The sequence below is a fragment of the Triticum urartu genome, chromosome 1A (assembly GCF_056163025.1).
Source record: "Triticum urartu cultivar PI428250 chromosome 1A, HENAU_Tu73, whole genome shotgun sequence".
NCBI lineage: Eukaryota > Viridiplantae > Streptophyta > Magnoliopsida > Poales > Poaceae > Triticum > Triticum urartu.
This window is the reverse complement of record NC_141873.1, coordinates 216441987-216514075: the sequence shown is the minus strand read 5'-3', so window position 1 is coordinate 216514075 and position 72089 is coordinate 216441987. Positions and strand designations below refer to the sequence as shown.

Here is a 72089-nt window from a genome sequence, read left to right as displayed (position 1 = left end):
AAGAGAACTTAGTTTTTCTTGTCGCTCATCGTGGAGGCGCTCAATTTGGGCTTGTGGTGCTCACTCTCTTTTTGGTGGCTCACTCTCTCACTATTCTCTCCACGATGGGTGGCTTGCTTGTCGGCGATCACTTGACTTGGGGACATGGGACGTAGCACAAACTCCTTTCCTTTCATCTTGAAGCTATAGTGGTTTGTACGTCCATTGTGGACGACTCCTCTATCGAATTGCCATGGTCGTCGAAGGAGAAGATGACAAACAGACATTGGAACGATGTCGCACTCCAAGGTGTCTTCGTAGGCGCCGATTTTGAAGGAGACTTGTACTCGGTGCTCGACTTGGATGGTGCCGGAGTCACTAAGCCATTGCACTTTGTATGGATGTGGATGCTTCGTCTTGGGTAATTGGAGCTTGGAGCAAAGTTCTTCACTTGTGAGAATATGACAACTTCCTCCATCGATGATGACCTTGATGGATCATCCATTGATGCCGACCTTGGTGTGGAATATGTTGCATCTTTGGTCTTCTTATTGGTGATGTTGGAGGGTCAAGACTTTGGAGACAACAAGTGCGGGACTTGAGTCTTCATCTCAAAAGACTTGTTCTTCTTCATTGTTCACTTGGCGGTGCATGGCGACTTGCTCAAGGGCTTCCATTTCTCCTTCACTCATGGAGTCATAAGTGCCATCGTCGTTGAAGACCATGGTTCGCTTGTTGGTGCACTCATAGGACTTGTGGCCTCGGCCTCCGCAAGTGAAACACTTGAAGGAACTCATCTTGACGGTCTCATCGGTTGGGATTGATGATGATGAAGCTCGCGGCTTGAAGTTGCTCATAGAAGGATGGCTTGTATTTGATGAAGCTTTCTTCGAAGTCGATTTGTCGATGTTGGTAGAAGAAGGCTTTGTAGTCGGTGTTGGAGTCGTTCAAGCTTGGTTGTTGGTGAAGCCGTAGGACTTGGATGAGAACTTGGCATACTTGAAATCATCTTGCACTTGGGTTCTGCTTTGGTAGCTTGGTGCACTAGCTCGATGAGATTTGAGTATGGTTGGAAGTCGGCGATCTTCTTGATGGGATGATTGAGTCCATTCAAGAAACTTGCCATTGTTTTCTCATCATCTTCCGTGACATTGGCTCTTATCATTGCAATCTCCATCTCCTTGTAGTATTCTTCAACGCTCTTGGTTCCTTGCTTGAGTTGTTGGAGTTTCTTGAAGAGGTCACGGTTGTAGTACGTAGGTACGAAGCATGCTCTCATGACATCCTTCATTTGCGCCCAAGTAGTGATGGGTGGTTAACCTCTTGCCGCGCGGCGCTCAATGACTTGTTCCTACGAAATGAGCACATAGTCTTGGAACTCAAGGGATGCCATTGCGATCTTCTTCTCTTCTTCATAATTGTGCAAAGGAAGATCTTGTCAACTTTCAATGCCCATGAAAGGTACTCCTCGGGATCGTTGCTTCCGTTGAACTTGGGCATGGTGAACTTGAGCTTGCCGTAGCGTTGCTCTTCATTGTGTTGGGGTCGGGGATGATGACGCCCATGTTGTAGATGATTGTTCAACGTGTGGTGCTCTTTGCGCGGAGGGTTGTCAACCTCATGTTGCACGTAGATCACGTTGTGCCTCAAGTGCTTGAGCGTCACGGATTTGTTGTTCTTGGCGTTGTGCCTCGGCATATTGTGCGTTTTGGTGTAGACGTGTGCGTTCTTCCTCTTCATGTTGGCATTGTCGTTGCCGTTCTCGTGCTAGCACAAAGGCTTCTTTGGTTTGATGTCGTCGGTGCTCTTGCGAGTCGGTGTCACACAGAGGATTGAGGCTTGCTTGATGCTCGTTGCGTGCGGCACGTCGAAGAGTGTTCGATGACGGTGTACTTGAGCCGGAGAGGGTAAAGTCGGAGTGGCGACTTGAACGGCTCCTTCTTGAAGTGGAAGAAGAGCGGTTGAGCAACAAAGCGTGAATCTCGTCCATCCTTGCGTCATTCTCTTGCTTGTGATCGTCGAGCTTGTGGTCGAAGTAGTCCCTTGTACATTGCTCGGAGAGTCGCAAGTCGGTGGCGAGGTTGTCAATGCGGTCACTCATGGCTTGTTGTTCTTGATGCAAAGCACGTTGTGCACCAAAGAGGTGGCTTTTGGTGACGAAGGAGTTCATGTCATCATCTTGCTCCGTGAAAAGTGGGTTGGTAGATGTACTTGGCCTATCCATCATTCCAAGACAAATGTGAGTGGTAGAAAGAGAAGAACGAATACCAAATGTACCTTGACCGAAGTTGAAAGTGGATCGATGATGACTCCAATGTAGGACAGGGGAATAGCCCAATTGCTACGAATTCTTGTCAGTTTCTCACACCTACACAAGTAAAAGCTTATGGTGGAGCTTGGTTAGGATGGTGGCACAATTTTTGATGTGAATGTAAGCAAGGTTCAATAATGTTGGATAAGATTCACGACTTGTAAATGCAACAAGTAGACCAATAGCAAGATGTGGTACACGGAAACACAACACACGGAAAGATAAATGGGGTCGTGCAACCAAGGGTGTGCCAAAATGTGGAATCCACTAAAATGCTCTTGTTGCACAACACTAGAGAGACGCTAGCACGATTCCACAATAGGCGGATATGAACTTGTGCACAACCTACTAAGCGAAAATGCAACGACTTCTATCCAAGTATGAGGTTCCAGAGATATGATCCAAGATGATCGAGTACGACAATCTTATTGTTGTTTGATGCTATGGTTCTTGCTTATAAGCTCTTTGCTTATCTTTTCTCTTTTCTTAAAAGCTTGTTTGGCTCTTTGTGTTTGAGCTCTTTTCTCATGCGATGCTTCACGGACCAAGATAACAATTGTGTATGCGATGACAACTTTGTGACACAAGAGATGATTCCAAGATATGTAACACGATAATAGTATGTATGCTATGGGATGTATGATCACTAATGTGCACAAGTCACATTGCCGGCAATACTCAAATGCTAGTCTTGATGGGTAAGCTACGCAAAAGTAAGGCTATGGGGTTATCAATCCAAATGGAAAAGAGTATGGTGCTATCACAATACCAAGATGATACCAATGGGAAATTGATACCACAAGTGTGTAGTCATTCATAGTAATCCTTGGCGAAAATGAGCGGTGGTGATGTTGGTGTCGAACTGTCCCTAGGTACCCGAAACATGAAAGGAAATGGTGAGTCACAACTCAAATTCTCGAAACCAAGTGTGACCAAAAGCGTCGGAGTAGGTAGCGGTCAAGTGGTGGTGTGGGTTGGGGTATTGGAAAGGTGTGCGTAGGGGTTTGCGGAAGGTAGGAGGTGGTGGTTGAATACTGCAGGAAATGCAGTTTGGTCAGAGGAAACCGGATGATCCGAGCCAGGAGCCGGATGATCCGGGCGGGTCCGGATGATCCGGGCGACCAGCCGGATGATCCGGGCGGGTCAACTCACTCGGGGATGGCTCGGGATGAGCTCGAAAATGGCCACAGCTTCGGGGATTTCACGGATTTTGGAGGGATTTTGAGGTGGGGATGGTGGGGGAAGGCTAGATCCACCTGCAACACAACAAACTCACGGAACAAAACCAACAAAACATCATCAAAACTCACAAATCACAAGAAAAAAAAATTTGGGGCTATTTTTGTGGGTATTTTCGGATTAGGATGAAAAAGAACAAAATCAAGATAGAAAACGAAGAGGGGAGGCTCCGAAATCGTGATCAACCTTGCTCATGATACCAAGATGATGTAGGGTAGAGACCCTAATCGCCCGATCTTTCACGAAAAGAGCGGATCCCGCGAAAATCACGAAGAACACGTGGAAGAACGGAGAGAAAACACAATAAGAAACACGAGAGGAATCACTAAACCGACACGAATAAGTCACAATGGGCTAGATCCTCGAGTACATAAGGAAAGATACATGATCCACGGACAACTAGGGACGATACAAGGGTAGCCCGTCTTCTCCGTGAGGAGGTCTTGAGTTCTTCCCTAAAAGGGGTCTTGAATCCGCTTGGGGGATCTTCTCCGGTGGAGGCTCGAATCTCCGTAGAGAAGACTACCAAGTGGATGAGCAAAGCTCTCTCACAAACATGAGCTAAACATTTGCTGACCCTAAAAATGAGGAGTAGAAGGTCTATTTATGGCCCAAGGGGCGAAAGGGTAAGTGGGGGACGAAACGGGTACACGGGTCTCGGCCCAGTCACGCACACAGGCGGTGGCCGGATGATCCGGGAGTTGGTCCGGATGATCCGGGCTTCGGGGGTCCAGATGATCTGGGTCGGCGTCCGGATGATCCAGCTGGGTTGTAGCAGCTGCGGGAGGGCCGGATGTCAGGGACTTGGTCCGGATGTCCGGGCGTGGCCGGATGATCCGGGCCTGGGTCCGGATGACCCATCTCCAAGATGTCGTCTCGGGTGTCGCTGGGCACATTATCCGGATCGTCCGGGTCGGGGTCCGGATCATCCGGGCGGAGGCCGGATTGTCCGGACGGCGTTCCGGATCGTCCGGGCTTCTGCTGACTTAGCCCTTTTTCTTCTCCGTCTTCACGTCCATCTTCCCCTTCGGATTCTCCTCGCTCCTTGGCGTCTCCATGGCTAACTCCTTGATACCTGAGTATGCACAATGTCTCCGTTTGAGGTAGTAGCCATGTATCATGGTCATCGAAGTGGAATTGTGAGAGGAGAGATGTCACCTCGGTCTCCAGAGCTCTTGCACGTGATCGAGTCATGGGTCCAATAGGAACTTGATGAGACGATGGTAGGTCCACGGGGATGACCTTGGGATGCTCCGCATCACACTCCTTGTTCCATAATCCATCAAATCTTTACCCAAAACTTGAAAACTTCACAACACAAAACTTAAAGTAGAAAATCTCGTGAGCTCCGTTAGCAAAAGTAAATAAAAGACCACTTCAAGGTACTGTAATGAACTCATTCTTTATTTATATTGGTGTTATACCTACTGTATTCCAACTTCTCTATGGTTTATAAACTATTTTACTAGCCATAGATTCATCAAAATAAGCAAACAACACACGAAAAACAGAATCTGTCAAAAACAGAACAGTCTGTAGTAATCTGTAGATAGCGCAAGATCTGGAACCCCAAAAATTCTAAAATAAATTGCTGGACGTGAGGAATTTATCTATTAATCATCTTCAAAAATGATTAACTAAATATCACTTTCCAAATAAAAATGACAGCAGTTCTCGTGAGCGCTAAAGTTTCTGTTTTTTACAGCAAGTTTAACAAGACTTTCCCCAAGTCTTCCCAATGGTTCTACTTGGTACAAACACTAATTAAACACAAAAAACACAACCAAAACAGAGGCTAGGTAAATTATTTATTACTAAACAGGAGAAAAAACAAGGAATAAAAATAAAATTGCATTGCCTCCCAACAAGTGCTATCGTTTAACGCCCCTAGCTAGGCATAACAAGCAAGAATAGATCTAGGTATTGTCATCTTTGGTCGGCAATCCATAAGTGGCTCTCATAATAGATTCATAAGGTAATTTAGTTTTATTTCTAGGAAAGTGTTCCATGCCTTTCCTTAATGGAAATTGGAATCTAATATTTCGTTCCTTCATATCGATAATTGCACCAATCGTTCTAAGGAAAGGTCTACCAAGAATAATAGGACATGAAGGATTGCAATCTATGTCAAGACCAATAAAATCTACGGGAACATAATTCATATTTGCAACAATAAGAACATCACTAATTCTTCCCATAGGTTTCTTAATAGTGGAATCCGCAAGGTGCAAGTTTAGAGAGCAATCATCAAAATCACGGAAACCTAACAAATCACACAAAGTCTTTGGAATCGTGGAAACACTAGCACCCAAATCACATAAAGCATAGCATTCATGATCTTTAATTTTAATTTTAATAGCTGGTTCCCACTCATCATAAAGTTTTCTAGGGATAGAAACTTCCAATTCAAGTTTTTCTTCATAAGATTGTATCAAGGAATCAACGATATGTTTAGTAAACGCTTTATTTTGACTATAAGCATGAGGAGAATTTTGCACGGATTGCAACAAGGAAATACAATCAATCAAAGAGAAATTTTCATAGTTAAATTCCTTGAAATACATAATAGTGGGTTTAGCAACATCTAGGGTTTTAATTTCTTCAATCCTACTTTTATCAAATTTAGCATCAAGATCAACAAATTCCGAATTCTTGGAATGCCTTCTAGGTAAAGGTGGATCATATTCAGTCCCATCATTATCAAGATTCATATTGCAAAACAAAGATTTAATAGGGGACACATCAATAACTTTTAGATCTTCATCTTTATTTTCATAGCAACTAGAAGAACCCGCTCTTATAAAGGCATCTTTCTTAGCACGCATCCTAGCGGTTCTTTCTTTGCACTCATCAATGGAAATTCTCATGGATTTGAGAGACTCATTGATATCATGCTTAGATGGAATAGATATAAGTTTCAAAGAATCAACATCAAGAGCAATTCTATCAACGTTCCTAGCCAAATCATCAATCTTAAGCAATTTTTCTTCAATCATAGCATTAAAATTCTTTTGCGAAGTAATAAATTTTTAATATTAGATTCAAAATCAGAGGGCATCTTATTATAATTTCCATAAGAATTGTTGTAGGAATTACCATAATTATTATAGGAATTACTAGGATAAGGCCTAGAGTTGAAATTTCCTCTATACGCGTTGTTACCAAAATTGTTCCTACCAACAAAATTCACATCCATAGATTCATTATATTCTCAATCAAAGTAGAAAAGGGCATATCATTAGGATCAGAAGAAACACTCTTATTAGCAAATAATTTCATAAGTTCATCCATCTTTCCACTCAAAACATTAATTTCTTCTATCGCATGCACCTTTTTATTAGTAGATCTTTCAGTATGCCATTGAGAATAATTAACCATAATATTATCTAGGAGTTTAGTAGCTTCTCCTAAAGTGATTTCCATAAAAGTGCCTCCCGTGGCCGAATCTAAAATATTTCTAGAAGCAAAATTCAATCTGGCACACAATTTTTGAACAATCATCCAGAAATTTAAACCATGAGTAGGGCAATTACGTATCATTAGTTTCATTCTCTCCCAAGCTTGTGCAACATGTTCATGATCAAGTTGCTTAAAATTCATAATATCGTTTCTAAGAGAGATGATCTTAGCGGGAGGAAAATACTTAGAGATAAAAGCATCTTTGCACTTGTTCCATGAATCAATACTATTTTTAGGCAAAGACGAAAACCAAGCTTTAGCATGATCTCTAAGCGACAAAGGAAATAGCTTCAATTTAACAATATCATTATCCACATCTTTCTTCTTTTGCATGTCACACAAATCAACGAAGCTATTTAGATGGGTAGCGGCATCTTCACTAGGAAGGCCGGAAAACGGATCTTTCATGACAAGATTCAGCAAAGCAGTATTAATTTCACAAGATTCAGCATCGGTAAGAGGAGCAATGGAGTGCTAATAATCATTATTGTTGGTATTGGTGAAGTCACACAATATAGTATTATCTTGAGCCATCGTGACAAGCAAGCAAACTAACACACAAGCAAACAAAAAGCAAGCGGGCAAAAAGAGGCAAATAGAGAAAGAGAGGGAGGATAGAGAGAGAGAGGGCGAATAAAACGGAAAGGGTGAAGTGGGGGAGAGGAAAACGAGAAGCAAATGGCAAATAATGTAATGCGGGAGATAAGGGTATGTGATGGGTACTTGGTATGTTGACTTTTGCGTAGGCCTCCCCGACAACGGCGCCAAAAATCCTTCTGCTACCTCTTGAGCACTGCGTTGGTTTTCCCCGAAGAGGAAGGGATGATGCAGCAAAGTAGCGTAAGTATTTCCCTCAGTTTTTGAGAACGAAGGTATCAATCCAGTAGGAAGCTACGCGCGAGTCCCTCGTACCTGCACAAAACAAATAAATCCTCGAACCAACGCAAATAGGGGTTGTCAATCCCTATAAGGCCACTTACGAGAATGAGATCTGATAGATATGATAAGATAATATTTTTGGTATTTTTATGATAAAGATGCAAAGTAAAATTAACGCAAAGTAAATAGCAAAGGAAATAACTAAGTAGTAGGAGATTAATATGATGAAGATAGACCCGGGGGCCATAGGTTTCACTAGTGGCTTCTCTCGAGAGCATAAGTATTCTATGGTGGGTGAACAAATTACCTTTGAGCAATTGACAGAATTGAGCATAGTTATGAGAATATCTAGGTATGATCATGTATATAGGAATCACGTCCGAGACAAGTAGACCGACTCCTACCTGCATCTACTACTATTACTCCACTCATTGACCGCTATCCAGCATGCATCTAGAGTATTAAGTTAAAAACAGAATAACGCCTTAAGTTAGATGACATGATGTAGAGGGATAGACTCATGCAATATGAAGAAAACCCCTTCTTGTTATCCTCGATGGCAACAATACAATACGTGCCTTGCTGCCCCTACTGTCACTAGGAAAGGACACCGCAAGATTGAACCCAAAGCTAAGCACTTCTCCCATTGCAAGGTAGGTCAATCTAGTAGGCCAAACCAAACTGATAATTCGAAGAGACTTGCAAAGATAACCAATCATATATAAAAGAGTTCAGAGAAGATTCAAATATTATTCATAGATAGACTTGATCATAAACCCACAATTCATCATCTCAACAAACACACCGCAAAAAGAAGATTACATGGAATAGTTCTCCACAAGAGAGGTGGAGAACATTGTATTGAGATCCAAAAAGAGAGAAGAAGCCATCTAGCTACTAACTATGGACCCGTAGGTCTGAGGTAAACTACTCACACTTCATTGGAGGGGCTATGGTGTTGATGTAGAAGTCCTCCGTGATCGATGCCCCCTCCGGCGGAGGTCCGGAACATGCCCCAAGATGGGATCTCGTGGATACAGAAAGTTGCGGCGGTGGAATTAGGTTTTTGGCTCTGTATCTGATCGTTTGGGGGTACATAGGTATATATAGGAGGAAGGAGTACGTCGGTGGAGCAACAGGGGGCCCATGAGGGTGGAGGGCGCACCTGGTGGGGGTGGGCGCACCCCCTACCTCGTGGCCTCCTCTTTTGTTTCTTGACGTAGGCTCCAAGTCTCCCGGGTCTTGTTTGTTGAGAAAATCACATTCCCGAAGGTTTCATTCCGTTTGGACTCCGTTTGATATTCCTTTTCTTCGAAACCCTAAAACAGGCAAAAAAACAGCAATTCTGGGCTGGGCCTCCGGTTAATAGGTTAGTCCCAAAAATGATATAAATGTGGATAATAAAGCCCAATAATGTCCAAAACAGTAGATAATATAGCATGGAGCAATCAAAAATTATAGATACGTTGGAGACGTATCACGCGCGCAACGAGCATCAAGAAAGCCTCAATCCTCTACGCGACACCGACTCGCAAGAGCACCAATGACGTCAAAACCAAGAAGCCTTTGTGCTAGCATGAGAACGGCAACAACAACGCCAACATGAAGAGGAAGAACGCGCGCGTCTACACCAAAATGCACAAGATACCGAGGCGCAACGTCAAGAACAACAACTCTGTGACGCTCAAGCACTTGAGGCACACCGCAAAGAACAACAAGCGAGGCCGACAAGCTCGTGAACATGACGAAGCACTTCGTGAAGAAGTCCACGAGAGGATTTATCAAGCTCGCGTGCATCGTCAAGTTCCGCCTCGAGCTCGAGAAGCTCCTCCACAAGCTCGCCAAGACCATCAAGTTCATTGAGAGCATGAAGACACTGGAAATCCTCCTCGCCAAGGGCAACAAGAGGAAGACAATGCTCCTCGCCAAGAGCTACATGAGATTTCCAATCCTCACCGACATGGGCGTCATCATCCCCGACCCCAACACAATGAAGAGCAACGATACGACAAGCTAAAGTTTACCATGCCCAAGTTCACCGGTAGCAACGACCCCGAAGAGTACATCTCATGGGCATTGAAGGTTGACAAAATCTTCCGCTTGCACAACTACGAAGAAGAGAAGAAGATCGCAATGGCATCCCTTGAATTCCAAGACTACGTCCTCATTTGGTGGGAACAAGTCATTGAGCGCCGAGCGGCAAGAGGTGAACCACCCATCACTACTTGGGCGCAAATGAAGGATGTTATGAGAGCATGATTCGTGCCAAACTACTACAACCGCGACCTCTTCAAGAAACTCCAACAACTCAAGCAAGGAACCAAGAGCATTGAAGAATACTACAAGGAGATGGAGATTGCAATGATAAGAGCCAATGTCACGGAAGATGGGGAGGAAACAATGGCACGCTTCTTGAATGGACTCAATCATCCCATCAAGAAGATCGCCGACTTCCAACCATACTCAAATCTCATCGAGCTAGTGCACCAATCTACCAAAGCGGAACGCCAAGTGCAAGATGATTTCAAGTATGCCAAGTTCTCATCCAAGTCCTACGGCCTCACCAACAACCAAGCTTCAACGACTCCAACACTGTCTACAAAGCCTTCTTCTACCAACATCGACAAGTCGACTTCCAAGAAAGCCTCGTCAACTACAAGCCATCCTACTACGAGCAACTTCAAGCTGAGAGCTTCATCATCATCAACCCCAACCGATGAGACCATCAAGACGAGTTCCTTCAGGTGTTTCACTTGCGGAGGCCGAGGCCACAAGTCCTATGAGTGCACCAACAAGCGAATCATGGTCTTCAACGATGATGGCACTTATGACTCCATGAGTGAAGGCGAAATGGAAGCCCTTGAGCAAGTCTCCATGCACCGCCAAGTGAACAATGAAGAAGAACAAGTCTTTTGCGATGAAGACTCAAGTCCCGCACTTATTGTCTCCAAAGTCTTAACCCTCCAACATCACCAAGAAGAAGACCAAAGATGCAACATATTCCACACCAAGGCCGGCATCAATGGACGATCCGTCAAGGTCATCATCGATGGAGGAAGTTGTCATAATCTCGCAAATGAAGAACTTTGCTCCAAGCTCCAATTGCCCAAGACAAAGCATCCACATCCATACGAAGTGCAATGGCTTAGCGACTCCGGCACCATCCAAGTCGAGCACCGAGTACAAGTCTCCTACAAAATCGGCGCCTACGAAGACACCTTGGAGTGCAACGTTGTTCCAATGTCCATTTGTCATCTTCTCCTTGGACGGCCATGGCAATTCGATAGAGGAGTCGTCCACAACGGCCGAATGAACCACTACATCTTCAAGACTTGTATGAGCATGATGCAACTTTTGCTACTCCTCATGCCAAGTGTTTGTCGCATACATCTTGGGAATGCTATTACATCAAAGATGGATATCTTATGCGAGCTAATAAACTTTGCATCCCCGAGTCTTCTCTTCGTTTTTTTCTTTTGCAGGAATCTCATGGAGGAGGCTTGATGGGACATTTCGGACGCGACAAGACGTTCGCCACGCTCTCGAAGAACTACTTTTGGCCTAAGATGTTTCGGGACGTGAATCGTTTCACCAACTGATGCTCTACATGTCGCAAAGCTAAGTCTAAAGCTCAATCTCATGGCCTCTATGTGCCTCTACCAATTCCATACCAACCATGGGAAGACATTAGCATGGACCTTGTACTTGGTTTGCCTAGGACCCGAAATGGGAAAGATTCCATATTTTTCATTGTGGACCGTTTCTCTAAAATGGCACATTTCATTCCTTGCAACAAGATAGACGATGCTTCACATGTTGCTAATCTCTTTTGTAGGGAAATATTGCGTCTACATGGTGTGCCAAAGACTATCGTCTCGGACCGTGACGTCAAGTTCCTTAGCTACTTTTGGAAGACCCTATGCGCCAAGTTCGGAATCAAGCTAATCTTCTCCACGGCTGACCATCCTCAAACCGACGGCCAAACGGAGGTGACCAACCGCACTCTCTCCGCTCTACTTAGAGTACTCATCAAGAAGAACATCAAGGAGTGGGAGGAGTGCCTACCTATCGCCGAGTTCGCCTACAATCGAGCAAGACACTCAACAACCGGCAAGTCCACCTTCGAGGTCGTCTATGGATTCAACCCATTGTCACCATTGGACATTCTTCCTCTAACACTCCAAGAGTGCATCAAATTGGAAGCAAGTGCGCGTGTGACACATCTCAAGAAGGTGCATGAAGATACAAGAAACACCATCGAGTGCCAAGTTCAACGCCTTGCGACCAAGCTCAACTTCAACAAGCAACCTATGGTCTTCAACATTGGTGATCTCGTGTGGCTACACCTTCGCAAGGACCGCTTTCCACAAGAACACAAGTCCAAGCTTCGACCACGAGCGGATGGACCCTTCAAGGTGCTTGCACACTACAACTACAATGCTTACAAGATCGATCTCCTGCGCGACAAGTACAACGTGAGCGACATCTTCAATGTCAAAGATCTCTCTCCCTTCTATGGTGATGAAGAATTCGATCCGAGGACGGATCTTCCCCAAGGGAGGGGAGATGATGCGGAGCATCCCACGATCATCCCCATGGACACCACCTCAACTATCCAAGCTCCAAGTGGGCCCATGACAAGATCTAGGGCGCGTGCTATTCAATCCGAGGTGACATCACTCCTACTTGAGTTTCCCTCCTCTTCAAGTGAGACATGGCTACTGCCTAAGTCCAAGATGCTATGTGTGATCAGGTACAACACTCAAGACATGGAGCCGAGGGCTGTAGAAGAAGAGACAGACGTCAACCTCTGGACCGCCCGGAACCTCCGGCCAAAGCCCGGAACTTTTGGCCCCTGGATGCCAACCCAGCTCCACCCGCGCCAACTCACTGGTTAGGCCAGACCCTTCCCGGAACCTCCGGCGCCCGGAACTTCCGGTCTCACCTGGAACTTCCGGCCCTGCCTGCGCGCAGCGACTTGGGCCGAGGCCCGTGTACCCTTTCATCACTTAGACTATAAATACTCTTCTCCTACCTACGTTTTAGGGTTAGCAAAGAGATAGCTCATGTTTGTGTGAGAGCTTTGCTCATCCACTTGGTTACCTTCTCCTCGGAGATCGCACCTCCTCGGAGAAGATTCCCCAAGTGGATTCAAGACCCCTCTATAGGGAAGAACATCAAGACCTCCTCACGGAGAAGACCGGTTACCGTGTATCGTCCCTAGTTGATCGTGGATCGTGTATCTTACTTTATGTATTCGGGGATCTAGCACTTGTGTGACTATCTTGTTGGTTTGAGTGTTCCTCTCCTATTTCCCTTGTGTTTCCCTTGTTTTCCCCTTTGTGTTCTTCGTGTTCATCGCGGGATTCCGCTCCTTTCGTGAAAGATCGAGCGATTAGGGTTCTACCCTACATCAGACTGCATGTTGGTAACAAATCGGCAGGGGTGATGAAAGCACTACATACTTGGAGCCATGAGGTGTTGGGTGACCTGAAGAAGAGAATAAAGAAGACTAAAACTAAGTTGGAGCATGTCAAATAGCAGCCATTTTCAGTGAGTATGGTGAGAAGGGAGCAGACTCTCTGTTTCCAGCTGGGAAACTTGAGGAACAAGAGGATCTTGTGTGGCGACAAAGGGCACATGTAGATTGGATCGTGTATGGTGATCGAAATACTAATTATTTCCAGGCTTATGCATCCGAAAAGAAGTGGAAAAACACCATTAAGAAATTGAGGAAGGAGGATGGGGGAGTTGTGGAGGATGAGGAGGGAATGAAGGAGCTCGTTACTAACTATTTTTTCTCTCTTTTTACTTCTGTAGCAGGTGAAGATGCAAATGATATCCGGAATCACATAGCCCCAAAGGTGACCACCCAAATGAATGATTTTCTTGGGGCATAGTTCATAGCTGAAGAGGTAAAGAGTTAAAGAGAGCTCTAGACGATATTGGTGACCTAAAGACCCCGGGAATGGATGGGTTCCCAACCCTATTCTATAAGCACTATCAGCAACTTGTTGGAGATGATGTGCAGCGCAAGGTGCTACAAGTGTTGCGAGGCGGTAGTATACCGGAGGGATGGAGCGACACCTTATGGGTCCTTATCCCATAGGTTCAGAACCCTGAGACTCTAAAGGATCTTCGCCATATTAGCCTATGCAAGCTCATGTCCAAGGTTATCGCCAGCAGACTTAAATGTATTCTAGATGAGATTATAGCACCCAACCAGAGTGCATTTGTCCTAGGGAGGCTCATATCATATAGTACTGTTTTGGCTTATGAGATGACACATTTCTTGAAAAGGAAGAGAACTAGGAGGATTGCTTATGCGGCACTGAAACTAGACATGTGTAAGGCCTATGATCGGGTGGAATGGGATTTCCTTGAGAAAGTGATACTTCATCTGGGTTTCGAGCAAGGCTTTGATTAACAAGTGTATCCAATCGGTGACATATAGATTCCAAATCAACGATGCATGCACTGATGTGGTATTTCCGGGTCGGGGACTACGGCAGGCAGATCCCATCTCCCCGTACCTCTTCCTGCTGTGTGCCAAAGGCTTGTCGGCTATGCTCAACCATGCAGAGGCCACGAGACAGATCAAGGGTATTCGTCTTGCCCAAGATGCCCCATCGTTGAGCCACTTATTGTTCGCAGACGACTCGTTACTGTTGCTCGAAGCAACACCAGAGAGAATCCAAGTGATCAACCAAATTCTGCAAGTGTACGAGCGGGGGTGTGGACAGGTTATCAACCAAGACAAATCTGCAGTTCTTTCAGTAAAAACACCCCAAACCAAATGAACCAACAGTTGTTGGGCCTCCTTGGCCTTCGGTCAGAAAGTTTGCAAGGAAAGTACTTGGGCGTCCCAACATACGTGAGCCAATCTGACGGAAATATTGAAGGAAATATGCCCTAGAGGCAATAATAAAGTTGTTATTTTATATTTCCTTATTCATGATAAATGTTTATTATTCATGCTAGAATTGTATTAATCGGAAACTTGATACATGTGTGGATACATAGACAAAACATCGTGTCCCTAGTAAGCCTCTACTAGAGACTAGCTTGTTAATCAAAGATGGTTAAGTTTCCTAACCATAGACATGTGTTGTCATTTGATGAACGGGATAACATCATTAGGAGAATGATGTGATGGACAAGACCCATCCGTTAGCATAGCATATTGATCACTCAATTTTATTGCTATTGCTTTCTTCATGTCAAATACATATTCCTTCGACTATGAGATATGCAACTCCCGGATATCAGAGGAATACCTTGTGTGCTATCAAACTTCACAACGTAACTGGGTGATTATAAATATGCTCTACAGGTATCTCCGAAGGTGTTTATTGAGTTGGCATAGATCGAGATTAGGATTTGGCACTCCAAGTTTCGGAGAGGTATCTCTGGGCCCTCTCGGTAATACACATCATAAGCTTGCAAGCAAATGACTAAGGAGTTAGTCACGAGGTGCTGTATTACGGAATGATTAAAGAGACTTGCCGGTAACGAGATTTAACTAGGTATGAAGATACCGATGATTGAATCTCGGGAAAGTAACATACCGATGGACAAAGGGAATTACGTATGTTGTCATAATGGTTCGACCAATAAAGATCTTCGTAGAAAATGTAGGAGCCAATATGAGCATCCAGGTTCCGCTATTGGTTCTTGACCAGAGAGGTGTCTCGGTCATGTCTACATAGTTCTCGAACCCGTAGGGTCCGCACGCTTAACGTTCGATGATGATTTTGTATTATATGAGTTATGTGATTTGGTGACCGAATGTTGTTCAGAGTCCTAGATGAGATCACAGACATGACGAGGAGTCTCAAAATGGTCAAGAGGTAAATATTCATATATAGGACGATAATATTCAGACACCGGAAGTGTTCTAGGGGGTATCGGGTACATATTAGGTCACCGGAAGGGGTTTCGGGCACCCCCCGGCAACTATATGGGCCTAATGGGCCAAGAGGGAAAATGCAGCAGCGAGCAGGGGCTGCTGCACCCCATATGGGCCGCACCTCAGGTGGAAGGAAAAGGGGAAGAGAGAAGGAAGGGGAGGGGTTCGGCCTCCCCCTTCCTTCCCTCCTCCCCCCTCTTTCCTTCCCCCTCGGGTGGATATGGTAAGGGGGGCGAATTGGACAAGGCCCCCAAGTAGGATTCCTCCTACTTGGGGCGCCCCTTGGCTATCCCCTCCCCCTCCCACCTATATATACATGGGGAGGGGGCGCCTAAAAAACACACCAACAATTATTAGCCGTGTGCGGCGCCCCCTCCACAGTTTACGCCTTCGATCCCATTGTCATAGTGCTTAGGCAAAGCCCTGCGTGCATCACTTCACCATCACCATCACCACGACGTCATGCTGATGAAACTATCCGTCAACACTTTCCTAGATCAATAGTTCGAGGGACGTCATCGAGCTGAACGTGTGCAGAACTTGGAGGTGTCGTACGTTCGGTGTTTGATTAGTCAGAACGAGAAGAAGTTTGACTACATCAACCGTGTTGTCAAACGCTTCCGCTTTCGGTCTATGAGGGTACGTGGACACACTCTCCCCCTCTCGTTGCTATGCATCTCCTAGATAGATCTTGTCTGCCCACAGGAATTTTTTTGAAATTGCATGCTACGTTTCCCTACACAGTCCAGACAGAAATGCTTCGAATACCTAAGAGGAGATCTGGGAAATTCTGAAGGGGTGGAAGAATAAGCTTCTCTCAAAGGCGGGCAAGGAGATATTGATTAAAAAGTGGTACATGCAATTCCCACTTATGCAATGGCATCTTTTGATCTTACCAAGGCGCTATGCAAGAATACAAGCCAGATGATATGTAAGTTTTGGTGGGCGAACCAGGAGGATGATAACAAACATCACTTGGTGAGTTGGGAAAAGATGATGCTGCACAAGGAGCAAGGAGGCCTAGTGATGTAGGGTGGAACCCTAATCGGCCGATCTTTCATGAAAGGAGTGGATCCCGCGATGAACATGAGGAAAAAAAAGAGGGAAACGAGGGAAATCACAAGGGGAGACACAAGAGGAACACTCAAACTAACAAGAACAAGTCACACAAGTGCTAGATCCTCGAATACATAAGAGAAGATACACGATCCACAGACAACTAAGGACGATACAAGGGTAGCCGGTATTCTCCGTGAGGAGGTCTTGAGTTCTTCCCTAAAGAGGGGTCTTGAATACGCATGGGGGATCTTCTTCGGTGGAGGCTCGAATCTCCATGGAGAAGGTAACCAAGTGTATGAGCAAAGCTCTCACACAAACATGAGCTAAACCTTTGCTAACCCTAGAAAGTTGTACGGGGTGGAGTATATATAGTCTAGGGGGGAGAAGGGATACGTGGGTCGGCCCTTCACTGTGCACAGACAGGGGAGGCCGGACGTCCGGGCTGGTCGGGCCGAATGTCCGGGCTTTCAGGCGACGCCGGATGTCCGAGCTGGGGGGCCGGATGTCCGGGCTAGAGTGGTGGCATTTGCTGCTCTCGGGTTCGGAGGAGCCGGATTTCCGGGCCGGTGGCCGGATGTCCGGGGGCTCGGGAGAGGCCGGATGTCCGGGCTGCCGGGGCCGGATGTCCGGGGCCTATAGCTTCCGGTGGCTGTGCTGTTGTAGTGGAAGACGCTCCAGGGGCCGGATGTCCGGGGCCTTGGCCGGATGTTCGGGGCCTGGGAGATGCTCTTGGCTCCTTCCGTTGGCTCTCCTCATCTGTGGACTTGGGGACCTGTACATCTTCATGCGCATCTTCAGGAGGGCCCTCTTGGTGCCTAATCATGCACAACACCTCGGCCTTAGGTAGTAGCCATGTCTCATGCATAGAAAGTGGAAGTTCGGATAGGAGTGAGTTCACCTTATCTTCGATAGCTTTGGCTCAGGTTCGTGTCATTGGTCCAAGTGGTGTCGTTGGAGGTGTAGGTACATCCATGAGGATGATCTTGGGATGCTCCGCATCATCTCCCCTCCCTTGGGGAAGATCTATCCTCGGATCGAAATCCTCATCACCATGGTAGGGCGAGGGATCTTTGATGTTGAAGATGTCGCTCACGGAGTACTTGTCATGAGGGATGTCGATCTTGTATGTGTTGTTGTTGTAACGTGCAAGCACCTTGAATGGTCCATCCACGCGTGGTCGAAGTTTGGACTTGCATTCTTGTGGAAAGTGGTCCTTGCGAAGTTGTGTGATGCCCCAAGACCGGAGCATCGGAGTCCTTCCAGGGTTTCCGAGATTCGTTGTGCGATTTGTTTCGTCTGTTGCATTCATCTTTGCATCATGTGCATTGCATCATGCAACCCGTTTTAAAACTCAACTAAATAAAATTGCATAGATCTTTTGATCTATTTAAATTGAGGGAACTCACATGGTGATTTCTCTATATAACATATCCTCCCAATATTTTAGGGAGCTATTATAAAGTATTCCATTAATTTGGAATTATCCGCAACCCACTTGCAAGATATATCCTTGACCTTTCCTTCTTCCGGTTTTCGACTCTCAACTTTGTCGATAATTCTTTTACCTTATTCCGGAGCTCCACCAAAAACCTCAAGATTTTTGGACCTCCCTATCGCCTACTTCCTATGCAAAACCATTTGAATTAAATTCAAATGAGGTCGTTTCAAACTTCACCCACGTGTTCATTTCCATTTTTCTTGGATCAGGCTCATTTTTGTGACTCTAAGAAAATTTACTTCATGTCCAAACTCCACTGCAATCCCTCTCGACTTTTCTTCAAGTTTCTTTTCTTTTTATAGTTAAAAAAATAAGGGAGAGAGAGAGCTTAGAGAGAAGGCCTCTCTAGACCCAATCCTCCGCCCAACTGGGCCTCCCTAGGCCCACTCTCGCGCCAGCCCGCCTAGGCCACATGCAGCGAGGCCAGCAGACCTCCCGTGCCGGCCCATAGGCCCAGCCGACCCCCACCAGTTCTAACCCTAGCCTCGACCCACATCTCCCTCGAACCCCTCCTCCTCTTTCGTTCCTCCCAGTGCCACTAGGAGAGCGCCGCACGCACACGCAACCATCGCTCGGTCTTCTCCTCTCGCTCGTCTCCTTTCCCCTCCTTCCACCTAACGTACTCACCGCCCGAGCCGCAACCACGGCGCCCGAGCTCCACCTCCTCGTCTCCACCACCCGATCCGGCCGGCCTCCGCCACCTTTGCCCGTTCCCGGCCGATCTCGCCAGCAGGGCCCCGTCCCCGCCTCTGTTTCTTTCACTACCATCGCCTCCGGGTGCCGCACCGGAGTTCCACCTTGTCGGAGTAGCCCATTGGACCAGGATGCCCCTGCTGCACCTCTCTTTTCTTCCCATGGTTCCCTTTCTCTTTGACTCTCTCTCCCGACTCAAATCCCTCCCTCTCTCGTCTCTGTAACAGGAAGCCCCGAGGAGCCGCCCTCGTCCCTGACGCCGGCATGCTCGCTACTGCCCTTGTGCGGCAACACTGGTGCGTCCACCTCCGCACACCTACCTCGTCAGACCCCTACCCCGGCTCCATCTCCACGCGAAGACCGTCCGCCTTTGCTCATGGCGAAGCTCCTCCTGCAGGTCTGCATCACTTGTGCCTCCTCCCTGGGCAGAGAAGCTCTTGTCTGAGCCGTCCCCTTCGGTCAACCCGGTTGCTATCGCTGCTGCCTTAAACTTCCCTGGTGCAGCTCGTTTCTAATGAATGGGGGTCTGAGGTTTACCTCCACGCAAAGTACCACGACGCCCAGAGCTCTCGGATCCGTCAAGTTCGACTACCACACCGGAATGCCAAGTACCCCTTCAAGTTGACGAGACCGGCAAGTTCGAAGACCCCAAGTACCCCTTCAAAACATGTACCACTACCGACGACTGAGACCATGGATTCAACAAGTTCCTCACGGTGACCCTGAACATCTACGGGACATGCACGACTTCGAACCGTGTACCACGTCAAACATGTACGGCTACACGACGAACCGCCAAGACCCTGAACGACAACCGCCGCCGAAGTCTGCGAGTGCAACTACTTCCACAACACGTCGTGTACGACCACCGTCGCGAGAATGCCTACTTCCTCTACTTGCACCGAACCCGAACCCGAACCGTCCCGCTTGCACGCTTCGAATATATAATCTTCGAGACGACCGCCCATGAACGGATGTATGTGTTGAATGAGATGATCGCGTTTGCACGTGCCCGACGTGTTTCTTGCATGCTCCCCGTTGCCATACCGTCGTATCGTGGGACACCTGGTAACCGGGATCACCCCACAATCTCTAGTTATTCCACTCCATCCACACCACGTTTTGCACCGGTATCTCCGTAAGCTACCGGAACCGATATGTTGCCATGGCATCATTTTCGGATTCGTTGCCGTGGCACCCCTTTCGTTTCCGCCACGGTGACAAGTGCTTCATAATGCTCTTGACAACTTTTAATAAAAATTGCATAAACTTGCACATGTCATCCGCATCATGATAACAATAATTAAAATGTTCAAATTGTTGTTTGTATTAATTTGCTAAATGCATATCGGGATTTACCAGATTTGTTGTTTGCTATATACGGCCCCATTTAAATTGTTTAGATAGATAATTCCCTTATGTTTCACCTCTTGACATGTTTAACTACATTTAATATTGTTGGGTACATAACCGAGATCGAACTAAATAACTTGAATGTGGTGTTTCGTCAATATGCAACGGAGTTGCATGTTGAGCTCCACTTAATTTGTAGGATTGTTTGTGCATTTTGCCATGCCATGCTTCATTAAACCGGACATGCATCATACTTGATTGTGCATCATGCCATGTTTATGTGATGGTTGTTTACTATGTTGTTTGCTTCTTTCCGGTGTTGCTTCTTCGGGTTAGTTCCGATAACGTCGCGTTTGTGAGGATACGTTGGCTACGTCCGTTTGTCTTCCTCATGGACTCGTTCTTCTTCCTCGCGGGATCTCAGGCAAGATGGCCATACCCTCGAAATCACTTGTATCTTTGCTTGCTAGTTGCTCGCTCTTTTGCTATGCCCATGTTGTGATACCTACCACTTGCTTATCATGCCTCCCATATTGCCATGTCAAGCCTCTAACCCACCTTGTCCTAGCAAACCGTTGTTTGGCTATGTTACCGCTTTGCTCAGCCCCTCTTATAGCGTTGTTAGTTGCAGGTGAAGATGGAGTTTTGTTCCTTGTTGGAACATGGATATTTTGTTGGGATATCACAATATCTCTTATTTAATTAATGCATCTATATACTTGGTAAAGGATGGAAGGCTCGGCCTTACGCCTGGTGTTTTGTTCCACTCTTGCCGCCCTAGTTTCCGTCATATCGGTGTTATGTTCCCGAATTTTGCGTTCCTTACACCGTTGGGGTATAATGGGAACCCCTTGACAGTTCGCCTTGAATAAAACTCCTCCAGCAAGGCCCAACATTGGTTTTACCATTTGCCACCTAGCCTTTTCTTTCCCTTGGGTTGGCCGGCTCAAGGGTCATCTTTATTTAAACCCCCGGGCTAGTGCTCCTCTGAGTGTTGGTCTAACCTGTCAGCTGCCGGTGGCCACTAGGGGCAACTCTGGGCCGGCCTACCGGAACCTTGGACAATCCGGTGTGCCCTGATATCGAGATCTGTGCAGCTCCTATCGGGATTTGTCAGCACATTCGGGTGGCTTTGCTGGTCTTGTTTTACCATTGTCGAAATGTCTTGTTACTGGGATTCCGAGCCCGATCGAGTCTTCCTGGTAGAAGGAATATCCTTCGTTGACCGTGAGAGCTTGTGATGGGCTAAGTTGGGACTACCCTGCAGGGTTTTGAACTTTCGAAAGCCGTGCCCGTGGTTATGGGCAGATGGGAATTTGTTAATGTCCAGTTGTAGAAAACCTGAAACTTATCTTAATTAAAATGCATCAACCGCGTGTGTAGCCGTGATGGTCTCTTCTCGGCGGCGTCCGGGAAGTGAGCATGGTGTTGGAGTTATGCTTGAACGTAAGTAGTCTAGGATCACCTCTTGATCATAGATTCTCGACCGTGCTTTGCCTTCTCTTCTCGCTCTCATTTGCGTAAGTTAGCCACCATACATGCTAGTGCTTGCTGCAGCTCCACCTCATACCTTTGACCCTTCCTATAAACTTAAATAGTCTTGATCGCGAGGGTGTGAGATTGCTGAGTCCCCGTGACTCACAAATACTTCCAAAACCAGTTTGCAGGTGCTGATGAATTCATGCAGGTGACGCAACCGAGCTCAAGGAGGAGCTCGATGAAGATCGTGTTTGTTATGTTGTTCCGTTTCCAGTTGATCAGTAGTGGAGCCCAGTGGGGACGATCGAGGATCTATGTAGCTTTTGGGGTAGTCTTCTTTTATTTTGGTTCCGTAGTCGGACCTTGATTGTATCTGGATGATGTAATGCTTTATTCATGTATTGTGTGAAGTGGCGATTGTAAGCCAACTATGTACCTTTTCCCTTATTGCCTTACATGGGTTGTTGCAAAGATTACCTCACCTGCGACATTGCTTTCAATGCGGTTATGCCTCTAAGTCGTGCTTCGACACGTGGGAGATATAGCCCCATCGAGGGCATTACAAGTTGGTAATCAGAGCCTTCCCCGACTTAGGACCCCCCTGCTTGATCGAATCGCTGGCGTTGTTGAGTCTAGAAATTTTTTTTGAGTCGTTTAGGATTATATATATCGGAGAGTAGGATTCTTTTTACTCCTCAGTCCCTTCGTCGCTCTGGTGAGGCATCCTGACGTAGAGTTTTGACTCTTCTCTTCTCAAATTTCACTAAAAAAAATTTTAGGATCACGCGGGTATCTTGGAATCGTTCCGATGGTTTTGTGACGAGAACATTATTCTCGGTACCTCCTGACATTTAGGGGTTGTGGCAGTGTCCCGGGGAGTTGAGCTCCGAGGTGTTGTCGTCACAATTTTATCGTTGCAATTCTGGAATACCTGAGTTTCGCCGACATCGAAAATCTCTTTTATGCAGTTGTTGGTGAGATAACCTCGACGCCACCCAGTACTGGGCGGGAGTTCGGGAGTATTGCCATAACTCGTATAACGAATGCTTTTCGAAGGTTGAGGTAAACGATTTCCGAAGGTTTCTTGGTTATGTGTTGAAGGATGGATACAGCTGGATGTAGGATTTGCTAGTTTTGGGTGAGATATTATGCTTCCCCTGTATCCCCAACACCTGATTGTATAACTAGAAAGTTTCGGGAGTTTATAAGTGGGAATTCAAGTAGCCCTTAGGATATGTTTCCGACAGATGCATGATATGAGATTGGGGTTCGACGTCTAGTGGTCCACCTATCCACGGTTGGTTTTACAGTGGTCTTGTTGTGTCTTAAAGAGTCCTTGGCTATGCTGACTCGGGGACGCTTCGTATGTCATGTGCACTAGCTTGTACATGATGGTGCTGTACGATCGAGCCCGTGTAGGCCCCACCACGAAAACTTCGGACGAAATCTCTATCATTTGTTTGTTCCGTCTTATTTTGCAAGCCAATCCTTGTTTTGTTTTGAGTTGTGGTATTCGAGTTGCTTCGAAGTCAAATGTTGATTCCATACCTTTCCTAAGCAGTTTTCTCATATATCTATGTGGATGCTAATCCTTCATGATAATTGAGTTTGTCATGTCAATCCTTTTTCAACTGGTGTGCTCCTCTTCAAGTGGATCCAATCTTGTCAACATTTGCAAGATCTATTATCATTTCTTCTCAACGTTGTTTGTTTCATTCGCCCCCAAGTTGTCTTTGTTTTCTCGCCCACCCACCCTTTTTCTTCAAGGATTCAGATTTCTTAATCATGTATCCTTTTATTTGTGTGAAGTCTCTTCATTCTTTTCTTTCAATGTTCTTATCCGATGGTTCTCATGAAGATTCTAACGAAGCTTCAAGTTCATCATTCGTCATTCTTTTTCTTCTCCGGTGGATTTCAATTCAAGCTTTTGGTGTTGATCATATCCTTTAACTCGTTTCAAATGCTTTCCCATGCGATGCACCTCTTAATAATCCACTTCTCGTTATTCATTTGTTCCGGAGTGCTGAAGATAGCTCAGAAGTTTCGTGTTTCCACTCTGTTTTTTTCGTTCAAGCTCTTTCGAGGATGTTATCTCAGTCAAGTCATTTAATTCAACCGATGCAATCTCTCTTTTAAATCTTTTCAACGGTGTTTCTTTTGAGTGGGCCCTAACCCACAGGTCTTCTTCCAGGATCTTACCTGACTCTTCTTCTTTTCCCGGAACTATCCTCAAATTTCTTTTCGAAGTTTGACGTAAGAATGGTTTATCATTAGTCAAATGCCTTTCTCCAAGAGCTTGCAATTTCTTTTCATCGTTGGCTCAACCTTTCTAATTTTCATTCCGGAGTGCCTCAACAATTCATGGTGGTGTTTCTCGTCATCATTCTCGAATTTTGAAGACCGAAGGTGATTTTTCTCTCTCAATCTTGTCCATTCTCTCGATGTTTCGTGATTCCAGATTGTTACCATCCTCTCATAATTGTTTTCAATTGTGACAATTCTTTTCATCCTTCCGGAGCAATTCAAGATTCTTTTTAGTTTGATTCTCCAAAGACCATCATTTTGGGATTATTCATTCTCAGCTTTCAGCTCTCGTTCTCCAAATCTTACCGGTGCTTCGTTCAAGTTTTCTCTAATCAATTCGGGATATCTTCGTTCACTTGCATCTAAATTCTCTCAAGTATCTTTGCTCATTTTCCAATTCCTCCAGCTGATGTGTTCATTTTCTTCGTTCATTTTCAATTCTTACGGTGGTTCGTTCAAGATTTCTCTTCCTTGTTTATCACATCAATTCATTCATTCTTTCCAATCCTACCGGTGGTTCGTGGAAGACCTTTCTCTAGTTTATGCTATATCTCTCTTCAATCCTTTGCAACGGGAATAAGTACTGTGCCAAATCCATTGTTTATCATCAATTTAATTGATGAAGGACAAGCATAACATAATTCTTATTCTTGTTCATCCAAGTGATTAATTCCTTATTCCGGAGGTTCATTGAAAAATTCTTGGTTTCTTTTGCTCATCTTTCTTTTCCGGAGTTCCAAGTTTCCACTTTATCTTGTCGCGAAGCTCCATTTAAATCATCGCAAGGCTTCACCTTATGTTTTCAACTTCTTTTTCCTTTCGTCTTCATCATCCTTTTTGTTACCGGAGTTCTTCATGGATGTTCTACATGATGGTTCATCAAGGAAATAATTCCTTCTCCAAGTGTTCATTGAGATTCTTTTCTAAGGATCTCAAGTATTCTTCTTCTTGCAATCCGGAGTGCAATTCTTTCTACCTTATCTTTTGAGGTGGTGTGATGTCACTCTTGACAATTTCCCTTCGTGTGTCATGTTTCAACAATTGTCAAGAATGAGATAGTGAAACCCATTAATTTCTTCGAGCATGAGCTCTTCTTAATCCATCAATCACTTCGTTGGAGTTATTTTGGGTTATATTTCACCTAAAGCTTTCCCGAAGGATTGTTGCTATTTATGGTGCTCATAAATGACCCAAGTTTTTTCTTTCATCCTCCCGGTGATATAAGCTTCTCGTCTCCTTGTTCATATCAATCCAATTTATGGTTTCCGTTAGTGGCAGGTTGTCACCTCACAATCTTGAGATGTTTTCTATAAGTCCATATCAAGCTTACTCTTTTCAGTGTTGGTTTTCCAAAAACTCCGTTCGACCTTCTCTTAAAGATGCTTTTGCAAGATCATTTGAGGTAGAAGATGTTGTTTTCAATTCCATTCATTCCATTCCTTCCTCTCATACCTTCCGGAGGCGTTGTGATGTCGCTCTTTTCTCTCATCATCTCGAATGGTGAGGATCGTGTTCTTTTCTTGCTTACCCATTTAACCAGAGTGTCGTGTCCTTCATTCTAGTTCTCGCATCTTATCAAGTTTTGCGTCCCTTCTCATTCGGACTGCTGCCCAAATTATATCATTCGTATTCCTTCTCTATCTTGTTTAACCGGAGTGTTGTGTCTATCATTCCTCTTCTAACCAGACTCTCATCAAAGTGCTTTCATTTTGCCAAGCTCATATTCTTTACCTTCCATTTCCAACTGGACTGTTGTCGTAATTGATCCTTATCGTTCCTTGTACATCTCATTTCTACCAGAGTGCTTGCATGTACTTCTTGTCCATTGCAACCCTTTTCTTATGTCTTTCTACCTATAAGGTTCTAGTAATGTTCCTTGTTACTCTTTTCTAACGGAGTGTTTCAAATTTGTTCATCTTCATTGTATTCTGTCTTTCTATTTGTTCAACCTCGCAAGGTTCTTTGGTTTCACTCGTTTGTCAAAGAAGCAACTTAATTTTACCTCTTCTCTTTCTCTTCTGTTTTCCCTCCGGTGCCATTCTAGATCTCGGGACGAGATCCTCTCGTAGTGGTGGAGTGTTGTGACACCCCAAGACTGGAGCTTCAGAGTCCTTCCAGGGTTTCCGAGATTCGTTGTGCGATTTATTTCGTCTGTTGCATTAATCTTTGCATCATGTGCATTGCATCATGCAACCCGTTTTAAAACTCAACTAAATAAAATTGCATAGATCTTTTGATCTATTTAAATTGAGGGAACTCACATGGTGATTTCTCTATATAACATATCCTCCCAATATTTTAGGGAGCTATTATAAAGTATTCCATTAATTTGGAATTATCCACAACCCACTTGCAAGATAAATCCTTGACATTTTCTTCTTCCGATTTTTGACTCTCAACTTTGTCGATAATTCTTTTACCTTATTCCGGAGCTCCACCAAAAACCTCAACATTTTTGGACCTCCCTATCACCTACTTCCTATGCAAAACCATTTGAATTAAATTCAAATGAGGTCGTTTCAAACTTCACCCACGTGTTCATTTCCATTTTTCTTGGATCAGGCTCATTTTTGTGACTCTTAGAAAATTTACTTCATGTACAAACTCCACTGCAATCCCTCTTGGCTTTTCTTCAAGTTTCTTTTCTTTTTATAGTTAAAAAAATTAAGGGAGAGAGAGAGCTTAGCCAGCAGGCCTCTCTAGACCCAATCCTCCGCCCAACTGGGCCTTCCTAGGCCCACTCTCGCGCCAGCCCACCTAGGCCACACGCAGCGAGGCCAGCAGACCTCCCGCGCCGGCCCATAGGCCCAGCCGACCCCCACCAGTTCTAACCCTAGCCTCAACCCACATCTCCCTTGAACCCCTCCTCCTCTTTCGTTCCTCAGAGCGCTGCCAGGAGAGCGCCGCACGCACACGCAACCATCTCTCGGTCTTCTCTTCTCGCTCGTCTCCTTTCCCCTCCTTCCACCTAACGTCCTCACCGCCCGAGCCACAACCACGGCGCCCGAGCTCCACCTCCTCATCTCCACCACCTGATCCGGCAGGCCTCCGCCGCCTTCGCCCATTCCTGGCCGGATCTCGCCAGCAGGGCCCCGTCCCCGCCTCTGTTTCTTTCACTACCATCGCCTCCGGGTGCCGCATCGGAGTTCCACCTCGTCAGAGTAGCCCAGCGGACCAGGATGCCCCTGCTGCACCTCTCTTTTCTTCCCATGGTTCCCTTTCTCTTTGACTCTCTCTCCCGACTCAAATCCCTCCCTCTCTCGTCTCTGTAACAGGAAGCCCCGAGGAGCCGCCCTCGTCCCTGACGCCGGCAAGCTCGCTACTGCCCTTGTGCGGCAACACTGGTGCGCCCACCTCCGCACACCTACCTCATCGGACCCCTACCCCGGCTCCATCTCCACGCGAAGACCGTACGCCTCTGCTCATGGCGAAGTTCCTCCTGCAGCTCTGCATCACTTGTGCCTCCTCCCTGGGCAGAGAAGCTCTTGTCTGAGCCGTCCCCTTCGGTCAACCCAGTTGCTACCGCCGCTGCCTTAAACTTCCCTGGTGCAGCTCGTTTCCAATGAATGGCGGTCTGAGGTTTAACTCCACGCAAAGTACCACGACGCCCGGAGCTCTCGGATCCGTCAAGTTCGACTACCACACTGGAACGCCAAGTACATGGATATGCCAAGTACCCCTTCAAGTTGACAAAACCGGCAAGTTCGAAGACCCCAAGTACCCCTTCGAAACGTGTACCACTACGGACGACTGAGACCCTGGATTCGACAAGTTCCTCACGGTGACCCTGAACATCTACGGGACATGCACGACTTCGAAATGTGTACCACGTCGAACATGTACGGCTACACGACGAACCGCCAAGACCCTGAATGACTACCGCCGCCAAAGTCCGCGAGTACAACTACTTCCACAACGCGTCGTGTACGACCATCATCGCGAGAACGCCTACTTCCTCGACTTGCACCGAACCCGAACCTGAACCCGAACCTGAACCGTCCCGCTTGCACGCTTCGAAGGTATAACCCCGAGACGACCGCCCGTGAACGGATGTATGTGTTGAATGAGATGATCGCGTTTGCACGTGCCCAACATGTTTCTTGCATGTTCCCCGTTGCCATACCGTCGTCTCGTGGGACACCTGGTAACCGGGATCACCCCACCATATCTAGTTATTCCGCTCCAGCCACACCACGTTTTGCACCGGTATCTCCGTGAGCTACCGGAACCGATATGTTGCCGTGGCATCATTTTCGGATTCGTTGCCGTGGCACCCCTTTCGTTTCCGCCACGGTGACAAGTGCTTCATAATGCTCTTGACAACTGTTAGTAAAAATTGCATAAACTTGCACATGTCATCCGCATCATGATAACAACAATTAAAATGTTTAAATTGTTGTTTGTATTAATTTGCTAAATGCATATGGGGATTTACCGGATTTGTTGTTAGCTATATCCGGCCCCATTTAAATTGTTTAGATAGATAATTCCTTTATGTTTCACATCTTAACATGTTTAACTACATTTAATATTGTTGGGTACATAACCGAGATCGAACTAAATAACTTGAATGTGGTGTTTTTTCAATATGCAACGGAGTTGTATGTTGAGCTCCACTTAATTTGTAGGATTGTTTGTGCATTTTGCCATGCCATGCTTCATTAAACCGGATATGCATCATATTTGATTATGCATCATGCCATGTTTATGTGATGGTTGTTTACTATGTTGTTTGCTTCTTTCCGGTGTTGCTTCTTCGCGTTAGTTCTGATAACGTCGCGTTTGTGAGGATACGTTGGCTACGTACGTTTGTCTTCCTCATGGACTCGTTCTTCTTCCTTGTGGGATCTCAGGCAAGATGACCATACCCTCAAAATCACTTCTATCTTTGCTTGCTAGTTGCTCGCTCTTTTGCTATGCCCATGCTGCGATACCTACCGCTTGCTTATCATGCCTCCCATATTGCCATGTCAAGCCTCTAACCCACCTTGTCCCAGCAAATCGTTGTTTGGCTATGTTACCGCTTTGCTCAGCCCCTCTTATAGCGTTGTTAGTTGCAGGAAAAGATGGAGTTTTGTTCCTTGTTGGAACATGGATATTTTGTTGGGATATCACAATATCTCTTATTTAATTAATGCATCTATATACTTGGTAAAGGGTGGAAGGCTCGGCCTTATGCCTGGTGTTTTGTTCCACTCTTGCCGCCCTAGTTTCCGTCATATCGGTGTTATGTTCCTGGATTTTGTGTTCCTTATACGGTTGGGTTATACTGGGAACCCCTTGACAGTTCGCCTTGAATAAAACTCCTCCAGCAAGGCCCAACTTTGGTTTTACCATTTTCCACCTAGCCTTTTCTTTCCCTTGGGTCGGCCGGCTCAAGGGTCATCTTTATTTAAACCCTCGGGCCAGTGCTACTCTGAGTGTTGGTCCAACCTGTCAACTGCCGGTGGCCACCAGGGGCAACTTTGGGCTAGCCTACCAGAACCTTGGACAATCCGGTGTGCCCTGAGAACGAGATATGTGCAGCTCCTATCGGGATTTTTCGGCAAATTCGGGTGGCTTTGCTGGTCTTGTTTTACCATTGTCGAAATGTCTTGTAACCGGGATTCCGAGCCTGATCAGGTCTTCCTGGGAGAAGGAATATCCTTCGTTGACCGTGAGAGATTGTGATGGGCTAAGTTGGGACACCCCTGCAGGGTTTTGAACTTTCGAAAGCCATGCCCGCGGTTATGGGCAGATGGGAATTTGTTAATGTCCGGTTGTAGAAAACCTAAAACTTATCTTAATTAAAATGCATCAACCGCGTGTGTAGCCGTGATGGTCTCTTCTCGGCGGGGTTCGGGAAGTGAACACGGTGTTGGAGTTATGCTTAAACGGAAGTAGTCTAGGATCACTTCTTGATCTTAGATTCTCGACCGTGCTTTGCCTTCTCTTCTCGCTCTCATTTGCGTAAGTTAGCCACCATACATGCTAGTGCTTGCTGTAGCTCCACCTTATACCTTTTACCCTTCCTATAAGCTTAAATAGTCTTGATCGCGAGGGTGTGAGATTGCCGAGTCCCCATGACTCGCAGATACTTCCAAAACCAGTTTGCAGGTGCCAATGAATTTGTGCAGGTGATGCAACCGAGCTCAAGGAGGAGCTCGATGAAGATCGTGTTCGTTATGTTGTTCTCTTTCCAGTTGATCAGTAGTGGAGCCCATTTGGGACGATCGGGGATCTGTGTAGCTTTTGGGGTAGTCTTCTTTTATTTTGGTTCCGTAGTCGGACCTTGATTGTATCTGGATGATGTAATGCTTTATTCATGTATTGTATGAAGTGGCGATTATAAGCCAACTATGTACCTTTTTCCCTTATTGCATTACATGGGTCGTTGCGAAGATTACCTCACTTGCGACATTGCTTTCAATGCGGTTATGCCTCTAAGTCGTGCTTCGACACGCGTGAGATATAGCCGCATCGAGGGCGTTACAAGGTGTAGCCACACGAGGTCTCCAATGTTGAATATCATAGGAGCTTGTTGACGTTGAGCTTGGTCGCAAGGCGTTGTACTTGGCGCTCGATGGTGTTTCTTGTATCTTCATGCACCTTCTTGAGATGGGTCGCTCGTGCACTTGCGTCCAAATTGATGCGCTCTTGGAGTGGTAGACGGAGAATATCCAATGGTGACAAAGGGTTGAATCCGTAGACGACCTCGAAAGGGGACTTGCCAGTTGTTGAGTGTCTTGCTCGGTTGTAGGCGAACTGAGCGATGGGTAGAAACTCCTCCCTCTCTTTGATGTTCTTCCTGATGAGTACTCAAAGTAGAGCGGAGAGTGTGTGGTTTGTCACCTCCGTTTGGCCATCGGTTTGAGGATGGTACGCCATGGAGATGAGTAGCTTGATTCCGAGATTGGCACAGAGGGTCTTCCAAAAGTAGCTAAGGAACTTGACGTCGCTGTCCGAGACGATGGTCTTTGGCACACCATGGAGACACAATATTTCCCTACAAAAGAGATTAGCAACATGTGAAGCATCGTCTATCTTGTTGCAAGGAATAAAATGTGCCATTTTGGAGAAACGGTCCACAATGACAAATATGGAATCTTTCCCATGTCGAGTCCTAAGCAAACCGAGTACAAAGTCCATGCTAATGTCTTCCCATGGTTGGTAAGGAATTGGTAGAGGTGATAGAGGCAAAGGTGTCGCGATGTTTCGATGAGATGGTGGCTATCGTTTTCTATGGGAGTCGACCTTGACGATCCGACTACGAACGTGCGAGACGTCGCGCCTTAGCAATCGCTAAACCAACTTCCGAGGGGTTATTGACCACGCCGGAGCACGATCAACCTGACCACGAGGACCTGTTTCCTGCGAGCAAACGAAGAACAAGCAAGAAACTGAGATTGCAATCTGGATATTGCGAATATAAGATGAAAGCTTTATTGATCAAGGTGGGGTTCTGTGACGTCTTGGTCTGGTCGTTGGACACAAACGAAGTACGTGAAGTTGCAGCTATGGCGAACTTTTAATCTAAACAAAACCCAAAGTCTAAACGACGCCCTAAGGGCTGTATATATGGAGGAAGAGAGGGGAATTTCGTGGCCCTTGAGGGTGGGGTCCGAAACCAACCCTAACTCTTGTTTCCCCACACATACAGACTCTAAAATAGCCTATACTTAAGTATTTCGAAATTACATGGGCCTGGCCCATTAATAAGGTGACGCAGCACCTAGAATAGCCTATGGACGAATATTATGAAGTGGCATCTTGTATATTTCGTCCATGGCTTCATGCACTCCTTATGGCGGCTTCAAAGTCCTGAAATCATCACTTGTAACTCCGTTCTTGATCCCCTTGCGCATGCCATCAACTTCATGCGTGTTCTTGCTCCAATGTTCATCCTTCTCCAAGCTAGGCCCTTCATTTGAAAGCAAAACAAATGTATCCAATTTAGGCAGCATCATAATCTCATGAACATTAGAATCATTACCAAGAAACGAAAGTACCTGGTAATTTAATTGGCATGCGCGAGCTCTAGTAATTGGTCCAGTATATGTAACAGTAGGGGCTGTGGGTGTAACAATGGTATTGATATCCTCATCAAGTACTTATTGTATTCTTGTTTGTTTGTCTGCGATAGAATATCCGGAGTGCACCGCCTGTTACTTTGAATCGTTAGGTTTCGCGGATCAATCCTCACACATTGCATGATTAGGATCTAATTAAATTGTGGGATGGGAAGTAGATGAGGTAGTACCTATTACCTATTTATTATCAAACCTTTGGGAGTTACTTCTACGTTTGCTTGTTATGCCATGCTATGCTAGTAGACGTGGATTGGGTGAGTGATATCCATGACAGATGTGAGATTGTTAATTAATGGTTTATCTAAGGTGGCAACTTAAACACACATCTGGGTGGATTGAGGCACCTGGGTATTCCAGGACTTGCGTGTTTTCTTTTGGACCACCACCCAGGCTCAAAGGGATCATGAGACTATTCATACTAGAAACTTCCGTGTGCAGCCACAAGCTATTATGGGCTCTAGCATAGTTGACTAAGTTGTGCGAACTCTTATAGTGGTAGACTAGAAGATGTAGGGGATGTAGGTGGTACGGTCTACCCGATCGTAAGGTGCTAGCACTTCTGAAAGACTATGTCTCGGTCATCCATCTTCTCAAACACCATGTAGTGCGAGAAACCAAACGGAGGCGATCGAGTCTTGTGGGGAAAAGTGTGCAAACCTCTGCAGAGTGTAATAAACTAATCATGGTTAGCCGTGTCCCTGGTTATGGACATCTTGAGTATCTAGTACTTGGATTTTCATGTGAATCTCAACATGTTACCCTAAATTAATTTTGTTGGGTTTTGTTAATGATGATGCTTAATTGGGATTGAGAATGCTGTCAACCATTCTCAATGTTTAACCACTACCATGATAGTTAAATAAATTTATTCCTTTGAAGTAGGGAAAAATTGGCTTTACGCAAAACTGTAACCATAGAACTTTCCACTAGCCAAATATGCATATAGTATAGCTGTTTCATTCCATTACTCTCTATGTGTTACCTTGCCAGCATATTCCATGTGCTGACCCGTTTTCGAGCTGCAACGTTAATGTTGCATACTTTTCAGACGACGATTAAGGAGTTTTTAGGTCGTGGTCCTATACTCAGTGATGCTGTTGGAGTTGATGGACTCACTTATCTTCCAAGCCTTCCGCTGTTATCGTTATTAGATGGCCTTAAGCCATACTTATTGTAATAAGTTCTCTTTTGAGACACTCGATGTAATAAGTGTGTGATTTCTACTCTGTTATAAATCCTCTGAGTACTGTGTGGTGTCAACATTACTGATCCAAGGATGACACCGGAGTACAGAGACCAGACTGTTTGAGGTCTGGTCGCTACAATAATCATGTAAATCTTGAAGAGGAGCGGGTTCACCTTAAGTCCGGTAGGTCCACTTGGAGCTTGATGTGCTATGAAGGTGTACATGGTGATGTCCGTAGGATGCTCCGCATCACATTAATGGCCCATTATTCCATTGGGCCGTTTCCAGCCCATGTTATCTTTCGGCCTTCTCAGGTCCCATTTATTATTTGGCTCATTTCCAGCATTCAGTTACTTACTGCACGTTACTATCCTTTTCTGCTTGTGGGCCAAATTTTGCCCGTGGTTATTGTCGGCCAGCTTGTGGCCCGTTAATCCGTTGGGTCGTTTTCATAGCGTCATCAAATACGGCCGATTAATGATGGCCAGTTATGGCCGGCCCATGAATGGACGATTCCAACTCTAGCCCATTTATGGCCCATAATGCGGTCTGTTATTGGCCCATGTTTGGCCAATCGATCATACGGCCCGTAGAAGGCCCATTGTTTCTACGACCCGTAGGAGGCTCGGGGTCACTACAGTAAATATGTAGCCCATGGTTATTGTGGCCTAGTTTTAAAAAATAGGTTATTGTGGCCACTAGCAAACCACGGAAAAAGAACTACACTGACTACAAGCAAACAAATAAACAAGACAACAAGGAAATAAATAAGCAAGCAACTTATGCTAGACTATCATGACTATTACACGTATTACATCCACTGGGCATCAAAGTTCGCCTCCAGTGCAAATATAGGGAACAAAGCAGCATATCACATACACTGGTTGTCAAAGTTGGCGACTAGTGCAAATAAACACCGCAGCAAAACAAGTCCAGAACTGAAACCAATTGAGAAGAGCTCAAGAAACAATGTACTTGGTACCCATAATGCTAGCAAGATGCTTAGCAAGCTTATCAACTTTCTCTTGTTTGGCGCTTAAATCCTCCAATGCTTGTTGTTGCACCAGAAAGTATGCATCTAAATTCTGCAGGGACTTCCTCAGTCCTTCGGCTTCCCATCGCATAACACCTGGTCGATGTATTTCAACTTGAAGTTGAGACTCAAGAAGCCGAACTGATATAGGCAGCGAGTTCGAAGATCTGGTGCCAGGAGTAGTAGCCAGTAACTCGAACACTACATCAAGACAGGACTTTGTGGTTGTCTCAGTGTCTTCAATATAGTTTTTATCAGCTTTCTTGGAGACCAACAGGGATGTCTCACTATCATGAACCTTATCTGCATTACTTCCTTTACCATTGCATAATAGGGTACTCTTCTCCAATATTTTATCCACATTCTAAAAGAGCAAACAGACACATGACAGGTTTACCATGCTGCATATGAAACTCATTTTGGTAAAACAGTTCAATAGTAAGGTGGAGAGGATAACATCATGAAACAAACATATATCTATGTAGTATGGTCACTATAAGGTCTATATCATTCTAATTTATGTTGCCATATCAAGATAGAGACAGTTTAAATCATATCTATTTAAGACAAAGCAGCATACACAGAATATAAGTGTGGGAAACTATACAACAATAACAACACTTGTAATGTGCATGGCATGAGAACATAACTGTTTATTCAATTGAAACTGAAATCAGCATAGAGCAATTTACAATAGCAAACACGTTAAAGAAATAGGTTTAAAACATACATGTTGCGCCATTGGAGTTTCAATTGCATCCTTCAAAAATGAAATTAGTTGGTATGAGTAAATACAGTGATGTAAGAGCAAAGGAGTATGAACCATAGCTACGGAACCTGACCTGAGAACAATTCTTCTTCTGCTTTAAGCGTTGACTTGGGGTTCAGAGTAGTGGTCCTCGTGCTTTGGGCACTGCAGTTGCCTTACTAACTGCTCGTGTTTGGGTGCTCTATGGTGGAGACGGTGATGTGTCAACTGGAATTGGGTTACTATCTGCTGGGGTTGGGGTTAGAAGGGGTGTAGCTGGTTCTCTGTCCAACTGGGTAGGGGCACAATCTGCGTGGGTCTGGGTTATGTGTGATGGGGCTGGTTCTTGGGCAAGTACAACCGTGGTTCTATCTGCATCGACAGGTAGCACGATCTTTTCTGAAGGCCGTGTTTTTACTCCCACAGATACTGCCATCACCCCCTCCAATTCAAATGGCTGATAAACAAGAAAAGTAATTGAATGTATAGACATTGTAAGATAGACAGGTGCAATGGATAGTAGGGAAGAAAATAGGGCATGAAATAATTCACATTTATGTTGTCTAACCAAACAGAATAACATGACATATTTTCACATATATGATGGCTAATTAAATAGGATAGCATGAGACAATTGCACATGTATGATGGCTAACTAAACAGGATAGAATGACATACTTCAAAATATGATGACTATGTAAACAGGATGACCTGATATAACTATATGATGTGTCTATTAAAGTGGTTGGCATGCCATAATTCACAAACATGTCGTCGATGGAAACATGATGGCATGATATAATTCACGGATAGAATGACATAATTCAAAATATGATGACTGTGTAAACAAGATGAGATGATATAACTATATTATGTATTTAGAAAATGGGTTGGCATGCCATACTTCAGATACATGCTGTCTATGTAAACATCATGGCATGATATAATTCAAATATATGATGTATATACTAAGCAAGTGAGCAGAGGGCAATCGCATATATGATGTGTCAACGAAGGAGATGGCATTCAATATTGTGTATATGATGTAAAAACTAAGGATTGCAATACAACATATGCATGATATGAGTAATATAACTCTGCCAAGTTTGAGAATACACCTATGGGGATAATAGGACTGGTCATCTGCCTCTGAATCCTCCTCTGAGGAGCTATCTTTAACCAGCAAGATATCTACTTCAGCAGGAAGCATTGTCTACTCTGAAGACCTTGTTTTCACTCTACATTTCTCCATCACCAATTGAAATGGCTGATGCACAAGAAGAGATGTTGAATATACAAACATTGTCGACAAATGCAATGAGAAATACAAAAAAAAGGACGACATGATATAATTCACATATATGACGCTTGGCTAAACAGCATGGCATAATTCACATATATAATGCCTTGCAACAAGATAGCATTGCATAATTCACATATATAATGTCTTGCAACAAGATGGCATTTCATAATTCATATATATGGTAATTAGACACTAAACAGGTGGCATTCACACAAAGCATGTCTAAACTAAGCAAATGACATAGCAACGCAAGACACCATATGCACGATATGAGCAACATAACCCTGCCAAGTTAGAGCATGCACCTCGGGGGGAAATAAGACTGGTCATCAGTCTCGGAATTCTCCTCCAAGGAGCTATCCGTAACCAGCAAGACATGTGCTTCGTCAGATAGCATTGTCTGCTCTGAAGACCTTGTTTCCACTCCAGATTTTTCCATGACCATGTCGAATGGCTGATGCACAAGAAGAGTAATTGAATGTACTAAAATTGTTGACAAATTTAATACGTAATAAAAAATGATGGCATGATATAATTCACATATAAGATGACTGGCTAACCAGGGTGGCACTGCAAAATTCACATATATGATGCCTGGCTAAACAAGATGGCATTGCATGATTCACAAATACGATAAAGAAGCTAAACAGATGGCATTCACACAAAGCATGTCTAAACTAAGCAGATGTCATATTTGATGTATAAAGTAAGCAATGCAAGGCACCATATACATGATATTACCAACATCAGCATGCCAAGTTAGAGCGAATACCTTAGGGGGTAAATAGGAGTGGTCTTCTCCTTCTGAATCCCCCTCAGAACAGTTATCTTCCTCTTGATTACAACTCGAAATGGGTTGAGAGGACTGCCTTTGCGCCCACCATGGAGCTACGCATGCATGAAATGTTATTGCCACGCAAGGCTCGTCTCTTTTGCTCTTCATGTTCAGTTCCATTGTGTACAATAACTGACATGCATATGAATAAAACATAGTGAGATTATGTAAGGAGTGCATGCACAAATCCAGAGTGAAGGTAGCAAACTGTGGATAGACCCAAAACAAATGATAGCAGGCAGATAATAGCTTTTCTTAAAAAATAGAGATAATGGCTCCTTTAATGTTTGTTTGCACCCAACATGAAACTCATATTAGACACCCGAGATTAACCAGATAGTAGACAGATAGTACGGATTGCTGCCCCAATATGTACCCCACAACCATTTAAAAACTCAAGTTTCAGCATTAATTTGGACCTGACTCGGAGTCTAATAGGTGAACAGGACGATAAAGTAGCATGTCATCATATTAAGCGATGCATAATGTAAGCAGACACGGAAGAGTGCGACCTCTCTTGCGGACCCATGTAGTCCTCAAGGTCATCTGCTTAGTTGATGATGGTAATGCAGTTGTCGTGGCTGTCGGCGGCGGGGAAGAAGATCTGAGGCGGTCAAAGATAGTCTGGAGAGCGGATCCCTACTGTGGTGAACCCTTCCGTCGTTGGAGCAGCTGAGCTGGGGTGGAACACAACGCAGCAGGAGCGAGACAAACCACACAAGGTTTTCTTTGACACATATCTGTAACAGAAGTAATTTTGTAAGGGCTTGTTTGAATTTGAGTATTCTAACAATGCAGGGATAGGAAATACACAGGAATAGGATAGGAATGCACGTGCAAAATAGAGAATTTAAAAACACAGGATTTCTACCAATCTGGGTGTTTGGTTCACAAGAATTGGAAGATCACAGGATGCAAAGAAGCATGGTGAGATTAAGTCAAACCACAAGAAAGTATACGGTTATAATGCTATTATGCTACTATCTCTTAGTCTTGTGCTTCATGAATAGGAATTTAAAAAGGAGGACAAGTGGATATTGAAATTCCTACGATTTTTCTTTGAAGGAGACACTAAAGGAACAAATCCTACAGTTTTCCTTTACTCCATTCCTTTGAACTAAATGCATGAATAGTAGTACCATAGGAAACTTTCCAATTCCTATGTTTTTCCTTCACTTTTCCTTTCAACCACTGGCGATTCTAGTAAGCAAGCTTGAGCAGGGAAAAGCCTACACTCAAAAAATGTTTTTGTGCTACTTCTACTACTTTGGACCCAGGCCAGTACCCTACTAGCTCAACTCCCATGCCCATCTACAAATGCACAGCTCAAACGTGCAGACATAAATAATGATGGCATTCAAGAGAATCCATCACGGATAGCTAAGTTGCCTGGTACCTCACTACTTGTCATATAGTAGAAGAAACTAATCGTATTTCATGTTACTACGTGTGCTCAGTGAACAATATATATAACATGTCGAGTAAAAAAGAGGTGCAACAAGTGTACAACCTCTTTGGCGAAGCCATGTCGATCTCAGCATGATTGGGTTGGTCGGTGAGGATGCTCCGGCTGATTTGGCTGTCGGAGGAGGGGAAGAAGATCTTAGGCGTCTAGAGATGGAGCCCGGGGTACTGCTCCGCTGTGATGGAGGGTTTCATCGTTGGAGCAGCTCCGATAAGTTGTACGACGACGAGGCTGAAGGAGGACAAGAGAGACAACGTTAACTTGAGTGGAATTCTAATAGCATCTCCAATAGATGACGTAAAATACATAACCACAAAGTGCTAGATGTAAAATACATCAGCCGCTCATCTCTGAACTTAACTGTCGAAATTGAATTTAACTGTCGGCCCCCGCTGCCCCGCCCGCCCCGAAACCACTCCCCACCGCCGGTGTCCCGCCGCCCCGGCCATCCCTCTAGGCACCCCCGCGCCGAGCTTTTTCTCCGACGATCCCCATGCCACTGCCCCAGCACCGCCGGCGACCACCGCCCCCACCCTGAAGCCTAAGATAGATAGTGCGGTACCTCTCCGGCGAGCCCCCCTCCCCACCGTGGTTGGTTCTTCCTTAACTCCGGCAACCCCCCCATGCCCCACCCCCTGAAAATTGACTGACCCAAAAGTCGATTTAGTTGACTGAAGTGTAGCTAAATCGGAGGAGCAGCACAAGCAAGAGCAAGAGCGAGAGCAGCAGCGCAAGCAAGAGCAAGAGCAGAAGTGTGAGCAAGAGCAAGAGCAAGAGCAGACTAGGCAGGGGACCGAGAGCAAGAGCAGAGCACCAGCGCGAGCGATAGCCAAAGCAGCAGCAGGATCCTACTGATGTAGACGTCGCCGCCGAGGGAGCGACGTTGTGGAGGAAGTGGCCGACGACGCCGCCATGGATGGAGTCGCGCCATGTTAGCTCAGGACCGAGCGCCGGCAGCACCGTGAGATCGAATCAAGAAGAAAATGTGATGATTAGTGTAGAACCTTTTTGGTGGTGCCGATTAGGCCTCAGCTTTGTCCGAAGAAAGGGTGATGATGTTGCTCTTCCGGTGGTGCAGGTGAAGACGGCGGTATGGGAATGGAGGTGTCACGAAAGAAGGGGAATGTCGGGGCAGCTCCCTGGAGGTGGAGGACGGGGTGGCTAAACCAGTGGGACAAAGAGATCAACAACGGATCCTCATCTGGTGCGATGGATGAGGGACGTCGAGGTGTTGCTGTGGACGATGTCGTCGGGGAAGAGGCTCCGGCCGGGTGGCGGACGGAGGAGGGTGTGGGGCTTCACAGGTTTTCGCGGCCTCGGTGTATGAATGGGTGGGCGGATGGGATGGGAGGGGGAACCATGGCTTAGGGACGTGTTTGTCCCAAATGTGGGGCAAGTTACGGAAGTACCCCCACCAATTTGAGCTAGGCGATTCTTTCGGTTCAGGGGTATCACGGGCATTTCGCGTGTCGGGATTTCGCAGGAGGTGGGAGTTTTCACGCGCATTGTAATTTTGGGATAGCAAGGCACGGGTTGAGATGGAGGGAGTTTTTGGAGCACAACGAGACAAAGATATATCTTAAATATTTCAGGGTAACAAGGCGCGGGTTGAAGAGGCGGGAGTTTCACAGCACGATAGACAGAGATGCTAGCTTGATATTTTGGCATAACAAGGCGCAGCTTGAAATTTCGGGAGAACAGGATTAACGTGTTAAAAAAAAACAATTCGCACCTCATCACTAGAGAGAGCCATGTACCGTTTTACTATATTACTAGAAATGCATTCAAATACAACAACAAAAAACTAAAAAAATCAGGACAACAAACTTAATGTGTACAATACTAAATCAATTTGCACTTCCCTCAACAATAAAAAAACAATTCGGGTTGTCTAGCATACAGACTAAATTTTGAGTACATTTTCCCTGTTTGAATGGGATTGTACTCGGGTTAATTATACAACCGTCTAAATATTATCTTCACAACACATGACATGAATATAGGTGTAGTAAATTCCTATATAAATACAAACTAAATGTACATACGATCTCAAATTCAAATATATGTATCCATTTTATATTGAATTCAAATCATAGTACATGTATGCTCTAGCTAGATGTTCATAATCTAAACCATGTATGATACTACGTACAATCTGTTTAACACGCACAACACATACACAAACACCATTTAGACTAGTAAGGTACATGTGCATTGCACGCATGAGATTTGGCAACCAAATTATGAATAAATACCACATTGTAGCATGTAAGCTTTGAGTCATATATGCATGATGTAGATGTTCGTTCAATTCTTATAGTTCATCTCATTCAAAATCATCTAGTTTTTATAAGAAAGCTAATCTATTTTAAGATTCATGGAATTGTGCGTTGTAAAGCATAAAGTAAAAAATAATAATGTCAAATCATGTAGAAAAACATTTGGGCAATTATGATACGGAAGATTCTAGAACCAAGAAGAAGTGCTTGTGTTTTGAGGTTTGTGCATTATGCTTATGTTCAACCATGGAGTCTTCTACATTGTAAATGTGGCAAAATCTGGTGAATGTAAATGATATCCAACGGCAAGTAGTGCTCGAATTTGCCACCTCTGCACCGTCGGATTGGCTTCATCCAACGACCATCTTTCAAAGTTAAAGTTATTCGCACACTATATAAAAAATATAGGGGTATAGATATAGATGTGTGATGCGAAAGCCACCAATCATCTCCAATTAGAATAGCGTGTCCATGCCCGGATGCAGTGTGGCCAAACGATGTCTGCCATCGGTATCTCAATTTCAAATTAGTCTGACCTTGTTCAATGTGTATACAGTATAGCATGCTCGTTTCCAAACTACACCGCACATATCTCAATTATATTCATGCATGCATGGGTTTCAAACATCATGATCTCTTATTCAAACATTTGAATTCACCTTTACATTGATTATGACATCACCTAGTCTTTTACACCCACACAGTCATCTTCTCTTTATAATTGTACCACTAACTTTCTCTCGTGCATGCATGCACACACACTACCACTCGGCGTTATCCACCACACACATGCAATATTTTTCTTCAGGTCGGTCTCCCATCCAACGTCCCCCTCTCATCATCCATGCCTTCCGTTTCATCTCTCACACTCGCGCACAGTGGCGAAGATAGGGGCAGCAAGGGCCATGCCCCCCCTAACATCACTATATATTGAGGCTAATATGAGTTTGATCATTAGATCAATTGCTGGTAAAATGGTTTAAGTTGATGAATTGGCCCTCCTCATAAAGTATTAGTAATGCTTGGCCCCTGCTAGCTCATTTATTTTTCATGGCTCCGTCACTGTGCGCAATAGCGCACGTTCTCGCCCCCTCTCTTTAAATATTGATCTCGCACTTGTGCACTCCTTCATAGTCTCCCTTGATAGAGTCAAAGGTGTCCCGTCTTTCAATGAGATGGTGGCTATTGTTTTGGAGGAAGTCGACTTTGACGATCCGACTACGAACGTGCGAGGACGTCGCGCCTTAGCAATCGCTAAACCAGCTCCGAGAGGTTATTGACCACGCCGGAGCACGATCAACCTGACGACGAAGGTCTGTGTCCTGCAGGCAAACGAAGAACAAGCAAGAAACTCAGATTGCAATCTGGATATTGCGAATATAAGATGAAAGCTTTATTGATCAAGGTGGGGTTCTGTGACGCCTTTGTCTGGTCGTTGAACACAAACGAAGTACGCGAAGTTGCAGCTATGGCGAACTTTAATCTAAACAAAATCCAAAGTCTAAACGACGCCCTAAGGGCTGTATATATGGAGGAAGAGGGGGAATTTCGTGGCCCTTAGGGGAGGGGTCCAAAACAAACCCTAACTCTTGTTTCCCCACACATACGGACTCTAAAAACAGCCTATACTTAAGTATTTCGAAAATACATGGGACTGGCCCAATAATAAGGTGACGCGGCACCTAGAATAGCCTCTAGACGAAATTTATGAAGTGGCATCTTGTATATTTCGTCCAAGGCTTCATGCACTCATTATGGTGGCTTCAAAGTCCTGGAATCATCACTTGTAACTCCGTTCTTGTTCCCCTTGCGCATGCCATCATCTCCATGCTTGAACTTGCTCCAAAGTTCATCTTTCTTGTCCAAGCTAGGCCCTTCATTTGTAAGCAAAACAAATGTATCCAATTTAGGCAGCATCATATTCTCATGAACATTAGAATCGTTACCTAGAAACGAAAGTACCTGATAATTCAATTGGCGTGCGCAAGCTCTAGTAATTGGTCCAGTATGTATAACAGGAGGGGCTGTGGGTATAACAATGGTATTGATGTCCTCATCATCCTCCCCTTCTTGCAATGAAGTTGTCCTCGACGAAAGTTCATCGTCCTCACCCAAATAAGGCTTCAAATCTGCAATGTTAAAAGTGGGACTAACCCCAAAATCTGCAGGCAGCTCAAGTTTATATGCATTATCATTTATTTTCTCTAACACCTTAAAAGGACCATCAGCACGTGGCATTAGCTTTGATTTGTGAAAATTAGGAAATCTATCCTTACGCAAATGTAACCAAACAACATCTCCAGATGCAAACACCACATGTTTTGTACCCTAATCTCCAGCAAGTTTATATTTAGCATTCATACGCTCAATGTTTTCCCTAGTTATCTCATGCATTTTTAAAATCAATTCAGCACGTTCTTTAGCATCAAAATTAACCTTCTACGAAGATGGAAGAGGTAACAAATCAATAGGTGCACGACGTAGGAAACCATACACAATTTCAAAAGGGCACATCTTAGTAGTAGAATGCAATGAACGATTATAAGGAAATTCATTATGAGGCAAGCATTCTTCCCACATTTTCTTGTTATTCTTCAAAATAGCCCTAAGCATAGTAGACAATGTTCTATTGACTACTTCAGTTTGTCCATCAGTTTGGGGGTGACAAGTAGTACTAAAAAGCAGTTTAGTCCCCAACTTAGCCCATAAACATCTCCAAAGGTGGCTAAGAAATTTAGTATCACGATCTGAAACAATAGTATTTGGCACACCGTGCAAGCGAATAATTTCACGAAAGAACAAATCAGCAACATTAACATCATCATTGCTTTTATGACATGGTATAAAGTGTGCCATTTTCGAGAACCTATCCACGACAGCAAATATGCTATCCCTCCCCTTCTTTGTTTGAGGTAAACCTAAAACAAAGTCCATAGATATATCCTCCCAAGGAACACTAGGTACAGGCAAAGGCATATATAAACCATGAGGATTGAGTCGTGACTTAGCTTTTTGACATGTAGTGCAGCGAGCAACAAAACGCTCAACATCCCATCTCATCTTTGGCCAAAAGAAATGTGTAGCAAGTATATCCTCTGTCTTCTTGACGCCAAAGTGTCCCGTTAATCCTCCTCCATGCACCTCTTGCAACAACAAAAGACGAACGGAGCTAGCTGGAATGCATAGCTTGTTAGCACGAAACACAAATCCATCGTTAAGAACGAACTTGTTCCAAGTTCTCCCTTCCTTACAATTCTGCAATACATCTTTAAATTCAGCATCACGAACATATTGATCTTTGATGGTCTCCAAACCAAATATTTTAAAGTCATGTTGTGAAAGCATAGTATAACGATGAGACAATGCATCAGCAATAACATTTTCTTTACCCTTCTTGTGTTTAATGACATAAGGGAAAGTCTCTATGAATTCAACCCATTTAGCATGTCTACGGTTTAGTTTTGCTTGACTTTTAATGTGTTTCAAAGATTCATGATCAGAATGTATAACAAATTCCTTGGGCCATAAATAATGTTGCCATATTTCTAAGGTCCGAACAAGAGCATATAATTCTTTATCATAAGTAGAATAGTTCAGACTAGGCCCACTCAATTTTTCAGAAAAGTATGCAACAGGGTTGCCATCTTGTAATAACACACCTCCTAATCCAATTCCACTAGCATCACATTCAAGCTCAAAAGTCTTATTAAAATCAAGAAGTTGGAGTAAAGGAGCATGTGTCAACTTATCTTTCAATACCATGAAGGCTTCTTCCTGTGCGGTATCCCAAACAAAAGGCACATCCTTCTTTGTAAGCTCGTTGAGAGGTGCAGCAATGGTGCTGAAATCTCTCACAAAACGCCTATAGAAACCAGCGAGGCCAAGGAAACTCCTCACTTGTGTGACCGTTTTGGGCTGCGGCCAACTCTGAATAGCTTCAATCTTGGCTTTATCAACTTCAATTCCCTGTGGAGTAACAACATAGCCAAGAAAAGATACTCGGTCGGTGCAAAAGGTGCACTTCCCAAGGTTACCAAACAAACGTGCATCACGTAGAGCAATAAAAACAGCACGTAAATGTTCCAAATGTTCCTCCAAAGATTTGCTATAAATCAATATGTCATCAAAGTAAACTACCACAAATCGTCCAATGAAAGCACGTAAAACTTCGTTCATTAATCTCATGAAAGTACTAGGTGCATTAGTTAACCCAAAAGGCATGACTAACCACTCATATAATCCAAACTTAGTTTTAAATGCTGTTTTCCATTCATCTCCCAATTTAATACGAATTTGATGGTATCCACTACGCAAATCAACTTTGGAGAATATTGTAGAGCCACTCAATTCATCAAGAATATCATCTAGCCTTGGAATAGGATGACGATAACGAATAGTAATATTATTAATGCCTCTACAATCAACGCACATACGCGACGTACCATCCTTTTTCGGCACTAAAATGATAGGAACAGCACAAGGACTATGGGATTCGCGTATATAACCTTTGTTGAGCAGTTCTTGTACTTGACGCATAATCTCCTTTGTCTCCTCTGGATTGGTACGGTTTGGAGCACGGTTGGGTAATTGTCGTGGTTTTGTCATGGCAGATGTCCTAGAGAAAGGACTTAGTCGTGGAGCCATCGTGACGGGTTAGCTTGAAGGGGTTAAAGCGGACACAGGGACGCAAGAGAGTTATACTAGTTCGGCCCCTTTGATGAAGGTAAAAGCCTACGTCTAGTTGTGATGGAATTGATGGGGTTTCGATGACTAGGGAGCAAACAAGCTTCGCCTATGTCTCGAGTTGTTGTCTGTTGTCCTTGAACCGCCGCCGGGTCGTCCCCTTATATACACGGGTGACGCCCGTCGGTTCACAGAGTCCCAATACCGGCTCATAGATGTGTCCGGTTTGGTCTGTACTTATTCCTAACTTACAATACAAGTTAAATACCAACGCCGGTTTACGGCTACAGGCCTTGAACCGACCATGGGCCTTGAGCCCTCCTCTGCCTTCTTGGGCTTTAACATACTTAACTACTGACGAAGTTAACCCGGCCCAGATAGGCCGGTTTACGCCCAGTAGTGATATCCCCAACATTAGGCCCCAGATTGATTTGAACATGTTCATGTCAATCCTTTAGCAAAAATCTTCATCTTCAATATCTTCTTGTAGTTTGTTGAACCACCGTGATGTCATATTCTCTGGTCATTGTAAACCGGCATGACGTCACCTGTTATAAAGGACCTTAATAGGTCTGCGACAATTAAGGCGACATCTTCATTTCCAAACCCACGGTCCCTTGGTTTTCTCGCCTGACTCCTGTCCCTTGCCTTATAAATAGGACCGAAGGGTTATTTCTTTTTCCCCTCCGTGCCCTTCTGCTTCGTCTTCCTCGCATCGCCCAGCTTCGGAGCTCCGCCGCCACCGTCAACCTCTGCATCAATCTTGGCCGCTGCATCAACCTGGGCGCACCAGAGCACCGCGGCAACCTTCCGCGTCTTTCTCATCTCCAGTAAGTCTTCTGTTCTTTTCAACACAGATCTGCTCTAGGGTTTCATGTTCTTCTAGTGTTCATCGCCTGTTTCGTGTTCATACGATAGCTCCTAGATGCATCTGTGAATCCTTGCTCTATGTAGCGGTAGGTTTTAGCATCCGCCTTCAGTTTCATGCCTCAAGACCATAGATCTATATGTATCTCTGCCCATTGATTCAGTACTGTTCTTTTTTGAACCTTGAATATTTTCCTTCTTTTCTGAACTTGCTTCAGATCCGTCGCTGTAGAGAAGTGTTGTGAAATCTATTTCTATAAACTTACTCATCTGCTTCAATGTTTAGACCAGGCGGTTTAACTTTGTAGAAAAAATTGCCAAACCGGTATATACCATTAGTCCCCTTGTTGAACCGCCAGATGTTGTAGCTTCATAAAACTCCGGTTTAAATAGATCTGTCTCCGGTTTAACATTGCACATACCAATGTACCTTAATCAATGCATTTTTGAACCGGGATCACCTACCATGTAGATTTCATCATGGCCAAGCAAGTATATGAGTGCAACTGGGTTCCTTCTCGCATCACAAAGGCTCAACTGGACGATTTAGTCCTGATCGGCACCTTAGGCAGCAAAGATACCATCCATTGGAGGGTTCCTGGCAAAGAATGCCCTCCCACACCTCAAGAAGGAGAGGTCGTCGTTTTCGTAGATCACTTAGCCCGGGGCTTTAAGCCGCCCGGTTCTAAATTTTACCGGGACATTTTAGCCGATTTTGAACTCCACCCACAAGACACTGGTCCCAACTATGTTACAAACATGTGTCACTTCCAAGTGCTCTGTGAGGCGTTCTTTCAAGAGGAGCCCATAGTGGAGTTGTTCAGAGACTGTTTCCATCTAAACCGCCGTACTGAGTTTTCTGATGGTTCCAATACGGAATTGGGCGGTGTGGCGATTCAGAAAAGGAAAGAGGTCACATACCCTCATGCCAAGCTGCATAGCCACCCCAAAGAGTGGAATCAAACATGGTTCTATTGCAAAGACACCTCCCCTGCTGGTGAAAATCCTTTGCCTGGCTTTCGTCCGGAGCAGCTCAGCAATACACACCCCTTTCCGCAAAGGTTGACTGCCAAGGAGAGAAGCAAATACGCTCCTCAACTGTCCAAGCTCAGAGCCTTCATGGCCAACGGTTTAACAGGGGTTGATCTCGCTCGCTGTTGGATATCATGGAGCATACTACCCCTTAGTCAGCGCTCCGGTTTGATGTGTGAGTATACTGGCAGTGTTGATGACCCACTGCGACATGCTAACATCCAGCTCACCGACGAAGAAATCACAGAAGCTGTGAATAATATGCTGAATGAACCGGAACACATTTGTGCTAAAACCGGCCTACTTCCCTTCTGTGCCACCAACAAACTGCCAGCTGTAAGAGTTTGATTTTTCCTTTTGCTGAACCTGTTATTGATATGTCTGGTCATTGTTTAATATCAGTGTTTGTGTGACCAGGGCAATGATCTGTTTTGGAGCAAGAAACTGCCGCAGGAGAAACCAGAAAAACCAGACAAACCGGAAAGATCAACCCGGCAAAAGACTAAAGCTGTGAAAAAGACTGCCCACAGGAAAAGAACCACTGCATCCTCTAATCCGGCCCCTGATGATGATGTGGATAATCCGGACCTTGAGGTAGGGCTTGACTCACTTGGCTTATTTTTCATGCGTCTTATTGCTGGTGATATTTGTCAGGATGATGCCGAAGCCAGCCATGCTGATGCTGCAGAGGTAATTATTCTCTCTTCCGATTCAGAACCTTTGCCTTCACTAAAAATCCGTCAGGCAAACCGAAAAGTTAAATTTTCTCATCCTCTCGCTTACTTGGATCCCAAATTTCTTATGAAGACCCAAGAGCACGAAGCTCGCCACACAAACCAGCACAGCGGCCAGGTAGTTACCTCCACCGGTTTACCGAACAGTCCGGTTCAGAAACGCCATTCAGAGGTCTCTAATTTGCTTGTCAGTGCTTGTCCTAAAGCGGGCTGTTTTCGTCAACCTCTTAATCCATCTGACTCTGACTAACAGGTTACTTCCCACTCATCCTCTGGCGAGTCATCGGCCACTCAGCTGCCACCGCTCAAAACGGTGCTTGGGTAAGCCATACTTATCTCAATATTTCCGGTACATCACCTTGGAACATATGTTGTATTTGACTTTGTTATGCCTTTCAGGGCCAAGCCTAGGCCGAGCAAGAAGGCTCGCCTGGATAAAGCGGCCGAGGAGGATGCCGTCCCTGAACCGGGCAAAACACCAGATCTTGAAGCGGCTATTCCTGAAGACATACCCAATGATCCACCGCAGCGAGATGACGATCTTATTGCTGAAGAGAGGCCTATTGATACCTCAAGTCCTGTCAACCAGCCCACAAGCCCCATCCGGATTGAGAAATCCACCAATCCAACAAAGCCTACTGATAAGCCAACGGCCCCAGTTCAAACCGGTGATGCCAAGGATGATGAGGTTGTCATTACTGGCATTGGTCGCACAGAGCCAGGCAATCCTGTCGCTTTGTCTAAACATACTGCCAAGGAAGAATTTGCTGCCTTTGGCAAAGGCAAGTGGAATGTTGATCTGGCGACTTACGCTGCTCTGAACGCCCAAGACATCCATTCCGGCTATCTGAACCGGCTGTATACCAGTCGTGACTATGAAGCCGGTCTGGTTAACATGATGAAAGATAAATATGAGGTAAATTCCATATGCTCTTTCCTGCTTGTATGCTTCAATTCTTGCTGACTCTCCTAGCCCCCAAGGGCCGGCTTGTAATCTTCTGTCACACCGGGACTTACTAATATAAATCTTAATGCCTCGAAATTTGCTGATGTAGCCCCCAAGGGCCGGTTTAACTTACTGTAGTTAAACCGGGACTTAAGTAATTAATATCTCCGCATCAGAACTTTTTTTGAACAAATAGCTATTAGCCCCCAAGTGCCAAGTTGAATACTTGTATTGAGCTTGGGACTTTGTAATCAATTGAAAGATGATGATCAAATAGGCATTAGCCCCCAAGCACCAAATGCATAACTTGTTATGTGGTTGGTGCTTCAATTCTTGCACTGCTTGCTGAATCATATAACTGTCTGTATGCAGGCTGAGTTGAAGACAAAAGAGACCCAAATCGCCGATCTCCAAGAAAATCTGAAGTCCCAACAGACTGAAACTTCAAAAGAAAAAGAGGAGTTGACCAGGGCCTTAAGCGTCATGGAACAGCTTAAGAAGGATTTCAAGAAGGAGCGGGCGGATTGGGCTACTGAAAAATCCGCTTTAACCAAACGAGCAGAAGACGCCGAGGCTGCACTAAAACCGGTAGTGGATGAACTGACCAGCATAAAGCGGCACGTGCATGCCATGACCACTGCTATCTTTGGTAAGCCGGTTTGATTTTTGAATTGATTCTGCCGTCTTACAGAGCTACCGGTTTGTTCACCCTTGGTGATATTTCAGGGACACGCATTGGTCACTTGGGGACAGATGTGCGGAAAAAATTGAAAGCCGCTTACACGTTGATCGAACAACTGTACACTGGTGCACAGCGGATCATCTGTACTGCATCCCACAACAAGCCGGCGCTCACTTTGATTCAGGACACTCTGATGAAACTGTCGGTGCTTCCTGCCCGGGTTGAAGAGCTGAAGAAATCTGCTGCTCGAACCGTTGCGATCAATGCCTTAATCCAGGCAAAAGCTTGGGTGCCGGATTTTGATCCTATTGAAGCGGCTCAGGGCTATCCCAGCTTGAAGGAAGACGGGTCAGAGTTTAGTGAAGCGGATCTACGAGCAATAAACTGGGAGGTGCGTCCGCTAGCTTGTCAATTGGCCGAAGAAGCAGACTTGTCTCATTATCAAGCCCAATATGACAATCAAAACAAGCGAATAGCTGCACCAATTCATGAAGCGGAAAATCTTATCCCTCCAATCCGTAAGCATACTTACGCTCCCGATATTGACCCGTCGTTGCTGATCCATGATGAAGCTGTCTTTCAAGCATTAATGGGAATCGACTGGACAACTGTTGATTCCAGCCGCTGGGTAGAGAAACTGAAGCTGAAGCGGCGCGGGATGATCCACAACCATCAGGCCAGGCTGGTGACCAAGCTTGAACCGGAAGCCGGTTTAAAACTGCTTCTCCCTTGCGAAAACAATGATCTTATTGTGGGCACCGTGTTACCTTGTAATAGGCTAGCTGATACTTTTGATGTTGATATGCCTTCGTGCATAATTACTGCAACTTGCTCTTTCCTTTGGGTGATGAACTTTCCAAAGTACTTTCTGCAATAAAAAATCTTAAAGTGCCACCGCGGTTGTACCGTCAGGCGGAATATGATGTCTGCATACATGAAATCAAAACATCCGAAATTTTTAAGTGTATGACCAAATTTTTGAGATACATAATACCTGCCATCATTGGCTGTGAAGTTGGCTTGGCCAATCTTGAAGCGAAGTTTTATAAACCCACACTGTTGGAGGAGATAGCAGCTCCTGTATATATATGATGCCAGTTTACCATGTAAACCGTGCCGGGTTATAATAAACACCATGTTACTCCATAATAGGATGTTAAAAAAAATCAAACCGGGCAAATAGTCTCCGGATTAAAAATGAACCGTGTTCCGTCAATTGACAGTTTAAACCGGCTTAAAACTTTGTCGGTTTAAAAAACGCAATAAAAAGAAAGAAATATCTTTCAAAGAAAAATGTGAAGCAAAAGCAATGACAAAACCGTTTGCAAAAAGAGGCTTATTTGAGCTGATCAGATGGCGTTACCATGGTCGGACACGACCGAGCTCCCGATAGGTGTAGCTATGGTTCAAGTCAGCCAGGTCCCCAAATGAAACCGTGGCATTTATGCCGATCAAGTGGCATGGCAATGGTTCGGGTTCGACCAAGCCCCCAAGTGATTCTGTGGCCTTAGGCCGATCAAGAGGCATGACCGGTTCAGACGTGACCAAGTCCCCAAGTGATCTGTGGCCTTAGGCCGATCAAGAGGCATGACTGGTTCAGACGTGACCAAGTCCCCAAGTGATCTGGTGGCTTTCGCCTATCAAGAGGTATTGCATTGGTTCGGACACGACCAAGCCCCCAAGTGATATAAAATGATGCTTTTGAAAAGCTAACTCAAGGGGTAAACCGGAGGCCGCTTTAGAACAACTCCGTGTAACCACACATGATGTAAAAGAACAGATACCCCGCTTTAGCTGAGGTTCCGGTTTATTATATTTAATCATAATATATACATCATCGTAATATGTACATAAGTGGAGCCAATGGCTCAGGTATAGTAAGGCCGAAGATGAGCTATATTCCACGGCCTGTTGGTCTCTTCCTCTGATGTACGTGAGTCTTTATGCTCTCGAATATCGATCAGATAATATGACCCGTTGTGCAGATTCTTGCTGACCACAAAAGGTCCCTCCTAAGGTGGGGATAGCTTATGCATATCAGTCTGGTCTTGGATGAGCCGAAGCACCAAATCTCCCTCTTGAAAGGTTCTGGTTTTAACTCGGCGACTGTGATAACGACGAAGATCCTGTTGGTAAATCGCTGAGCGAGCAGCTGCTATGTCACGCTCTTCATCCAACCGGTCCAAAGCATCTTGTCGTGCTGTCTCGTTGTCCGCTTCAACATAAGCCGTCACACGAGGTGAATCATGACGGATATCACTGGGGAGAATCGCCTCCGCTCCATAGACCATGAAGAATGGTGTGTATCCTGTTGATATGTTGGGTGTGGTATTGATGCTCCATAACACATATGGTAATTCTTCTACCCAACAACCCGGTGTTCTCTGCAAAGGAACCATAAGCCGGGGCTTGATGCCTCTCAAAATCTCTTGATTAGCCCTTTCTGCTTGACCATTGGACTGTGGGTGTGCTACGGATGAAACGTCAAGCCGGATGTGCTCCCGGTCGCAGAACTCCTTCATGGCACCCTTGGACAAATTGGTACCATTATCTGTGATGATACTGTGTGGAAAGCCAAACCAGAAAATCACTTTTTGATGAACTGAACTGCTGTGGCTGCATCACACTTGCTAACAGGTTCTGCCTCCACCCACTTTGAAAACTTGTCAACCGCCACCAGGAGGTGGGTCTTCTTATCTTTGGACCTTTTGAAAGGCCCAACCATATCCAGCCCCCAAGTCGCAAACGGCCAAGTAATTGGAATCATTCTCAATTCTTTAGCCGACACATGAGCACGTCTTGAAAACTTTTGGCAACCATCACACCGTCTGACTAGATCCTCCGCATCAGCATGAGCAGTTAACCAATAGAAGCCATGGCGAAACGCTTTAGCCACCAGAGATTTTGAACCGGCGTGGTGACCACAATCTCCTTCGTGGATCTCACGCAAAATTTCACGGCCTTCTTCAGGAGACACACAAGGTTGAAACGCCCCTGACACACTGCAATGATGCAACTCGCCGTTGATAATAGTCATGGACTTGGATCGCCTGATTATCTGTCGGGCTAGAGTCTTATCCTCTGGTAACTCGCCCTGGTTCTTGTACGCCAGGTAAGGAAGTGTCCAATCCGGAATAACATGAAGAGCTGCCACCAATTGAGCCTCCGGATCAGGAATAGCCAAATCCACTTCACCAGGGATCTTGAACGACGGGTTGTGCAGCACATCCAGAAAAACATTAGGCGGGACCGGTTTGCGCTGAGAGCCCAGCCGACTTAAAGCGTCCGCCGCTTCATTCTTCCGCTGGTCCACGTGGTCCACCTGATAGCCTTTAAAGTGACCTGCAACAATATCCACCTCACGACGATATGCTGCCATCAGTGGGTCCTTGGAGTCCCAAGTGCCAGATACTTGCTGAGCCACAAGGTCCGAGTCACCGAAGCACTTAACTCGACTTAGATTCATCTCCTTAGCCATCCGGAGACCGTGGAGCAAGGCTTCATACTCAGCTGCATTGTTAGTACAAGGGAACATTAAGCGGAGAACGTAACAAAACTTATCACCTCGTGGGGAAGTTAATACGACTCCAGCCCCCGAGCCTTCCAATTGCCTTGATCCGTCAAAATGGATGGTCCAATATGTGTGATCCGGCTTTTCTTCAGGTGCTTGCATTTCTGTCCAATCATTGATGAAATCAATAAGTGCTTGAGACTTAACCGCCGTCCGAGGCACATACTTCAAACCGTGCGGCCCAAGCTCTATAGCCCACTTGGCAATCCGGCCAGTCGCTTCCCGGTTCTGGATGATATCCCCCAAAGGAGCAGAACTGACCACCGTAATTGGGTGCCCTTGGAAGTATTGTTTAAGCTTCCGGCTTGCCATAAAAACTCCATACACCAGCTTCTGGCAATGCGGATACCTTTGCTTGGACTCAATGAGTACCTCACTGATATAATAGACCGGACGTTGAATCGGATGCTCCTTACCTGCCTCCTTTCGCTCCACCACAATAGCCACGCTAACTGCACAAGCATTAGCAGCAACATATAGCAGTAACGGCTCCTTGTCAATGGGAGCGGCGAGCACAGGCGGATTGGCCAATTGCCGCTTTAAGTCCTCAAATGCTTCATCAGCAGCGGAACTCCAGACAAACTGATCCGTCTTCTTCAACATCTGATACAAAGGGATTGCCTTCTCACCAAGACGACTGATAAACTGGCTTAACGCGGCAATCCGGCCTGCCAGGCGTTGAACATCATTGATACACTTTGGATTAGCCAGGGAGGTGATGGATGTGATCTTCTCCGGATTAGCCTCAATTCCCCTGTTGGACACCAGAAAACCCAATAACTTGCCCGCCGGTACACCAAAGACACACTTGTCCGGATTAAGCATCATCTTGTACATCCTCAGGTTATCAAAGGTTTCCTTCAAATCATCAACCAGAGTCTCCTTCTCCCTGGACTTAACCACGATATCATGCATGTAAGCATGTACATTACGGCCAATTTGCTTGTGAAGACAATTTTGTACACACCGTTGATAAGTTGCCTGGGCACTCTTGAGCCCAAAGGGCATAGACACATAGCAGAAGGCTCCAAAAGGAGTTATGAATGTCGTCTTCTCCTGGTCCTTAACTGCCATTTTGATCTGATGATAGCCAGAATATGCATCCAAAAAACTTAAACGCTCACAACCCGCCGTAGCATCAATAATTTGATCAATACGGGGGAGGGTAAAAGGATCTGCTGGACAAGCTTTATTAAGATCTGTGTAATCCACACACATGCGCTAGGTGCCGTTTTTCTTAAGGACTAGCACCGGATTGGCAAGCCACTCAGGGTGAAAAACTTCAACAATAAAACCAGCTGCTAAGAGCCTGGCTACCTCTTCTCCAATCGCCTTGCGTCTTTCTTCGTTAAACCGGCGGAGGAACTGTTTCACCGGTTTGTATTTAGGATCCACATTAAGGGTGTGCTCAGCGAGTTGCCTCGGTACACCTGGCATGTCAGAGGGCTTCCATGCAAAAATGTCCCGATTCTCATGGATGAACTCGATGAGTGCTCTTTCCTATTTCGGATCCAAGTTGGCACTGATGCTGAACTGCTTGGACGAATCGCCAGGTACGAAGTCAACAAGCTTAGTTTCTGCCGCCGATTTGAACTTCAGGGCTGGATCATGCTCCGTAGTTGGCTTCTTTAATGGAGTCATGTCCGCCGGATCAACATTGTCCTTATAATACTTCAGCTCCTCGGTGGCACAAACCGACTCTGCGTAGGCCGCATCTCCTTGATGAGGACATCAATACCATTGTTACACCCACAGTCCCTACTGTTACATATACTGGACCAATTACTAGAGCTCGCGCACGCCAATTAAATTACCAGGTACTTTCGTTTCTTGGTAATGATTCTAATGTTCATGAGATTATGATGCTGCTTAAATTGGATACATTTGTTTTGCTTTCAAATGAAGGGCCTAGCTTGGAGAAGGATGAACATTGGAGCAAGAACACGCATGAAGTTGATGGCATGCGCAAGGGGATCAAGAACGGAGTTACAAGTGATGATTTCAGGTCTTTGAAGCCGCCATAAGGAGTGCATGAAGCCATGGACGAAATATACAAGATGCCACTTCATAATATTCATCCATAGGCTATTCTAGGTGCTGCGTCACCTTATTAATGGGCCAGGCCCATGTAATTTCGAAATACTTAAGTATAGGCTATTTTTAGAGTCCGTATGTGTGGGGAAACAAGAGTTAGGGTTGGTTTCGGACCCCACCCTCAAGGGCCACGAAATTCCCCTCTCTTCCTCCATATATACAGCCCTTAGGGCGTCGTTTAGACTTTGGGTTTTGTTTAGATTAAAAGTTCGCCATAGCTGCAACTTCGCGTACTTCGTTTGTGTCCAACGACCAGACCAAGACGTCACAGAACCCCACCTTGATCAATAAAGCTTTCATCTTATATTCGCAATATCCAGATTGCAATCTCAGTTTCTTGCTTGTTCTTCGTTTGCTCGCAGGAAACAGGCCCTCGTGGTCAGGTTGATCGTGCTCCGGCGTGGTCAATAACCCCTCGGAAGTTGGTTTAGCGATTGCTAAGGCGCGACGTCTCGCACGTTCGTAGTCGGATCGTCAAGGTCGACTCCCACAGAAAACGATAGCCACCATCTCATCGAAACATCGGGACACCTTTGCCTCTATCAAGTGGTATCAGATTTCCAGGTTGCTCGGTGAGATTTTATAGTTTTTCGTAGATTAGATCGAGTCTGTTCTTCATACCTACAGTCCACGAAAAAGCCACAAAAAAAATTAGGGTTAGTTCATCATATCCGAACCAATCTGAGCCTTTGCATAATCTTTTTAGGGTTTTTGCTTTGTTGAATTTGCGGTTGCATCGTCGTGTCAAGTTGCTGGTCTTAGAGTCTAGTCTTTTAGAGTTTCGAGTTCTGGTCATAAGTTGTCACGCCGCCGCCGCACCATCATCATCGCCCATATACCATCATTGCTTATCCGCCACCGCTCTGAATCCGTATTCATATACCACCACCGCTACCATATACCACCACCGCTGCCTTATACCACAACCATATATCCACCACCAATTCGAGTTCTTCTCATATTAGGTTTGTTCTTGAGATCAATCTCAATTCCGATTCGTGTTTCCTTGCCTGCGTAGGTCTCGAAAAAAAAAAGAGTCTGGAGACCCCCGGGCAGTTTTTAGGCCAAAATTTTCACGGGCAAAAATATTTTTTCCCTATCCTATTTTTAGGCTTTTCTGAGTCTTTTGAGCCACGTGCCATCATAGTGATTTTTTGTCGCACTTTTTCGTCGTCGCTGCCCTGATTTCCGAAAAAAAAGTGAAAAAAAAATTTCGTGCCCATCCTATCAGTTTGACGAGGGAAGAGTTTTGAGACACTCGCCATTATAGTAATTTTTCGCAAAAAAAATAGAGGAGCGCAAAAAAAAAGAGGAGCGCAAAAAAAAGCGAAAAAAAAGTTCCAGAATGTGCTTTTCCCTTATTTACGTGCAGCGCCGTGATTTTGTTAGTGTTCTAGGCTCGCGTCTCTAGCACGGTCTAGCCTAGGACCAGCACAGTACCGTCGTTGAGCGTTTATTCAACTTTGCATCTCTGAATTGATTATTGCTGACCCTTTTTGCTAAGATACTATAAGCCTTCCCGGCTCCACATACCTCTACGTCGTGCGTTTGACTCTCCCTGGCAATCGCTCTATCCAAGCTTTTGAGAGTTTTGACTACAACGGTTGCCGATCACCGCCTGCTGCTGGGTAAGAACTGGTAAGAATTTGAGATTTGCTTGACGGATTTGTGACACCCGCCACCACCACCTCTTGTTAGTATTCTATAGGATCATATTCTTGTGTGTTTTCTATTGTTGCTAACCATCGCAGGATCACAAGCCGACGAGACTGACTGGGAGAACATGACGAATCAGGAGTTGCATGATAAATTTCAGCAAATGATGAATGGACAGGTGCAGGATGTGCTAAACAGATTTGAAGAGGCCATGGAGAAGATAGATGACATGGAGAAGACGTTCGAAACAAAGCTCGATGACAGGTTTAATGAATTGCTCGCGCGTCTTCCACCACCACCACCGGCTGCACCTAACGCACCTCTACAACAACAACAACGACGACTACCTACACATCGTGAAACAGCCCTCCGCCGAGCGAGCCGTCTCCCTCTTGCACCTGGCCAAACTGTTGGTGCTGCTGTTGCTACTTCTGTGGCTCCTGCTGCTGATGCGGAGGAGGATGATTTTGCTGGCGATTACGAGGATGAGGTTGATCAAAATCAGAACTACGTGCCACCACCAGCACAGCAACCATCAGGTCGTCCACATGCAAATAATGGCAATGGTAGGGCTCACCCTCAGGTACGAGATCATGACCATCTCCCTAAACTAAAATTGAATATTCCACCATTTGAGGGTAGATATGTTCCTGATATATATCTTACTTGGGAGTTAGAAACTGAACAACGATTTACATGTTTACAATATCCCGAGGAGAGACGTGTTCCTGCTGCTGTTTGTGCATTCACTAGTTTTGCATGTGTTTGGTGGTCTGAGCATTGTAGATTATATCCCATTCCTGCTACTTGGGCTGCTTTGAAAACTGCTATGCGTACTCATTGGGTTCCACCATATTATCAACGTGAATTACTTCAAAAATTGCAGCGCTTAAGACAGGGAAAAAAATCTGTAGAAGAATATTATCAGGAATTACAAACTGGCATGATTAGATGTGGTATTGTTGAGGAGAATGAAGCTATGCTTGCATGTTTTATGGGTGGATTAAATAGAGAGATTCAGACGATTCTAGAGTATAAGGAGTATACTAATATCACTCGTTTATTCCATCTTGCTTGTAAAGCTGAACGTGAAGTGCAGGATCGACAGGCATTGGCGCGGACTAACTTTTCTGCAGGTCGACCTTCTTCATGGACACCACGTGCATCATCTACTTCCACACGTTCTGCTTCACCGGCGCCTCCGTCGGCTGCCACCTCCAACCGTGATACAATAAAGCAGGCACAATCACCACTATCTGCCAAGAGCACACCTTCTGGGCCTGCAAAGAGCTCTTCTTCATCCATGGCATCAACAGGGCAAACACATGATATTATTTGTCGACGTTGCAAGGGTGGAGGTCATTATGCGAGAGAATGCCCATCTAAGCGTGTGATGATTGTTACTGAGGATGGTGGGTATGAGTCCGCTAGTGACTATGATGAGGAGACTTTGGCTCTTATTACAAGTGACGAACACGGTGGAGACGATTCTGATCATGAGACGCAATACATGGCTCCTGAAGATGCTGACAGGTATGAATGTTTAGTTGCTCAACGTGTTTTGAGTGTGCAGGTTACACAAGCTGAGCAAAATCAGAGGCATAATTTGTTCCATACAAAGGGAGTTGTGAAGGAACGTTCTGTTCGCGTGATCATAGATGGAGGGAGTTGCAACAACTTGGCTAGCATCGAGATGGTGGAGAAGCTATCTCTCACCACAAGACCACATCCACATCCTTACTACATCCAATGGTTCAACAACAGCGGCAAGGTTAAGGTAACACGTACTGTTCGTGTGCATTTTAGTATCTCTACATATGCTGATTATGTTGATTGTGATGTGGTACCGATGCAAGCATGTTCCTTATTACTTGGTAGACCATGGCAATTTGATAAAAATTCTATTCACCATGGTAGGAACAATCAGTATACTCTTGTTCATAAGGATAAAAATATTACTTTGCTTCCTATGACTCCTGATTCCATTTTGAAAGATGATATTAATAGAGCTAATAAAGCAAAACAGGAGAAAACTAAGAGTGAAAATCAGATTGTGGCAAAAGAATTTGAGCAACAAATGCAACCTAATAATAATAAACAATCTAGTGTTGCTTCTGAAATTAAATTGAAAAGTGCATGTTTACTTGCCACCAAATCTGATATTGATGATCTAGATTTTAGCAAATCTGTTTGCTATGATTTTGTGTGCAAAGAGGCATTATTTTCATTCGAGGACGTGCCTTCCTCTTTGCCTCCTGCTGTCACTAACATTTTGCAGGAGTTCGCCGACGTCTTTCCACAAGACGTGCCACCGGGATTACCACCTATTCGCGGGATTGAGCATCAAATTGACTTAATTCCTGGTGCATCATTACCCAACCGGGCACCATACCGTACCAATCCAGAGGAGACGAAGGAGATTATGCGTCAAGTACAAGAACTGCTCGACAAAGGTTATATACGCGAATCCCTTAGTCCTTGTGCTGTTCCTATCATTTTAGTGCCGAAAAAGGATGGTACGTCGCGTATGTGCGTTGATTGTAGAGGCATTAATAATATTACTATTCGTTATCGTCATCCTATTCCTAGGCTAGATGATATGCTTGATGAATTGAGTGGCTCTACAATATTCTCCAAAGTTGATTTGCGTAGTGGTTACCATCAAATTCGTATGAAATTGGGAGATGAATGGAAAACAGCATTTAAAACTAAGTTTGGATTATATGAGTGGTTAGTCATGCCTTTTGGGTTAACTAATGCACCTAGTACTTTCATGAGGTTAATGAACGAAGTTTTACGTGCTTTCATTGGACGATTTGTGGTAGTTTACTTTGATGACATATTGATTTATAGCAAATCTTTGGAGGAACATTTGGAACATTTACGTGCTATTTTTATTGCTCTACGTGATGCACGTTTGTTTGGAAACCTTGGAAAGTGCACCTTTTGCACCGACCGAGTATCTTTCCTTGGCTATGTCGTTACTCCACAGGGAATTGAAGTTGATAAAGCCAAGATTGAAGCTATTGAGAGTTGGCCGCAGCCCAAAACGGTCACACAAGTGAGGAGTTTCCTTGGCCTCGCTGGTTTTTATAGGCGTTTTGTGAGAGATTTCAGCACCATTGCTGCACCTCTCAACGAGCTTACAAAGAAGGATGTACCTTTTGTTTGGGGTACCGCACAGGAAGAAGCCTTCACGGTATTGAAAGATAAGTTGACACATGCTCCTTTACTCCAACTTCCTAATTTCAATAAGACTTTTGAGCTTGAATGTGATGCTAGTGGAATTGGATTAGGAGGTGTGTTATTACAAGATGGAAAACCTGTTGCATACTTTTCTAAAAAATTGAGTGGGCCTAGTCTGAACTATTCTACTTATGATAAAGAATTATATGCTCTTGTTCGGACCTTAGAAACATGGCAACATTATTTATGGCCCAAGGAATTTGTTATACATTCTGATCATGAATCTTTGAAACACATTAAAAGTCAAGCAAAACTGAACCGTCGACATGCTAAATGGGTTGAATTCATTGAGACTTTCCCTTATGTGATTAAACACAAGAAGGGTAAAGAAAATGTTATTGCTGATGCCTTGTCTCGTCGTTATACTATGCTTTCACAACTTGACTTTAAAATATTTGGTTTGGAGACCATCAAGGATCAATATGTTAATGATGCTGAATTTAAAGATGTATTGCAGAATTGTAAGGAAGGGAGAACTTGGAACAAGTTCGTTCTTAACGATGGATTTGTGTTTCGTGCTAACAAGCTATGCATTCCAGCTAGCTCCGTTCGTCTTTTGTTGTTACAGGAGGCGCATGGAGGAGGATTAATGGGACACTTTGGCGTCAAGAAGACGGAGGATATACTTGCTACACATTTCTTTTGGCCAAAGATGAGACGGGATGTTGAGCGTTTTGTTGCTCGCTGCACTACATGTCAAAGAGCTAAGTCACGACTCAATCCTCATGGTTTATATATGCCTTTGCCTGTACCTAGTGTTCCTTGGGAGGATATATCTATGGACTTTGTTTTAGGTTTACCTAGAACAAAGAAGGGGAGGGATAGCATAGTTGTTGTCGTGGATAGGTTCTCGAAAATGGCACACTTTATACCATGTCATAAAAGCGATGATGCTGTTAATGTTGCTGATTTGCTCTTTCGTGAAATTATTCGCTTACATGGTGTGCCAAATACTATTGTTTCAGATCGTGATACTAAATTACTTAGCCACTTTTGGAGATGTTTATGGGCTAAGTTGGGGACTAAGCTGCTTTTTAGTACTACTTGTCACCCCCAAACTGATGGACAAACTGAAGTAGTCAATAGAACATTGTCTACTATGCTTAGGGCTGTTTTGAAGAATAACAAGAAAATGTGGGAAGAATGCTTGCCTCACATTGAATTTGCTTATAATCGTTCATTGCATTCTACTACTAAGATGTGCCCTTTTGAAATTGTGTATGGTTTCCTACCTCGTGCACCTATTGATTTGTTGCCTCTTCCATCTTCGGAGAAGGTTAATTTTGATGCTAAAGAACGTTCTGAATTGATTTTAAAAATGCATGAGTTAACTAAGGAAAACATTGAGCGTATGAATGCTAAATATAAACTTGCTGGAGATAAGGGTAGAAAACATGTTGTGTTTGCACCTGGAGATCTTGTTTGGTTACATTTGCGTAAAGATAGATTTCCTAATCTGCGCAAATCAAAGCTAATGCCACGTGCTGATGGTCCTTTTAAGGTTTTAGAGAAAATAAATGATAATGCATATAAACTTGAGCTACCTGCAGATTTTGGGGTTAGTCCCACTTTTAATATTGCAGATTTGAAGCCTTATTTGGGTGAGGAAGATGAGCTTCCGTCGAGGACGACTTCATTTCAAGAAGGGGAGGATGATGAGGACATCAATACCATTGTTACACCCACAGTCCCTACTGTTACATATACTGGACCAATTACTAGAGCTCGCGCACGCCAATTAAATTACCAGGTACTTTCGTTTCTTAGTAATGATTCTAATCTTCATGAGATTATGATGCTGCCTAAATTGGATACATTTGTTTTGCTTTCAAATGAAGGGCCTAGCTTGGAGAAGGATGAACATTGGAGCAAGAACACGCATGAAGTTGATGGCATGCGCAAGGGGATCAAGAACGGAGTTACAAGTGATGATTTCAGGACTTTGAAGCCGCCATAAGGAGTGCATGAAGCCATGGACGAAATATACAAGATGCCACTTCATAATATTCGTCCATAGGCTATTCTAGGTGCTGCGTCACCTTATTAATGGGCCAGGCCCATGTAATTTCGAAATACTTAAGTATAGGCTATTTTTAGAGTCCGTATGTGTGGGGAAACAAGAGTTAGGGTTGGTTTCGGACCCCACCCTCAAGGGCCACGAAATTCCCCTCTCTTCCTCCATATATACAGCCCTTAGGGCGTCGTTTAGACTTTGGGTTTTGTTTAGATTAAAAGTTCGCCATAGCTGCAACTTCGCGTACTTCGTTTGTGTCCAACGACCAGACCAAGACGTCACAGAACCCCACCTTGATCAATAAAGCTTTCATCTTATATTCGCAATATCCAGATTGCAATCTCAGTTTCTTGCTTGTTCTTCGTTTGCTCGCAGGAAACAGGCCCTCGTGGTCAGGTTGATCGTGCTCTGGCGTGGTCAATAACCCCTCGGAAGTTGGTTTAGCGATTGCTAAGGCGCGACGTCTCGCACGTTCGTAGTCGGATCGTCAAGGTCGACTCCCACAGAAAACGATAGCCACCATCTCATCGAAACATCGGGACACCTTTGCCTCTATCACTCCTTCCTCGCACTCCAAAGCGATTTTACGGCTTCCGTGAACCGTTATTGTCCCCTTGTGACCCGGCATCTTGAGCTGCAAATACACATAACAGGGTCGTGCCATAAACTTGGCGTAGGCCGGTCGCCCAAACAGGGCGTGATATGGACTTTGGATTTTCACCACTTCAAACGTCAATGTCTCCGACCTGGAATCATGATCATCCCCAAAGGCCACTTCCAGAGCTATCTTACCAACAGGATATGCTGATTTGCCAGGTACCACACCATGGAACACCGTATTAGACGGTTTGAGATTTTTATCTGTTAGTCCCATACGACGGAAGGTCTCATAGTACAAGATATTAATGTTGTTCCCTCCATCCATGAGCACTTTGGTGAACTTGTAACCTCCCACCTGAGGCGCCACCACCAGAGCCAACTGACCCGGATTATCAACCTGGGGAGGGTGATCCTCTTTGCTCCATATGATTGGCTGTTCAGACCAGCGTAGATAACGGGGCACGGCCGGTTCAACAGAGTTGACTGCCCGCCTCTGAACCTTCCGATCTCGCTTGTCCAAGCTAGTGGTGAAGACATGGTACTGCCCACTACTCAACTGCTTTGGGTTGCTCTGGTAACCTGACTGTTGCTGCTGTTGGTTGTAACCACCCTGGTTGTTCTGATTATTTTGATTATTATGTCCGCCCGGATTACCATTAAATCCTGAACCAGAATTTCCTCCACCGTAACCCGGCCCGGATCCTGAGCCACCGCCGGAGCCGTGATCATACCGGAAAGCATTATAATTTTTGAACTCCTGCATAATGAAGCAATCCTTCCAAAGGTGGTTTGCTGGCACCTCCTTCGTCCCATGTCTTGGACAGGGCTGGCTCAGCAGATAATTTAGGCGGTCTGGGTTTGGGTTGGGTGCCCCACTGCGATTTTTCAGTTTACCCTTGCGTCGCTGGCCATTGTCCTGCGCGTTGGTATTAGCCACAAAGTCCATGTTACCATCCGCTTTACGCTTGCCTCCACCACCATTGCCTGCCCAGTGATGCTGCTGACCTTTGGAGTTGTTGTTCCTCTTTCCCTTCCCTGCCTTGTCATCATCAGATTCGGGATCCTTGGTACTATCAGAATCAGCATACCTTACCAAAGCAGCCATGAGGGTCCCCATGTCAGTGCAATGACGCTTCATCTGTCCCAACTTCAGCTTAAACCGGCAGTTGCCTTCTAGGGTTAATACTGCGGTGTCAGCGTTGATGCGGTCTGATGAATGCAACACTTGTGAAACCCGGCGCACCCAATGAGTCGTCGATTCTCCTTCCTCCTGGACGCAGGCAGCTAAGTCCACTATCGACATAGGCTGTTTACATTTATCCTTGAAATTGCTGATAAACCGGGCTCGTAATTGGGCCCATGAACTGATAGAATTAGCCGGCAAGCTTTTTAACCAAGTACGGGCCGTTCCTTCAAGCATCATGGTGAAGTATTTCGCACACGCCGCGTCATCCACATCAAGCATCTCCAGGGCCATCTCATAGCTCTCCACCCATGTCTCTGGAGGTTGATCCGCCGTGTAATTTGGTACTTTGCGTGGGCCTTTGAAATCCTTGGGCAGGCGCACATTGCATAAAGCGGGGACAAGGCAAGGCACCCCCAAAGAACTAGAAGTAACACCAGGTTCGATCGAGATAGTTGGACGAACCGGCGTGAGCTGCCGAGCCTGATACTGTGCGGCTAACTCGGCCTCCCTGCACGCTCGGGCCTGGTCCACCACTTCTTGAGCGTTATCAGCACCACCCGCCAGGTTGTTGCCACGGGGTGCTCCACGTCGTTCATAACTCGACACTGCCGGCTCATCCATATGTCTGCTATAGCTCCGGCTTGGACGAGGGGTCGAGTGGATCCGGTCGCGGCTGTACGAGTATGCTTCCTGTTGGACCAAAGTTGTCCTCAGAAGCTCCTTGACCCGTCGCGTCTCTACTGCCTGCGGCAAGTCACCTTCAATTGGAATGGCCTCCAGCCGTGCAGCAGCGGCAACGAGATTGTCCATCGGGTTGGAGTAGTGACTCGGAGGTGTCGAAACAGCCTGAGGTATAACAGTATTTTGACGAGGCAGATCCATCCGACGGGGGTGAACCGGCGCGCCGGTCGCAGGGGCTTCCGCCCGGTTTACCTCTAGCGGATTACTTGTTCCTGCTCCTGGGGTGTTGAAAAGGTCTCTGGCCTCGAAAACCGAAGGCAAACGGGATCGATACTTCCTCTTCATGACTTCATGCGACGCGTTCTGGTCCAACATGAGCCTGTAGGCTTGTGCGTCTAAAGCGGCCTGCTCTACGGTCATCCTGGCATCCTCAACTGCCAGGTTTGCCTTGGCCTGGGTGATCTGTTCCTTCACCTTTGCAATCTCCGCGTTGTGGACTTCCTGATCCGCCGGATTAGCTTCTGCCATAAGCACAGCCAATGCATCAAATAGATCTGATAGAACTTGAGCCGGCGGGCGCGCAGAGCTCCCTGCCCCAGCAGCTGTCGCCACTACTAAACCGGAGGTTATTGGCGCAGCGGTCGAAGAATGAAGTGCTGCTTGGGTGCCAGCCATGAATATTCTAACTCGGTTGGGTAGGTCAGAGGGGTCCGGAATACTGTCACCATCGGAACAGCCCCCAATCTGGCCGTCTTGTAGCTGATATAGAGATTCGGTTTCTCCGGTTGATGACTCGTCGTCGGAACAAACGACGGTCTCGCCGCGGGATTCCGATCCACCCTCATAACTTCCTCCGTGGATGACTCCCACGAAGGCACGCTTCATGACCGGTTTAACCCTGGTAGATGGTGCACGCTGAGCCGTTTCGACGAGGTCGGTGCAGATATCCGACTCAGGGCCCGGTTCTCCGATCTTGCCGATGAAAACGTGTATGCCACCAAAGGGGACCCGGTACCCGTACTCAACTGAGCCGGCCTCGGGGCCCCAGCCTGCATCGTCGATGTAAAGCTTGCCGCGACGACTCTTAGTCATCCGGCCTACGGCGTAGCCCTCGAGTCCTTCAAAGCGGCCCTCCAAGAACTTGAAACCATCGTGCGATAGCCCCACGGTGGGCGCCAACTGTCGTGGTTTTGTCACGGCAGATGTCCTAGAGAAAGGACTTAGTGGTGGAGCCATCGCGACGGGTTAGCTTGAAGGGGTTAAAGCGGACACAGGGACGCAAGAGAGTTATACTAGTTCGGCCCCTTCGATGAATGCAAAAGCCTACGTCTAGTTGTGATGGAATTGATGGGGTTTCGATGACTAGGGAGCAAACAAGCTTCGCCTATGTCTCGAGTTGTTGTCTGTTGTCCTTGAACCGCCGCCGGGTCGTCCCCTTATATACACGGGTGACGCCCGTCGGTTCACAGAGTCCCAATACCTGCTCATAGATGTGTCCGGTTTGCTCTCTACTTATTCCTAACTTACAATACAAGTTAAATACCAACGCCGGTTTATGGCTATAGGCCTTGAACCGACCATGGGGCTTGAGCCCTCCTCTACCTTCTTGGGCTTTAACATACTTAACCACTGATGAAGTTAACCAGGCCCAGATAGGCCGGTCTATGCCCAGTAGTGCTATCCCCAACAGTAATGATGCACCGGGAATTAAGTCAATTTGATGCTCAATCCCTCGAATAGGTGGTAATCCCGGTGGCACGTCTTGTGGAAAGACGTCAGCGAACTCCTGCAAAATGTTAGTGACAACAGGAGGCAAAGAGGAAGGCACATCCTCGAATGAAAATAATGCCTCTTTGCACACAAAAGCATAGCAAACAGATTTGCTGAAATCTAGCTCATCAATATCAGATTTTGTGGCAAGTAAACATGCGCTTTTCAATTTAATTTCAGAAGCAACACTAGATGGTTTATTATTAGGTTTCATTTGTTGCTCAAATTCTTTTGCCACAATCTGATTTTCACTCTTATTTTTCTCCTGTTTTGCTTTATTAGCTCTATTAATATCATCTTTCAAAATGGATTCAGGAGTCATAGGAAGCAAAGTAATATGTTTATCCTTATGAACAAGAGTATACTGATTGTTTCTACCATGGTGTAAAGAATTTTTATCAAATTGCCATGGTCTACCAAGTAATAAGGAACATGCTTGCATAGGGACCACATCACAATCAACATAATCAGCATATGTAGAGATACTAAAATGCACACGAACAGTACGTGTTACCTTAACCTTGACGCTGTTGTTGAACCATTGGATGTAGTAAGGATGTGGATGTGGTCTTGTGGTGAGAGATAGCTTCTCCACCATCTCCATGCTAGCCAAGTTGTTGCAACTCCCTCCATCTATGATCACGCGAACAGAACGTTCCTTCACAACTCCCTTTGTATGGAACAAATTATGCCTCTGATTTTGCTCAGCTTGTGTAACCTGCACACTCAAAACACGTTGAGCAACTAAACATTCATACCTGTCAGCATCTTCAGGAGCCATGTATTGCGTCTCATGATCAGAATCGTCTCCACCGTGTTCGTCACGTGTAATAAGAGCCAAAGTCTCCTCATCATAGTCACTAGCGGACTCATACCCACCATCCTCAGCAGCAATCATCACACGCTGAGATTGGCATTCTCTCGCAAAATGTCCTCTTCCCTTACAACGACGACAAATAATATCACTTGTGTGCCCTGTTGATGCCATGGAAGAAGAAGAGCTCTGCGCAGGTCCGGCAGGTGTGCTCTTGGCAGATAGTGGTGGTTGTGCCTGCTTTCTTGTATCACGGCTGGAGGTGGCACCTGATGGAGGTGCTGGTGGAGTGGAAGTAGAGGATGCACGTGGTGTCCATGATGAAGATCGACCTGCAGAAAAGTTAGTTCGCGCCAATGCCTGTCGATCCTGCACTTCACGTTCAGCTTTACAAGCAAGATGGAATAAACGAGTGATATTAGTATACTCCTTATACTCTAGAATGGTCTGAATCTCTCTATTCAATCCACCCGTAAAACATGCAAGCATAGCTTCATTCTCCTCAACAACACCACATCTAATCATGCCAGTTTGTAATTCCTGATAATATTCTTCTACAGAATTTTTTCCTTGTCTTAAACGCTGCAATTTTTGAAGTAATTCATGTTGATAATATGGTGGAACCCAACGAGTATGCATAGCAGTTTTCAAAGCAGCCCAAGTAGTTGGAATAGGATATAATCTACAATGTTCAGACCACCAAACACATGCAAAGCTAGTGAAAGCACAAATAGCAGTAGGAACACATCTCTCCTCGGGATATTGTAAACATGTAAATCATTGTTCAGTTTCTAACTCCCAAGTAAGATATATATCAGGAACATATCTACCCTCAAATGGTGAAATATTCAATTTTAGTTTAGGAAGATGGTCATGTACCTCAGGTGGTGGTGCAGCCCGACCGTTGCGATGATATGCATGAGGACGACCTGGTGGTGGTGGTGCTGGTGGTTACATGTAGTTATGATTTTGGTCAACCTCATCCTCGTAATGGTCCTCCACTTCTGCAGTAGCAGCAGGAGCCACAGAAGCACCAACAGTAGGTACAACAGCCCCAGAAGTTTGACCAGGCTCAATGGGAACGAGTTGTGCTCATCCCACTTGATTTTGAAGACGATGTTGTTGTTGTTGTAGAGGTGCGACAGGTGCAGCGGGCGGTGGAAGACGCGTGAGCAATTCATTAAACTTGTGATCGAGCTTTGTTTCGAACGCGTTCTCAATGCCATCTATCTTCTCCATGGCCTCTTCAAATCTATTTAGCACATCTTCCACCTGTCCACTCATCATTTGCTGAAACTTATCATGTAACTCTTTGTTTGTCATGTTCTCCCAGTCAGTCTCATCGGCTTGTGATCCTGCGATGGTTAGCAGCAATAGAAACACACAAGAATATGATCCTACAGACTGCTAGTAAGTGGTGGACAATCACAAATCCGTCAAGCAAATCTCAAATTCTTACTAGTTCTTACCCAGCAGCAGGCGGTGATCGGCAACCGTCGGAGTCAAAACTCTCAAAGCTTGGATACAGCGATTACCAGGGAGAGTCAAATGCACGACATAGATGTATGTGGAGCTAGGAAGGCTTATAATATGGTAGCAAAAAGGTCAGCAATAATCAATTCAGAGATGCAAAGTTGAATAAATGCTCAACGACGGTATTGTGCTGGTCCTAGGCTAGACTGTGCTAGAGACGCGAGCCTAGAACACTAACAAAAATCACGGCGCTACACGTGAACAAGGGACGAGCATGCTCTGAATTTTTTTATTTTTTTCACTTTTTTTTCTCTTTTTTTTACTCCGCAACAATTTTTTTCGAAAAAGTCTACAGATGGTCTAAAAACTGCCTAGCCAGAATTTTCCAGACTTAGTTTTTTTTTGAGTTTGGAACTATTTTTCTTCTGCGGGTAGCACGGAATCTCAAGAGTCCTACTCTATCAAGACTCAAAGTATCGCGTGATCTAGAAATTGAAAACAAAGCAACAATTACTAGACTCGGACTGGTGGCGGAGATGAATCTGGTGAAATCTCGGACTGGTGGCGGCGATGAATCTGGTGGAAATCAGACTGGTGGTGGATATATGTTGCAGGTGGACTCGGATTGGCGTGATGGCGGAGGATATGTGGTGGCGTATATGGACTCGGATTGGTGGTGAATATGTGGTGTTGATATATGGCAGCGGCAACGTGACAACCTGTGAACAGAACTCGAAACTCTAAAGGACTAGACGCGAAGACCAGCAACTCGACACACCGATGCAACCGCAAATTCAACAAAGCAAATACAGAAAAGATTATGCAAAGGCTCAGATTGGTACGGATAGGATGAACTAAACCTAATTTTTTTTGGCTTTTTCGTGGACTATAGGTACGAAGAACAGACTCGATCTAAACTACGAAAAACTATAAAATCTCACTGAGCAACCTGGAAATCTGAAACCACTTGATAGAGGCAAAGGTGTCCCGTCTTTCGATGAGATGGTGGATATCGTTTTGGAGGAAGTCGACTTTGACGATCCGACTACGAACTTGCGAGGACGTCGCGCCTTAGCAATCGCTAAACCAACTCCGAGAGGTTATTGACCACGCCGGAGCACGATCAACCTGACCACGAAGGTCTGTGTCCTGCAGGCAAACAAAGAACAAGCAAGAAACTGAGATTGCAATATGGATATTGCGAATATAAGATGAAAGCTTTATTGATCAAGGTGGGGTTCTGTGACGCCTTTGTCTGGCCGTTGAACACAAACGAAGTACACGAAGTTGCAGCTATGGCGAACTTTAATCTAAACAAAACCCAAAGTATAAACGACGCCCTAAGGGCTGTATATATGGAGGAAGAGGGGGAATTTCGTGGCCCTTGGTGGAGGGGTCCGAAACAAACCCTAACTCTTATTTCCCCACACATACGAACTCTAAAAACAACCTATACTTAAGTATTTCGAAAATACATGGGCCTAGCCCAATAATAAGGTGACGCAGCACCTAGAATAGCCTCTGGACGAAATTTATGAAGTGGCATCTTGTATATTTCGTCCAAGGCTTCATGCACTCATTATGGTGGCTTCAAAGTCCTGGAATCATCACTTGTAACTCCGTTCTTGTTCCCCTTGCGCATGCCATCATCTCCATGTTTGAACTTGCTCCAAGGTTTATCTTTCTTGTCCAAGCTAGGCCCTTCATTTGTAAGCAAAACAAATGTATCCAATTTAGGCAGCATCATATTCTCACGAACATTAGAATCGTTACCAAGAAACGAAAGTACCTGATAATTCAATTGGCATGCGCGAGCTCTAGTAATTGGTCCAGTATGTATAACAGCAGGGGTTGTGGGTGTAACAATGGTATTGATGTCCTCACCATCCCTCCACTTGGCCCCTCGCACCATCTTCTAGCCCCCCGCCGGATTTTGCCACATGTACAATCTAGCAGACTCCATGGTTGAACTTAAGCATAATGCACAAACCTCAAAACACAAGTGCGTCTCCTTTGTTCTAGAATCATCTGTATCATAATTGGCCAAACTTTTTGCTAGTTGAATTGCCATTATTTGTTTTTACTTTATGCTTTACAACGCATGATTCCATGAATCATGAAATAGATTAAGGGCTTCTTTGATTCAATGGATTCTCAAAGGAATTTTAGAGGATTCTAATCCTTAGGAATTTTTCCTATCTTGGTTGTTTGATTCGTAGGATTGTAAACCATAGGAATTTTTCCATAGGATTCATTTGCACTAGATTTCGTAGGAAACTTTGAAAGAATCCTACGTTTTTTCTATGCACAATCAAACACTCGTGCAATCCTGTAGGATTCAAGACGACATTCCACTCTGATCCCACGTTTTTCCTATTCCCGTGTTTTGGAAATCCTACGAATCAAAGAGGCCCTAACATTTTTATAAAAATTAATTAATTTTGAATGAGATGAACTAGAAGAATTAAACGAACGTCTACATCATGCATATATGACTCAAAGCTTACATGCTATAGTGTGGTATTTATTCATAATTTGGTTGCCAAATCTGATGCGTGCAATGCACATGTACCTTACTAGTACTTCCAGTATGTGCAAAACACGTAAATTAGAATTCCAATGGCATGCTACAAAGTGTCTCTCTTTCAGTTCATGAAGCCACGTGGCACATGTGGATGCGTTCTCACGACCTCCTTGTGTGGATTGATCACAGTGACGTGCTGCTGGTTCCAGAAGAATGTACTCGTCCTCTGTCAGGCACACTGGCAGTACATGCATGAAGCGAAGATGTGCACGCATGCACTCATTCCCTTGCACGCACACGCGGGTACACGGTGGGATGCATTTTTGTAGGAAGATACACCGCATGTGATAATTTGACGTGTGTAAAGTCCTTAACTTCATTGATGGTCAATTAATATAGCGCATGCAAATTGAGTGGACATGAGGGAGGAAGTAGT

General features: G+C 45.1%; 1 protein-coding gene across 1 annotated transcript; it reads left to right on the top strand.

The window, feature by feature from the left end:
• Positions 1-46301: 46301 nt before the first annotated feature.
• LOC147990636 (uncharacterized) lies at positions 46302-50060 on the top strand. Its single transcript, XM_087538327.1, has 4 exons — positions 46302-46333; positions 48796-49312; positions 49715-49870; positions 50034-50060. The coding sequence occupies exons 1-4, from the start codon at positions 46302-46304 to the stop codon at positions 50058-50060; spliced, it is 732 nt and encodes a 243-aa protein (XP_087394453.1).
• Positions 50061-72089: the final 22029 nt, after the last annotated feature.

Coding starts and splice junctions, on each gene's coding strand:
- LOC147990636 (XM_087538327.1), top strand. CDS start 46,302: ATGACGTCACCTGTTATAAAGGACCTTAATAG. Junction 49,313..49,714: donor TGATGAAAGATAAATATGAG/GTAAATTCCATA, acceptor GTCTGTATGCAG/GCTGAGTTGAAGACAAAAGA. Junction 49,871..50,033: donor AGAAGGAGCGGGCGGATTGG/GCTACTGAAAAA, acceptor GCCGTCTTACAG/AGCTACCGGTTTGTTCACCC.